This window comes from Cajanus cajan, chromosome 2, assembly GCF_000230855.2.
Source record: "Cajanus cajan strain Asha chromosome 2, NIPB_CcT2T_4, whole genome shotgun sequence".
Classification (NCBI taxonomy): domain Eukaryota; kingdom Viridiplantae; phylum Streptophyta; class Magnoliopsida; order Fabales; family Fabaceae; genus Cajanus; species Cajanus cajan.
In genome coordinates, this window is record NC_138518.1 from 64,847,077 (window position 1) to 64,918,638 (window position 71,562).

Below are 71,562 nucleotides of genomic sequence, written 5' to 3' on the forward strand. Positions count from 1 at the left end.
TAATATATCAAAATAATATTATTTTATTTTTAAAATATTAAATATATTAATTTACATAAAAAAAAGTAAAACTTATAAATTTATTTAAAAATTAGAATTATGTCTCATTAATTAATCTTATTATAAAATATATTTTTAAATAAGTTATTATCATAAATGTTATATTAGACCTTAAAAATACTTTTATATAAATAATTTAGATTTTTCAATTTTTTTTTATAAAATTTAACATTTATTTTTACGTTTATGTTAGTGTTTAATTATTATGAAATATGTCCTTAAATAAGTTTGTAAGTTAATTTAGATTATTATGTAAGTGAAGTTATACCATTAGAAAAAGTCTATGGCAAATAAACAAAGGCTTTTGGAAGGGTGTTTATTAAATGCAAATAAGTAAACTAATAAACCCATATGACACCAATTTTTAGTATGTGTTTGATTATGCACTGAGAGGACCTAAAGACGTTTGGAAGGGTGTTTATGGATTGATTTATAGTTTCAATTTAGAGTAAATTAGTTTGAATCAAATAATTTTAATTAATTTTGTTTAGATAAAATATACTAAAAAAAATACAGTTCGAATTAAACTAATCAATTAATGATGAATTAATTTGGTTTAATTTAATCAATTTTTAAGAATTATATGAAATTAAAGTATTTAAACATAAACTAATATTTGAAATTAAAGTATTATAATATTTAAAACTAAGATAATTTCTCAAACATGCAATTATTATTCAAGAAGTACTCTTCATGCATGCATTTTATTTTTTCAGTTTGTCAATATGAAAATAATATGTTAAGTGAAAATAAATGTTAGAAATTTTTAAGTCGAATGCTAGAGGGCATGCATCTAGGTATGAATTGCATAATTACCAATAAGTGAGTGCAGCGTAACTAGTAAAATAATAATATTATAAATATTAATATTATTAATTAATAATATCATAAAAGAATAGTATTATTCAAGTGTCACAGTAGTATGATAGTATATTTTTTTATTTATCAAAATTATAATGATAATATTTGGATTCAAATTTAAGATGTTGTGTATTATTTCAATTCTCACTATTAAGTCAATTTTAATAACTCAATAAAATTATAATATTATAAAATAATATTAACATAATATAATAATACTAATATTTTTAATTGATTTTATTATTGAAAATTTATCAATTTTGTAAAACAAAAATTTGTGATATAAATTAATTAAAGTTAAATTTAATTGATTTAAAATAAATTTCATAAGAAAAAAAACTAAACCAATATAATTAATTTGATTAAGATCATCAGTTTTATTCGATTGTTCCAACTTAAAAAAATATGCTAGACTTGATTTTGAAGAGTGTTTTTGAAAATACTTTATCTAATCAGCAAATCACCTTTTTGTTGCGAAAAACATAAAAATTAGAACTAGTAGTAGATCAGTAGCGTTTATTTTGATGTGAAATACATGTCTTTGGTCCATTTTCAAATAGGCACGAAATTTTCTTGAAAATGATTTCTATTTTTTTTTAACATTTGACACAAAATTATAACTAAGCCTACATATATAATTAGTGTCTGATAAGTATTTATTGGGATACAAACAAGTTCATATCGATAAAATAAAATAAGAAATAACAACTTATATAATATAAACATACTTCAATGATTGAGAGGCTTTTTAGGTGATAACTAAAAGTAAAATCTTGAGGGCTAAGGCCCAAAGCGGACAATATCTCATCATTGTGAAGTATGTTTGTGTAATAACCTTATAAAAATAATACTCATAAAATATCTCTTCAGACAAATACCATAACATAACCTCCATCAGTGGCATCAGAGTTCCGCTGCATGCAAGATTAGGTCCCTTGAAGATTATTAAGATACAAACAAGTCCCATAAAATAAAATAAGAAATAACAACTTATATAACATAAACATACTTCAATGATTGAGAGACCTTTTAGGTGATGACCAAAAGTAAAACCGTGAAGACTAAGCCTCAAAACGGACAATATCTCATCATTGTGAAGTATGTTTGTGTAATAACCTTATAAAAGTAATACTCATAAAATATCTCAGACACATACCACAAAATAACCCCAATAATATTTATAAAAAATAATTGTAAATAAACGTGATAATTTACATACTTGATTTTAAGGAAATGTGAGTTTGCTACAATGCGATTTTTATTTGGATAACACATATTAAAATATTAATTTTGTCGCACAAAGTTGTTCGACCATTTGCAATCAAAATTGATTTGGGTGTATAATTATCAAAATGGGTTTTAGTATTCTTATATACTTTGAAGGATGTGTATGACTCATTTCGTCCAAAAATTACTTTCAACAGCATCACAGGTGACTCATTTCTCGATTGAATCACGTTAAGATAAAAGTGTCAAACATGTTCATCAAAGCGATAATCAAGTTTGACTAATTCTAAACTTAAGCTTATTATTCCAAACAAACCAAATATACTCTTAAGGTCAAATCAAAAAATGTTTAATGTATATATTTGACTATAGGATATATAAAATATAAATCATTGAGTAAGTCATATTATGTTGAACATATAGAAAATAGAAAAGAAATGAAGAAGTCATAATAGGCATTCATTTTTTCCCTGTTTCATATATCCGACATATATAGTTTTTATATATGTTTTTGTGAATTTGCAAAGTTTTATATAAAATTTAATATTTTATTTTATTAATTAAAATTAATATATAAAATATTTTTATGATTATCTATTAATTTAAATTAATATAACAGAATATCAAATAATTTTTAATATTTTAAAATTTAATAAATTTAATTTATGAGTTAAAAAAATTTAATTTAACAATTAGATGTTGAAATTTAGTTTTAAAAAGTATATTAGCATACTTATATATATTTTGTGATGATCGAAAGCAATTTGATGATTGCTTTTGGAAATTCAGCATGCAAAATGAAATTCATTCAAACTTGTTGACAACTGACTTTAATCCAATCGTGCACTTAATTAGAAAAAGTTTGTTTTGACTGCCAAAAGACTGCATAGTATAGTAAAAAGAGTCTTAAGTCAAATGCTGCAAAATAATGTCACAAAAATATTTATAAAAAAAATAGCGAAAGATAAACTATACAGCCTGTATTCATGTTTGCAACTTCTGTGTAACTTAAACAAATCTGGTTTCCCGCTGCTATGTACTTTACCCTGATGCAGTAAATTACAAAATCTGGTTTAATATTTTGCAGCTTTTCATTGTTTGTTTGAACGCTGCTGCATGTTAGTGGCAACCCAGATGTAATGATTTTGAAGGCAACAACTCAACTTTTAAAATTGTATTGCCACAGTTTTTCTCAGTGAATCTGCTTACCAGGTTCAGGCCTATCTCTTCTTCATGCTGTTTTCTCATCTTCATACAATCTTATATAGTTCTTAGCAGTTTTCTCTTTATTTTTTTTTTTAAAACAATGGTATTTGTATTTATTTATAATAAATATTATGATTAATATATTACTCTAAATAATATTTATAACTGTTCTTACCGGAAATTTGCTGTAGAGCTGATCCGCCAGGTAAGATCGGTGAGCCTCCTTCGCTGGTACGCTTGATGCTCCAAGATGAGGGTGGTACCTACAAAAGAGACTCCGATGCTAAAGTTAGTGTTTGTGGGAGTATTAGTCTCGTATAAATAATGCACGTACCTTAGTATGAATTAGGGTTTTACTGGGCCTTGGGCCCGAGATCAGTTATGACCTATTTGGGCGACGAGCTGACGTCACATAGCGCGTGTCCGAAGTCGTCTTGCGCTGTGATACCAAGCTAGGAGCTCGGCTTTGCAGTACGGATAGTACACTAGCCCCTCGAGCTCCGAAGACTGTAGGTCAAGGAGTTAAGACCGAGCTCGTCAAGGAACAGTGACCTTTCACGTATGTCTGCCTATCATGATGCCATGTGTCATGGCCGAGCTCAAGAGCTCGGCAACAATGAGTTTACTGCTTGGTTAGGCTGGTAAATCTTTGACCGAGTCAGCATATTGGTGAGGGACAAGTCGGCAACTCGGCTGGCCAGTACACTTGCCCCCCAAGCATCGAGTGATGTAAGAGCAAAGGGGCTTTTGAGGAGCTCCCAAATTTGTTGTTTGAAGGTTCAAATTTGACCTTGTGATCTTCAAGGTTCGACCTCGACATCGGTTAAGAAAATGTGATCTCAAGGTTTGGACTCGACCTCGGTATATCAAGATTCGAACTCGACCTTGGTTAAGAAAATGTGATCTCAAGGTTCGGACTCGACCTCAGTTAAGAAAATGTAGTCTCAAGGTTCAGACTCGACCTTGGCATATCAAGGTTCGAACTCAACCTTAGTTAAGAAAATATGATCTCAAGGTTCAGACTCGACCTTGGCATATCAAGGTTCGAACTCGACCTTGTTAAGAAAATGTGTTCTCAAGGTTCGGACTCGACCTTGGCATATCAAGGTTCGAACTCGACCTTGGTTAAGAAAATGTGTTCTCAAGGTTCGGACTCGACCTTGGCATATCAAGGTTCGAACTCGACCTTGGTTAAGAAAATGTGATCTCAAGGTTCGGACTCGACCTTGGCATTTCAAGGTTCGAACTCGACCTTGGTTAAGAAAATGTGATCTCAAGGTTCGGACTCGACCTTGGCATATCAAGGTTCGAACTCGACCTTGGTTAAGAAAATGTGATCTCAAGGTTCGGACTCGACCTTGGCATATCAAGGTTCGAACTCGACCTTGGTTAAGAAAATGTAGTCTCAAGATTTGGACTCGACCTTGGCATATCAAGGTTCGAACTCGACCTTGGTTAAGAAAATGTAGTCTCAAGATTTGGACTCGACCTTGGCATATCAAGGTTCGAACTCAACCTTGGTTAAGAAAATGTGATCTCAAGGTTTGGACTCGACCTTGGCATATCAAGGTTCGAACTCGACCTTGGTTAAGAAAATGTAGTCTCAAGGTTCGGACTCGACCTTGGCATATCAAGGTTCGAACTCGACCTTGGTTAAGAAAATGTGATCTCAAGGTTCGGACTCGACCTCGGTTAAGAAAATGTAGTCTCAAGGTTCGGACTCGACCTTGGCATATCATGGTTCAAACTCGACCTTGGTTAAGAAAATATGATCTCAAGGTTCGGACTCGACCTTGGCATATCAAGGTTCGAACACGACCTTGGTTAAGAAAATGTGATCTCAAGGTTCGGACTCGACCTTGGCATATCAAGGTTCAAACTCGACCTTGGCAAGTCGTCATGGTTAATGTGCTAATACCAAAAATGTATGGGAATGAAGTTGCTTTATTGATTTATTTCTGAGGTGTGCCTCGTTAAAACCTTCCTTGGCCAAAAACCCTTTTCTTTAGTGAGAAAAAGGGCTGAGGAGGAAAAAGAGTACATCACCTAAATTTACAAGTTAAGAGAAATAAAATTTGAGGTAGGTGGAATTCCAGGTTCCAAATTTTCCTTTGGAGGGGTCTGTTCTTGCATCTCTCACCCCACCAAACAAGGTCGCCAACTTTAAATGTTTGTGGCTTGACCTTGGTCTTGCTTTCCTTATGGTTTGTTGCAAACCTGGTCACGAAAAGCAGAGTGCTCTTCCATCTGAATATACCCTGCAGCTCGGGCACGGAGTTCGTCCATATCAAGAGGAGATCGTAGACACAAGCTGTCCACGAAAGGTCCAGGCTTGAACGCCATGAGCATGGCGTGTAGGGCGACCTCGGGGTTCAATTTTCGAATCTTGACCGAGATACTGGCAAAGCGTTCCATGAACGCCCTTAGTGATTCGTCGTCGCCCTGTCTGAGACTAGCCAAGGCGGCTGATGTGACATGGTGAGGTCGACTCGTGGCATACTGCGCCGTGAATCGCCTTACCAGAGTGTCGAAGTTGTCTATTGACTCCACTGGCAGTTAAGTGTACCAGTTGAGCGCTGCCCCCTTGAGCGAGGTCAGGAAAACCCTACAAAGAATAACATCTTTATTAGTGTATAGGTTTACCTGTGTAATGTACAGATCGACGTGCTCGTCTGGGTCTGTCGTGCCGTCGTAATAGTCGATGTGGAGAGGCTTCCATCCGAAAGGGAGAGGCGTTTCCATGATGCCATCCACAAAAGGATGACGGCGGAAGGTCGCTTGATTTCCCGTGACATGGGCAGGAGCATTGCTGACCTCGGTGCGTGAGATAGATGTGTGACAGGTCGGGGAGTGGGTACCCTAGGCGCGGTTGGGGGTTGAGAGACTGAGTGCCCCTCTTCCTCGCGTTGGTTATTCGATGGAGGGGGTTGATCAGAAAGGCGCCGAGGAAGCTGGGCGCGAATACGTTTATTCTCGGCGCGCAACGCTGCTAGGTCAGCTTTGTTAGCGGTACGCAGCGCCGCTAGGTCAATTTTGTGCTTGGCACGCATGTTTCGCAGATCGGCGTCGTGTTGTAGTCGCATCTGCTCGACCTGTTCTATCAGTCTTCTCAATGATGCTGCGTCACCCATGCTTGTCGCGTGATCAACGTCGTCTGTTGCTCGTCTGCTATGGCTTCTAGTGAAAACCATACGGGTGACCGATAAGAGCCGTCTTGATCGGCCCCACAGTAGGCGCCAAATGTTCTTACCGGAAATCTGCTGTAGAGCTGATCCGCTAGGTAAGATCGGTGAGCCTCCTTCGCTAGTACGCTTGATGCTCCAAGATGGGGGTGGTACCTGCAAAAGAGACTCTGATGCTAAAGTTAGTATTTGTGGGAGTATTAGTCTCGTATAAATAATGCACGTACCTTAGTATGAATTAGGGTTTTATTGGGCCTTGGACCCGAGATCAGTTATGACCTATTTGGGCGACGAGCTGACTCACATAACGCGTGTCCGAGGTCGTCTTGCGCTGTGATACTGAGCTGGGAGCTCGGCTTCACAGTACGGATAGTACAATAACATTACTATTGTTTTAAGAAATTAATATATAATATTCAAAAGACGTCCACATGATATATATATATATACGTGCCTACATGCAGCTTCATTTTTGTTTTTGCTTCTCAATTCATTTGTCAGTGCTATCTGCTATGCATGTGAGTCAATATGTTGGACGTTTCTGCTCTTTTCTTTCTCTTTAACTTTTCATGATTGCTTTTTCCAGTTTTCAGCTCCGTACACTGTATCCCCCCTCCACTTATCTACTTCTATGCTTTCTTCAAAAGAAGCCATTTGTTCTTTCTCTTTCTCATGTCAAACAAAGATGCTCTCTTCCTTTCTTTGGATCAAAATTTTGTACACAATATTGCTGGGGTAGGGTCAATGGAGTGCATGCAGGACATAAGTGTTATCCTCGTGATCATGAATATTGATCCAGTGTCTGTGGACTGCAATCGGTTTTCTAGTGAAACAGTACGTTAATTATGCTCATGCCCTTGAAAAAGCTAATCTAATGGCAGATTATTGTTTTGCCAAAAAAAGGTGGGGATGCATTTGTGTTTGATACTCCTCACTTTGGATTTACTTTCTTTTGCTCATATACTTTTGCGTTGTATCTTTCTTTTGTAAGTTTCAATTTAGGCAGTCAATTCTCTTTGAAATTAAAAAAAAAAAAAGATTGTGTCAAGAAAAAAAATTATTTCATTATTTTTTGTTTCTTTTAGTTAAAGTCCAATTTTTGGGTAAATTCATGTTCAAACTTAGTTTGTACATAGGTGTACACCGAGATATTATAATTTTATATTAAGGTGTTATATAGATAAATTTTCATACTCATCAAGCAATTTACTTGTGAAACTATATTATATATATGGTTTTATAATTAATAAAACCTACAACCGACAATTTCTCGATCCAAATGTGAGTGCCAGTGTATTGCCATTTCTTTTTTCATGATGGGAGAAACGTAATGATTTATTTTTCTTTTATGAAGAACAATGGTTTGTTTATGAAGCTCAAGAAATCCCAAAAGTAGCAAAAGAATAAGTGTACAAGCATCCCAGAAATATGTATATCTAACACCATATCCCCTGCTCTGATATGGACCGAATCTATGCTACTTATTAATTTATACACATCCAGCTCCTCATGCATGCGCGTGGAGTGACATATTACCAGGGGTATATTTTATGTTACGTACAGTTGGAAACTTTGGATTGTGCAAGCATATATAGATATTTTCCGTAATCATAATATAGCTGAAACCAGTGACTATATATGTAGAGTAATCTGAATCAGATCTCTATAATATGTCATAATGTCAATACTCAATTAATGTATATCCCAGTGGGCATATATATTGGCCAACATCAGGGTTGCAAACTGCATGCATGCAACACAAACAAGACTCGCCAGAGCCCCAGATTAACCATTGCCTGTTAGTGTAACTCCTAGTGTGGCATCTTATTTAAGGCAAGATCGAATCAAGGATAAGGTTACCAAACTTCAAGTTTTATACATCTACCAACAAATTAAAAATTATTTAATACCAATTTTATAAAATTAATTAAAAAATATATATATTTTTTCATTTATATATTTTATCGTGGTCATATAGTTAGGTGGGATCTCTAACAATTTCACAACAAAAAACATATAAGCATAAATAATTTATTTTAGTCAAAACTGTGAGATGATTTCATGAGGATGAGACACAATTATAGCTGGCATTTGCTTGTCTGTGAAGTATCCACTCGGTAATCGAAGGATTTGAAGCATAGAGAACATTTTAGTGCCCTGCGGGTAAAACCTGCAGCTGTTGAAAGATGGGAAGGGGAATAGAACATCAATGAATGCAAGCTGTTTGTAGGCGCTTGGAAGACAGGAGTTAGTTGCTTGTGAGGATTTTGGAATGAAGTCAAGTCAGTCTGTACCTGACTCTCTGATGGCCAAGGTCATATTATATATCAGCTTTGTTTCATGTTAGATTCTGTAAGCAAGTGAGTGGGAGCTATTATTTAATGCAATACTATATTTAAAACCCTAGCTAAGCAGCGGTACTTGTGCATTTGGCTTTTGGGAAGATTAACACTGAAAAGTACTGTTCAATAAGCCTGACATGCAACTACAATATGTACAATAACAATCACTGTATTAGTTTAAGTGTGAAATTGAGTTCGTATATGAAATGAAACCTTGGGGGTAAAGTTAATGATAAATTACATGTAATATATAACATGTAATATATGATAAAGAAAATGTAGAGTTAGAAAGAAAAATAGGATAAATTACAATAGAATATTACATATAAATTTAGCCAATTGACTAGTTTGTTTTTTTTTTAATATTATTACTTTCAGACTTTTATAATAATTTGTTAAAACAAGGCAATCAACGTTGAAAAATGTAACTCAAATTATCCATAAACTTCATTGTTATCAACGTTTTTTTTTTTTACGCTTGTTATTAACGTATATTAAGAAGTTAGTCCCAGTAGTATTCAAATAGACAACGCCCAACTTTTCATGGACAATTTTAAAAATTTTGGATGAGTGAAAGATTGACAATTTTTGCATCAAATTTAACTTGAGAATGAATAGGTTTTGATCTATTAGATGAAGACAAATAAAAGAGAGTTCAAGATTTAAGATTAAGTAAAAAAGGTGTGAGAAAAAAAAAAAGATATAAGTAAAAAATGGATGAGATAGATTGTGTGAAAAAAATAATGAAGAAATAAACTAGAGAAGATTGATTGCGTAAATTTCTTTTCATGTAAGTTATATTTATATACATAAATATTAATATTTAAATCTAAAAACGGTTAGTTTGTAACGTTAAATTATGCCACATTCACCCCCGCATACATCTCTCCAATTTACTGAGTTACAAAGTATAACGCATGCATAAAGAATCATCAAAAAGTAGAAAACGGCAAGCAAAAACAGATTTTTTTTTTTTTGCCTGGGCTCTTGAAAGCCAAACGTTCAAGGGGGTGTCCACATGCCATACTAATGACATTATTTGCAGCACTTTGTAACTAGAAAACTGGCATAAGATGACTGTAATAATCCTCGACAATGTCGACACTGATGTCTATTATAATTTCTTAAATATCACAAGGCCTCAAACCCCCAAAATATCACGCTTCAGATAATTAATCATACAAGAATGTTGCATAGGATGATATAAGCAGGAAAAAAAAAACAGAATGAATGTATTAGAAAAATAAGAGTGATGCTTATTGAGGCAAAGATGGTAGAATCATGTTTATGAGGGATTGGCCATGGGAGAAGATGAACGATTGCCTGATAATTAGAGCTAGAGGAAGATCCAGAAAAAAAATATAGAACCATTGAAAACTTGTTCGATCTAAATGACCTCTATAGAGACAAGGTTTTTGATAGAATACAATGACATCGTCCGATCTATATAAATGACTCCCCACTCAGTAGTACCAAAAGAATTTGGATTGTACTTTATCCAACCAGTCATTGGTCTACAGTTAAAATGCATCCCAAACTTCAAAGCCGCTAACCTCAGAATTTCACAAATTCCTATTGTGATATCACACAAACACCTTCTGCGTCTAAAATTCATGCTCTCATTTCATTCCCATCTTTGATTTTGACAGCATAGAATGTGTTCATGGTCTAATCCATTCCATCCCCGGTCCCATTAGCCCAGCTAAGCCTGAAGTTAATTTTGACAAGTTTGAATTTTCAAAGAAGTTAAATCTGGTAAGTTTTCAGGCGAATTTGGGTCCTACTGAGTCAGAAACTTAATTATACTATTTAGCTACAAATAATATCAAGATTAATTAATTATGTCTTCCCATGACCACTCCTAGAAATTAGCATGTATAGCCTTTAATCTCCAGCCACCCACAAACATTAAATATGCCTATAAGAGTCCTCCCATGTCCATTAGAAATATGGCCAACATGATGTTTATAAAACATGAGCAATCCTATACCCCCTTGAGCTAACTTTTGGAATTGAATGAGGCCCAATTCATTTTTAATATGGTAAAGCTTATCCAATCCTTATCTTGGACAACATAAATGTCCAATCTTGCAAACTTCACATTCCAAATGTTCTGGAATGAGGAAGGTCTGGGGACATTTTAGGATCTAACATTAGCCAAGAATATGGCCAAAGTAGTCCTTAGATGACTCGCATAATCATACCCACTTGAGATAGCTTTTGGGATAAAGTTTAGCCCAATCCATTTCTAACATATAACATTCTTGCATACAAACAGCTGATACTGCCTCTCCTAACAAGGAGTGAACTCTACAATGCCCTTCACTGATAGACAAAAAGAATGAAAAACATTATTTTTGTACTACGGCTTAGAAGGCACACTGCAATACTGAATACAAGAGTTCAACACTCCATGATAACACGATAATGCCGTAGGAGAGTAGAGCATATTGAAGTCCCTACTTCCAGCACAAAAAACTGTTGTTAAACTGATTACTTGCTTAAACTTGACACTTCTAGAACTCCAATCGACATACAGTATGGAGTTAAAATTATCCTAGGGATTATTGTTCTTCAACGAGTTTCTCCACCATTTCTTTTAATGAGTACTACAGTAAATTCTTTTTACATCATCAAAATTTCACTATATCCTAATGGCAGAGCACCAAAGAGACTCTAAAAGTTCTTTGGAACATCCTATTAGAGCAGAAAACCCATAGGTAGTACTGTACTTTGTTATAAAATCCTACTCAAATATCCTTATGATAGCAGAATTAAGAAATCAGAGACAGGTACGTGTGTATTTATGTAAGTAGAAACCAACCTGGAAGCAGAGATAGCACAGGAAAAACTTGAGATCGCCTACTCTCTCAAAACTTACTTATCCTAAACCAAAACAATCCAAAAGCTTCCGTATCTCTACTCTGCTCTCTCATTTTTAATTGTTTATTTAATCCCCCCATTCTAACCAAATGCTCCCTTGCATACTACATACCCTGCTGCCACATCACATTTGCATCAGGTTGTTAAGTGATGTCACACTTCACATGCTCCCACACCCCCCTCCCACCAAGGTAGTAATTCCCTCCATATCTTTCCCTTTCACCCCAAAATACACTTTAGAAAACCTGGTGGTTGTAGGATGACTTTCATTCTCAAAATTTGATGCAAGATATTTCAAAAGCAGAAGACCATCTACGTAAAAAAACCAACTACTGCAGCAAGTACACTATTGTATTACATACGATGATTCATATACAGTCTTATAAAGCAAGCAAAATACAATTGACATTGTTGTGGTTATGGATAAGCAAAGCAATAATATGGAGGCCTTGCAGCGACTTCTCATCGTATTTCATATTCAATAATAACATTTAATCTATAACAGATTATCATCGTCAGAAAAGCAAAACCAAACTGATGGCTGATGACTCAACCACACAACATAATCTACGTAAAAAACCAACAACTGCAGCAAGTACACTATCGTATTACATACGATGATTCATATACAGTCTTCTAAAGCAAGCAATACTATTGACATTGTTGTCAATATGGATAAGCAAAGCAATAATATGGAGACCTTACAGCGACTTCTCATCATATTTCATATTCAATAATAACATTTAATCTATAACAGATTATCATCGTCAGAAAAGACAAACCAACTGATGGCTGATGACTCAACCACACCACATAATCTAGGGAAGAACTGAAACCTCCAGTAAAACCAACCGCAGCAAAATAACAACTCATTCAGAACACCCCATTCAATTTCCTCAATCTCCACAAAGTACAACAACAATTCAAAGCCATAAGAAGCCCAACACACCACACCACACCACACCACACCACAGGAAAACTGCACGATTATAATCAAACAAGTGTGCACGCAAACACACACACACACATCATAATTCAATGAAGAGACCGTCAATACTGAATAATACAGCTACCTAATCACTCGGTAGGAAAAAAAAATTCAAAAATAAAAAAATAAATATACCTGTATAACCTAAATGAACCAAAAACAAAAATGAACAGCTATGAAGATTCTATTATACAAGCACGAAATCAGCTTACAGTATGAAGAGGTACAGAAGAGGCAGGACCATATATAGTACACACCAGCAGCAACCTCACTTGGAAACCAACAGAATCTCAGGCTTCTTAACCTTGGTAGGCGTGTTGGCGTTGGAGGAAGCAGCGTTATCCTTAGCAGCCTCTCTGGCCCTGACATCAAGCTGAATGAGGCTCCTGGTAGCGAGTATAGCCTGCGGCAGCAAATCGTGGGAGGCGCGCGCGTAGAGACAGCGCACCGCGAACGCTGCAGCGTCCTTCACGTCCTGCGAGTTCAACGGGCCGAGAAGGCAGTGGCCGAGGATTCTGAGCGAGGGCTGGAGAATCTCCCAGGGAAGAGGAATCCTCTGAGGTTGAGGATCGTCGCGGATGAGAATGTTAACGTTATCGAAAGGTAGGGTTTGGTCGAGGTCGAGGTCGTTGCGGCAGGGGCAGTTGGCGCCGGCCCAAGCGGCGGCGAATTGGCAGAAGTGGAGCTTGGACCAGGCAGGCATGTGGGAGATCTGGGAGAAGAAGGAGTGGAGGGCGACGCCGACGATGGTGGGGCGTTTGGTGGATTTGACGCCGAGTTGGGGTTCCAGAGGGGGGGAGATTAGCCCTAGGGAGGGGGATTGGGATTGGGATTGGGATTGGGGTTTGCGGAGAGGGGCGTGGTAGATGGAGGGGTGGGAGAGGTCGGGGATGGTGACGAGGAGGGGCTTGCCGTTGCGGGATTTGGTCTCGGCGGCGTAGAGGGCGAGGAGGAGGGCTTCGAAGCCGGCGAGGGAGGGGGGGGTCGGGGGAGTGGAGGCGGGAGAGGTAGAGGCCGGCGAGGAGGGGGACGAAGGAGAGGACGACGAGGCGGAGGTGGGGGTCGTTGGAGAGGAAGGTGTCGTAGAGCCAGTGGCAGAGGGGGTCGGCGTGGGAGCCCTGGAGGGAGGCGGAGAGGGCGTCGTAGGCTGCGGGGGAGGAGAGGAGGGAGAGGGCGGGGCGGTCCGAGTCTGCCAGGGAGGCGAGGGAGGAGGACGAGGAGGACGGGAGCAGGGCTGCCAGGGCGTGGATGCGTGACCGTGCTTTCGACACTGACTCCCACCACGAGTGCATTGGGTCTGATTGGGCCTGCGGTGTGGCTGTGGCTGCCGAGGAACACGGCGATGATGACGAGTCGCTGCGATGGAACTCCATCTTAAACCACTCACACCCACACCACTGCGTCTATTTATTTAACTCAACCCACGCACGCACGCACACCTTCCTCTTCTTTCATCCTTACTTCATCTATCCATCTACTCTCTTATAATCCTTTCCTTTCCTTTCCTTCCTCACTACTCTTCTTCCTAATTTCCTTATCCAACGCACCCAATACTTTTTATAATTCAAACTATATTAGAACACAAATTTTATGTCTAATTATGCTTAAATGTTAAGCCTTAATCCATGTTCTATTGTTCTAGGTTATGCAACACACTTTATTTGTGCAAGTATGATAAGCACGATTTCATTTTGTGATCATATGTATGCAAAATAAATCACTCTTTAGTGGTTTTTATATCTCAAAATGAATCAATCTTCAACTTAACACGTGAAAAGAAAGAGAGAAATGTCAGTAGTCGGTAAAGATCTTATGATAAATAATATTTTAACCAAGTCCATCTAACCAATTTCATTTAATAGATCCTTTATTGCTATTTATAGAAAATATTGTTTTTTAAACAAAAATTAAGAAAAAAATATAACTTCATTTCATCTAAATTCGTTTTTATAATATATTAACAAAATTGACACATTTTGTACTTTTATAGATGTTTTATTTAACTTATTTATTGTGCTAATTCAATATAAATAATATATTTTTATTATATAATATAAACATATTATGTTTTTTTTAGATATTTTTATCTCATAAATATAGTGAGACAAATAGAAATTCAACAGTTTAAAATTGTATATTGTCGTGAAATTGAGAATTACAAAGTATAAAATAAAACTAACTTATTCAAAAAAAAGTTAGAAATCTAATCTTACTTTAAGTGTATAGACAAGAGCTCACTAGTTAACTCTAGAGAATTCCAAAAGCTAACATTATCAACAGGAGGAGTGAAAGAGGGAGACGAGAGAGGGCATGCACAATAGGTCAAAATTATATATAAAATTTTTTTTTGTCATAAACTTACTTCATATAGTATTCTAAAGTTATTAATCAAGGATCAATATGCACTTGTGTGATATGACTTGTGATGACTCAATATTATATATAATATAGATATGGATATAGATGATAAACATTGATTAATGTTAAATAAAGCTTTTGTTGTTATTTGTAGAAAAATATAATTTTTTCTAAATAAATAAAATATATATAATTTGACTCCATCCAAATCCATTATATATATATATAGAGGTGGTAAAAACATTGTTTTTTTTTTTTTGGTAATGAGATGATAAACATTGATATATTAAATAAGGCTTTGATGCTATTTATAGAAAAAAAATATTAAGTTTTTTAAAATAATATATTATATATATAATTTTGTTCCATCTAAATCCATTATATTATATATATATATATATATATATATATATATATATATATATATATATATATTTTGTAAATACTATATTATTAATTAATTAAAAATTACTTTGTAAAATATTTATTATAGAAAAATAAAGAACTTATCTTAGATAAGAAATTTTCTATCTACTATTATATTATTATTTTGTTATCTATTATCTATCCTATTAATAATGGTGATACCTCTTTTTAATATACATATTCTATTAATTATTTTGTGTCAACTTTCAAAATACTCTTTATCTTTCATACTTTTTTATTTAATTTTTATTTTTATTTTCTACTTCTTTACAAACTTATTTTTAAATCTTTTTATTCTCTAAATTAATATTTATATATTAAATATGAATGATTATCTTGTACGATAGTATTTATAGAGACTTTTATTTAATAAAAAAGTTTTTAGAAATTTTTTAACCTTTTAGGTAATTTAATTTTATTTATCATCATTACTTATGTATTAAATTATAATATTTTTAAAATAAATTATCAATAAATAATTTTTTAGTTATAATATATATTAAATATCATATATCTAAAATATGATTTATATATTTTAAAATATGTTTTTATACAAATTAGTTTTAATATAATTTATATGTTCAAACATAATTTATGTATATAATTTATAATAAATTTTAGTCATATATAATATACATCGGATACATATTTTTATAAATTAAAGAAAAGTAGAATTTTTAGAATTTGAATTGCTTTGATTTTAATTTTCATCATTTTTGTTTTAATAAGTCAATTCAAATTCTTTTAATTTTAAATTCTTAGTTTGAACATGATAATTTGATTTCTACCATGATTAAAATTGATTATATATATATATAAATTGAGATTTTAAGATTAAATTTTATAAAAATAAATATTATTTAATTTTAAATATTTAATAATTTGAAAAACTAATATTAAATAATATTTAATAATTATTTTTTATATTTTGAATATTTAATAATTAAGAAAAAATTAGAAGAGAAAAAAAAAAAGGAAAGAAAGAGAAGAGAGAGAAAATAGAGCATAAGAGATGGAAGAAAGATAGACAAAAGAAAATATAAGAGATAAAAGGTATATAGGTGAGATAAGAAAGAAAAATTATGAAGAATTTCAAAATCTTACTTTTTTTTAGAGAATTTGAAATTTATTATTTTGAGAAATTTCATAAATGTTTGAATTTCAAATCTTTGAAAAGTTTTCACCTAAACAAGACATTTTACCTTAAGGCTTTTAAAATTCTTTAAAAAAAATTATTCCATTTAAATTTTTTCATTCAAACACACTCGATTTTCATCATTCTTTAATTATTTCACTTGAATAAGTTAATTCAAATTTTAAATTTTTTATTTTGTAATTTAAATAAGGCAACTTGATTTTTGCTATAGATAAAATTGATTTTAAGCAAATATATATATTGAATTTTGAGATTAAATTTAAGAATTAAATATTAGCCAATTTTTAAATACTTAATAATTTTTTAAAAAATATTTTTAAATATTTAATAATTTAAAAAATCGGATATTTAATAATTAAAAAAACTATTAATATTTTTTATGTGAACTTTGAAAGAGAGAAGTGAGAGGTAGAGACAAAAAGTAAAGAATTTCAAAGTCTTTTTTTCTTTAGAGGACTCAAAATTCTACATTTTTAAAAAAATTTACAAATAATTAAATTTCAAATTATTTATAAAATTTTCATCCAAACCTGACTATCCCGACCTATAATTGATTTGTGTTATCTAGAAATTTTTTTGTATAAAATTATTTTTATAACTAACTTAACTTTTGTACTTAGAATAACTTATTATTTTTTTACTAAGAACTTATATTGCACATCAAAGTTAATGAAAATTTTTTTGTACAAAATTATTTTTTATAACTAACTTAACTTTTGTACTTAGAATAACTTATTATTTTTTTACTAAGAACTTATATTGCACATCAAAAATAATGAATAATGATTATGATTAAGTACTAAAATACGTTATTAATAACGACAAAATTTTTACAAAATCCTATGATTTTAGGCCAAAAAGTCATAATAGTTTAATATAAAATTTCTATTGTAGGACAAAGAATGCTCTATCTTTAAATAAACAACTAGGTTATTTTTAATGCATTTTCATATTAAAACACAAACAAAACATTTTACTTCAAATACTGACTAAACTCATCTAAATCCATCATCCAAACCCTAATTATTAATCATTCACACATATTTAATTTTAAGCATTTTTTCATTTATTTTATTTTTTTTAAAAACAAAATATACATAGTCTCGGAGTGTTTATTTTTAAACTAGTATATTATAAAAGAAGTTTTTTCGTCACAAAAACTGATGTAAAATGTCAGCATCATATTCAATTTTTCCCCTAAATTTTATCATTTCTTTAATTCTAAAAACACCAATATATTTAATTACACAAATTAAATCTTAATAAATTATAATTTTATATAATAATATAATGAATTAATCAAATCTTATGAAATATTTTTTCTGTAATAAAGATTTTTTAAATTTATTATCATAATTTTATAATGATTTACCGTAATATGTTTGTATTATAACTATAATAATGATAATAAAGTGTTATACTGTCTATCAATAAAGTTTAACATAATAGATAAACAATTAACTTCTTTAAGTATATTATCTAAAATATATATTTTGAGAAAATTTTACTGAAAGAAATAAATCTTTTACGTGTAAAAAAGTTATAAACTATAAACTCTTGATTTATAATTTTTTTGTAGTTGAGCAAACAACGTCCAAACACGTAAAAGTGTAAAACACCATCATCGGTTGCATTTGCATGTTACTTTCGCCATCTAACATCTTACGTAGTAATAAATGCATCCATAGAATACAAAACACAAACTGCATTTTAACACAGTTCAACAATGTCACTCTCTGCTCTCTCCAACACCTTCATTTCCCCCTCTCACAGTATCTCATTCCAATCAACCCAAATTTTCATCTCTCGGATTTCCCACCTCCAGATCTCAGCCTCTACCTAACCACTTGAGGAAAACCGCAACACGGTTCACAACGTTTTGCTCTCTGGATGCAGCCAATGCTCCAACACAAAACACCCCAATTGAATTAAGTATGCATTTTTGTTTTCCTCTTGTGATTTTTGGATTCTGTTCACCTTCCATTTTTTTCATGCACGTGTTATTTTGGTTTTGACGTTGTTGCATGCAGGGTACCATGCGTTTTCAACATCATTGGACATCAATCAGATTCTTGACATTCTTCCCCACAGGTGAACTTTTTTTTTTTTTCACCGTGCTTTTATTTTTTTATTTTTATTTTTATTTTCTAAATCCAATTTCTTTGTTCTTTTGGTGGGGTGGGGTGTCATTAAGGTTTCCATTTCTTCTAGTGGATAGAGTGATTGAATTCAATCCTGGAGTTTCTGCAGTGGCCATAAAGAATGTAACAATAAATGACAACTTCTTTCCTGGACATTTTCCAGAAAGACCAATCATGCCTGGTGTTCTCATGGTTGAGGTAAACACTAAGCTGAACCATTCTGTCATGGAGCTTGTCTTCTTGCATGCAAATATTTGATTATGTTAGTGTAAATTATATGCTTATAAACTGTTTCTTCTTTAATCAAATATAGTATCTACTGCTTGATGTAGATTGAGTTCATTTGAAACTATAAGAACTCAATCTACATCAGTTGGTTTCCAGGAAAGATCTCTTAAATTGTAGAAATGTTGGTGTTTTTCTTATATTGAAATTTTGGAGCAATAGCAAGCTATTTGTGAATTTTTGCAAGATGGACTCTTCTATGACATTCTTAGACTTTTAAAAAAGTGCATAGAAACCAGGGGAAAAAATAGAATATTCAAGATTGTAGATCGTCACATTTACTTAAGTTCCTACAAATTTTAAAGTTTAAATATCATAAATTGAATGGTGTTACTATTTAAATATCAAATGAAAAATTTAGGGAAGGAGAGATTATGAATATGATAATAATATTGGTGAATTTCTTGCTGGTTGCCTCATGTTTCCTCTGTATTTTATTTATAGCTTGCATTTCATAGGCATGAAATAAGTGGGGCACGTGCGCCTAGGTCTCTATAGCCTAGGTTTTGTTTAGCATGTGCCAGTTTTAATGTAAGAAAAACATCGGCAAGATTCCAATTGCGATATCTGTCCGGTCTCTAGAGCTAAATTTGCAACTTTATCTTGATTGGATCAGAGAACTATGTTACCTTCATTTTCTCGTTAGGCTTCTTGGCACATTTGTATTCACTTCTGCTGCATAAGATCCAACTCATGAAAGAGCTTTTGAGTTGAGATTGACAACAGATGTCTGTAATTTTTTAAAGGTTCTGTTGAATTATCTTTGTAAGTGGTGATGAATATGAGAGGTCTTTGATGCAGGCAATGGCACAAGTCGGTGGATTGGTTATGTTGCAACCTGAAGTTGGAGGTTCTCGTCAGAATTTCTTCTTTGCTGGAATAGACAAAGTGCGATTTAGGAAGCCTGTGATTGCAGGAGATACGTTGGTTATGAGAATGACACTTATCAAACTGCAAAAGCGATTTGGAATAGCAAAGATGGAAGGGAAGGCATATGTTGGAGGTGAAGTTGTGTGTGAGGGTGAGTTTTTGATGGCTACTGTGAGCGATAATCAAGACAAACCCCTCCACCAAAAAAAGAGAGAGCTGATTCTGCTGCGTTTCTTTCATGATTCTGTTAGTTTAGCCCTGGATTTTATTTATTTATTATTATTTTTTTTATGGATGAACACCATCACCATTTGACTTCGTGTACTTATTTTTTATGGCAGTCCAAGCTATCTTCGGCTTTGCATGTGTGTGTTTTTCTGCCTTGCAAATGAGTATGACAAATATAATGACCAACTTGCAATTTTGAACTATTTCACTCCATCTGGTTTGGAAATGAATATGGATGGAAGTATACATATGAGGTGTCAATATTATAAATATATAATGCAGATACAAGGTGAATGCATCCAAAGTTTAGAGCATAAAATTTGAAAAATTTTCAAGGGAGAAATCTGGCTCTACAGGACAATGATTCAAATTGTCTCCCTAGCCTCTCAATTCAACTAAGTACATTATTTTGTTCACAAACCAAGAGCACCAAGAGGTGTCTTCCCTTGTCCAGCCTCGAAGTAGAAAATCAGCATAGCCAGCATTGCAATCCTAGCATGCTTAATCTCAGCCAATTTCAATCTCTCCAACTTCTCTGTATCTGGAATGTAAACACCATCCCTGATTGTGCCCGCAAATCCCAGAGGATCAAAGAATTTGCCCCCAGGGTAGCCTTGATCGCCAGTAGAGTTAACAAAGTTCTCAGCAGTTCTTGACCATGGGGTGGCCCATTCCACTGACTGAGAATCTGGGTTGAAGAAATCCACCCACCTCTTGCTCTCAACCCATCCCATTAGGAGCAACTGGGTGCCCAGAAGAGAACCAAAGGAGAAAGGAGCAAGTGCATTAGGATCAGCACCAGCCTCAAACCATGGAACTCCACTCCAGGCCTGACCAATAAATATGCCCACAACTGCAGCCATTGCCCACCTCCCATGAATGAGTTCAGCTTCTCTATACCATTTCAGGAATGCTGGGTCCTTTCCTAGTCCTAGAGGGTCAAAGCCATAGTCACCTGGTAGCCTGCAATTGCAAAATTGAACGTGAAATGAGTCCATCAAATAGAAAGTAGAATTAGCCTCCAATTCAACCTTACAAATTCAGCTTGTAAAATGAGAATTTCCACCCACTTGTATACTACTAGTTGACGTGAAAACTCCTACAGAGTAGAGACTATTGCGGGGCGCATTTAAAGGTTAATGGGCTAATAGAAAAACACATCATTATCCGAAATCTTAAGCCATTAGGTATATAAGTCTTGTCTCTGATATATACTTCATTGAGCCATTTCTTGATCAACATGAGACTAACCACTCATAATTGAATTTCAAACAAATAATATAAGAAATAAAAGAGAAATTGAGTAGAAAGATGGGTGGACTCACGAGCCATCAAGCCATTCTGGATCAGTGAAATTCCCACCACCTTTTACAGCAGGGATCCATGACTTCTTTGGTGCAGCAGCAACTGCCACAATAACTCTTTTAGGACTAACAGCACCACCAACTTTGCCACCAATGCTAGCAGCAAGGAGGTCCTGACTCCTCTTTCCTCCACATAAGAAGTGAGATCCAAACCCATTTAACACAGCACCAGATGTTACAGCTGCCATCTCTCCTTGACCTTAAACCGAGTCTGGTTTGGAGTTTTCTTTGCATATACACATTCACTTGGTGATCTTATATGTGAAGTGTGGGAAAATCCGAGGGAGCTCTCATACAAAGCCAAGTAGGACTATGAAATCTATAAAAGAAATCTTAGGCTCTCGTGGATAGATTTTGGACCAATGGGAACTTGGTCTCCATCCCCGTCCCATGTTTCATGCAGCCACGTGGATCACCTCATCACCGCATATTATATTTTGGTCCCTTTTATATCTTATGATGTCCATCCTTTTCTTAATGTGAATAGTTCCTAATAAAAGTAAGATAACGAAAATCTGCCCACAAACACTATCAATATCAAACATGTAATCTTATTTATATAACTTTGAACGAAACACGAGAAATTCTTCTACAAAATACATATGGTTTTCGTAAATTAAAATAATAAAAAAATGGTACAGTGTGATTGAGTAATAGGTAGTTCGTAGTTGTAGTTAAGCTAAGCTATATTTTATTGATTATACTGAAACCATGGTGTAGGGCATACATAGGTTACCTAAATATAGTAATGATAAGTGATAACCCACTTATATATATATATATATATATATATATATATATATATATATATATATATATATATATATAATAGTAAGATGTTTGGATAATATATACAAAATCATATTCTAATCTAAATTTGTTCACAAAACAAAAACGCAATAATGACACAATGATTTGTTTAAATAATTTTATATAAAAATTATTATAAAAACGACTTTGAAAAAAACTGATAATATATATTATATTAACTAAACGCATATTTTGAAATTTCAAAATCAAATAAATGCAGAAAATACAGAAAATGTATTTTTAAGTCAAACACACTTCATATTAATTTTCCTTATTTTAACTTCTGCACAAGCTGGATTTAGACCACGAGTTAAAATCCTCTTCGCCTTTCTTTTTGCTTTGGGATTTTTCTTCTTTATTAGTTGTAGTGCTTCCATTTACATATAATGAAGTATGAAGAAATTTATTGAGTTAAGTTAACGTGACATCTCCGATACACCCTCCCCATTTATATATATTGTTTTTCCCATTTATATACATTGTTTTGATATCCCACACCAGGCAATGGGGCTCAATATTGGGCTCTCTTTCTGCTAACGACACCCATCTATTCTACCAATTTGATTATTGGCCCGTAGTGTAGAATTCTGATCCATTCTGCCAGGTTTTATATTTTTTGTTGGTCCATGTTCTACTGTTTTTTCCCCCAAAGTCCACTATTCTAAAGTAGTACAAGATAACACATAAATTGCAGCACATTGTATAATTATTGGCCCAGATTAGAGCAATCGAACAAATGCTTATGCGGCCCAAAGTGTGGGCCGTAAGGGTGTTACTGTTTCTTTATCATTGATTAAAAGCAGATGTTATGAAATTAACAAAATTTAATATAAATAACTAATTTTTTTAATATGTATAATTTTGATTTTGTTGTACTTATAATAAAGAACAGAAACATAACTTATAAGCTAGTTTTGTGCCTCGTAAACATTCTTCTCCCTAATAATGTTTCTTTTCTTGAAAGTGGTGTAAATACAAATAACTAAGTAGATTTTCCATAATACTTCGAAAAATTTTCGAGTTCCCATCAATTGGACGAGTGCAGTTCCTAAGTTTCATTTTATTTTAAGGTACTTACAAATCAACTTTCATGGTTGCTTTATGACATTCACTTGTCTTTATTGTAAGTTTCTATTCAAGCACTATATTACTAAGTTCAGCCTAACAAAGTCTAACGAATGTGTACAATCACACCTAAATTCTTACCAAGTCAAGGAATCATCTAAGGCCTACTAAGTCATATTTCAACATGTGTCATATGGTGAATTACTATTTTTTTTATGCATAAAAGTTTAGATAAGTTTTATGAGCATTTATTATAAAAGTATTTACGTATTACTCATCAACAAAATTTTCACATATATACTAAGTTTTCTTATATTAATTTATCTTAATTATTATAAAAGCATTATGATTAATCACCTATAAACTTTTTTAGTTGACATTTAATTTATAATTTACAGACTAATAGTTTTTAAAGAATAAACGAAAGCCATATAAAAATAATCAACTCGTTAACATTTAGCAATGAACAAGTTCATAATTTTTTTCAGCCGTAACCGTTTAAAAATTTATGCAATCATAATTGTTCACAACTGAAACACAAGACCCTTTAAATAACTCCATTTAAACTCTTTCTTTATAAATTGAGACAAAGACATAAAGGACACATCATGTACAAGCATTACGATTGTGTAACTAAATCGTTTTAAGATGTTCTGTTTTCCACCGAAAAAATAGTTGACCATATTTTATCTACTGTGTTATTTGATATGAAATACGTTTGCAGAAATTACACAAATTTAAATTAGAATTCAATGATAGAGGATAGTATGACCGTTCAAGAAAAATATTACAATAAAATTTTCTATTAATAAAAATAAAACATGTATCATTCTTATATTTTTATACTGAATATCAATTTTATTTTTATTAGGCATTACTTGTATTCCTTATTATTTTTTACTGAATAACATTTGAAGAAGAAAAAAAAAACAACGGTCATAACAATAATTATATTATTATTCTTGAATTTCAAAAATCACCAATCAAATTTAAAATTGCAGAATGAGAATGATAAAGGTTTGAACATCATTATTTGGAGAATACCATGGACCACACCTCGGTTCTCAATAGAGAAAACCTTGCTGGCACTCTGTAGTTAACGTTATATGAAAAATTATTAAAATAATTAGCACATAATTTTTTTAATAAGATTATTTTTATTACATATTCTCACAGTACCTTATATATCACTTTTTCAACTATTTTATCCCAGGCTTCCCACTTTTCTTTCTCCCTGGTTGTAAAAATATTTTTAAATGTGAATCAGAAACAACATTATCCTATTTCTATTAATTTGTTTAGATAAAATGATATAAAATTATTTTAATTTAATTTAAAATTCTGAGTTTGAATTTAAAATATACAATGACATTAAAGTCTATAATAATTTTATCTTAATAGAACAATGTTATTTTTAACAAAGAATACAAAAAATATAAAAAAAAAATATTATAATATAATCTAAAGTATGAAATTACCCTATGATCTAACTAAAGCATCATGAGGGTCATCTATTCATGCATGGGAGGGTTAGAAAATCAAGAGTTAAGGCACATAGTTTGAACAATAAAATACACAAGAAGGAGCTTTCCCATTAATGATTATGGAGAGTTGCTGGTTGGCTTAAAATAAGGCAAAGCCACCTCACCTCGTCCAAAACTTTGTTATAACTTTTCAATATTTTAGCATCTCATCAATGTCTACCTATGTGTCTATCTTTCTTCTTTTGCTTTCGGAGGCACACAACGGCACAAGGTATAATAATAAGTGTTGTGTGTTCCCTTTTGGCGAGGATTGTGGAATTTGCTTCCATAATTGTCACTAATTTTGCCTGTGCTTGTGATTCCAAATCATTATAATCATTTGCACTTGCTGGACCCAATCTCATAATTATGTACATCCATGCTATTTTTGAGTCAAAAGTTTTCAAACAAGAAAATTGTTAAGTAATTACCACTCCTTTTTATTATGTGCAGTACTATATATATCTTTACAAACAAAGCAAATCATGTTCTACAAATTTGAAGTTTGAAGATTCAACACATTTTTCTTCTGGCTTCGATGTCTATGTTCAACCAATTAATAAGACATGAATAAGTCGTAGTAGTACATAATCCATGTAGCATGGTGGAAAACTAACGTGGGAGACATTTTAATTAGCTAGGGGACCAGACCGAATTATCATTCATGTTGAAGATCATCATGTGAACGTCTCATGCTCACTTTATATCACTTTCCTCCTATTTAATTTTTAATAGTATTCATATTTGTTCAAAGTTTATATATATATATATATATATATATATATATATATATATATATATATATATCAGTTACATAGTCTAAAATATCAATGGGAGTAGATCTAGTATGACATAATTTACTATGATATCAAGAATTAAAGTTCAAATTATTTAAGAGAAATATTCACATTTAGTATAAAGAATATCTTGAGTAGGTTTATCATAAAAGGAATAAAAAAGATAAAGAGAGTTTAAAAGAGAAATTTTAATAATTGAAATGTTTTATAAAATATTTATTTGATGTTAGATTTAGTTTTTTTCCATCTATAAATTATGTCATTCTTTTTAGCCATTCTAAGTAGTAGGTGATGGACTCAATTTATGAAATTATTACATAATGCATGCTTTTTATTTGTCTTGACATGTGTATTGTGTTCTGTCCTTATTGAGTCGTACACGATTTCTTGATGGGACTTCTGTGCTGTAAGAGATTGTCAGGATCAAGAGTGAATGATCATGGTTTTCATGCTGTCTTCATGTCAACAGTGTAGTTTGAAATTTTACATCTTGAGCTTTTATTGATATTCATATAAGTAGGGACGGATTTTATTGGAATTTCTAAGTTCTCTTGTGGGACTGATTAAATAAAATTTAAGTTTTCACTATTTGTTTATTAAGATTCGTATAAATTTTAAAAATAAAAATATATTAAATAAAGTATAATAAAATAAAATATTAAATAATTTTTAAACTTTTTTAAAATTTATAAACTTAATTTATATATTAATAATTTTTTATTCAATAATTATATTATAAAAATTTGATATAAAATATGAATTATTAAGTGAAATAAATTTAGATAGATTTACTGTTCTTTTCTCCCTCTCTATAAATATATATATATATATTATATATATATATATATATTAATTTACTTCAAATATTTATAAAATTGTAAGAATTTTTCTACGACATGAATTCTGTTTTAAAATTTTCAAAAGAATTTAACTATCTTAAATTTAAATTTTATAATCTTAAAATATGAAATGATAAATATATGTAATTATTTTACAACTATATTTATAAATAAAAATTTATTATATTTATAATTTTATAAATAATATTTTAAATATTTCTGAATTAATAAAAAGTTTTTGAAAGTGTAAGTGGCAAAATATTTCACATTCTCCCTTGTTTCATCTTATCCATCTTATCCTTTTCTATACAGTCTCATTTAGTAAAGTGTGTTAAAGAAATAAATTTAATCTGTTTAATAATTAAAAAAATTATATATATACATAATATTTATTGAAAATTAAATAAATAAACTTAACTTTATGGTAATAATTAACTTAGACACAATAAGTAGATACAAAAATTCATAAAAATAATTAATTGAACTATTTATACTTAGTTAATGTATTATAATATGATTTTAAAATATTGAATGAAAAATATAAATACCGTTAATGATAAATATAAAATACTCATATATTATAATATAATATTTTTTTTGTAATTATAATACTAAAATATTAAAAATAATATTATAAAAATAAAAAAATTTGAAAATATTACTTGAACAAATAATCATTTTTAAATTATCCAAAATTTTAAATATTACAAAATAATATTATATTATATTATTTTTTTAAGAGATAATTTTTTTCCATTCTAAATAATTTATAAAAAAATAATGTTAATGATCAATATAAAAATATTCATATATTATAAAAAAAATTATTGTAATCATAAATTGCAATGTGTTAGAGTTTTTTTTTTTTTTTGAGGAAAATTGATGTATATAAGGCGAATTTTGTAAAATGAACTTCAATAGTACATAAATATAGAATTTTATAAACAAGTTAGAGAGATATGTTTTGAAATCAACGAAATTCGATCTTCAATCCAATTTCATCGCAAGATCTCTTTTCTTCCTTTGATCAATAGTTGGTATGGTATAAGTTGAGATTCAAGTTGAGGAATTGAAAATTTTATTGAGAAGTCACTGTATGAAGGGTTTCAATGTTTCTTTTCTCTTCCTTCCTTTCCTTGATTCAAGAGCTATTGAGGTAAGGGAAACTTATTGTTTGATCTTTTATGTTGTATATGTTGATCTTTCTCTATTGGTTCATGCTTTTGGCAAACATTTAAGTTGTAATAAAAGTTAAAACCCTAGTGTTCTTTGTTCTTGGTATTCTTGGTGAGGAATGAAGGAATTGATGATTCTTGTGTGTATTGTTGTTTAAAGTCACTTTTCTTTTCAGTTTTGAGTTGTATGTTGTTATAGATAGTAGAATCTGAGTTGCTTGCACGAATTGTTGCATTAGATGCGAGGATTTGGATTTGTTATGTTGTTATTGAGTTGTTGTGTTCATTCTTGAATTCATGCATGTGCTTTTGGGCTTGCTTGCACAAAGTGTCCATAGGGTCGCTTAAGTGAGCAAGTGAGACCAAGGAGTAGTCTTTGGCATGGTTCACTTAGAGTGCTTGGTGTGGGTATTTAGAGTGAATTTTAGTTGGTTAGGGAAAGGTTTTACTTAATTAAGCAAGCTAAGCTTGCTTTCTAAGGGTGCTCTTTCGTTGAGTTCGTTTAGAGTGAGCTCTAGGGTGCTTGAAACCCTTATTTTACCTTTGAAACTTGTATATTCTTAACATATATTATTGTGTTGATTGTTTTACATGGTAATTGATGATGATTGAATCCACTTCATCATATATTGATATATGATGATGTATGAAGATATTTTTTAAGTTGATGCATGTTGTTTAAGTTGTGTTGTTACGTTGATTTGTTGAGTTGTGTTGTGAACATAGGATTAGAGAAGAAGTGTTGTTTTTAAAGTTGTGATATCTCATTGTGTTGATATATGTTGTGGTGCTCTAAGAGTCCAAGTGTTGAAAATCCTCCTTAAGTATTGTTGTCTCTTAGAGTGAAGTATTGAATTTCCTCTAGATTTTTAGTTGATACCAAATGGGGGGCAGGTCGAGCCATACATGTTTAGAAGCGACTAAATTGAGTAAGGTATGAAGTTGATGGGTAAAATCCTTAATTAAATACTTGAAAGATGTGTAATATCACAATGATAGTTAGCAGATTATACTCATAGGTGACTTGATTAATGCATGTCAATGTCGTGGTGAATCCATACCCAAGTTATACTATTCTTGACGACGGGTATTGGACTCCCTAGTATAAGTGGCAAAATATGAGAAATCATGTTGTATTGTAGATTATTATCCAAATTTGTTGTTGAACTAACAAGTCAAAAAGTTTAGGCCATTAAGTTTGATTCAGTAGAATCAAACCACTTAAATTGTTTACATGTGTTGTAAGAAATCTCTTAATTGAAATGTGTGATGACACATGAGATATTGTGTTATTAATATGTTGTATTGATGAGTTGTATTGTTAGTTGGAAAATTGCAATGTTGTTGAGTTGTGAGTTGGTATGTTGATATGTGTTGTTGTATTGAACTTAGATTATTATTATGTTGTGTTGAGTAAGTGTGTTGTTAATATGGTGCGATGTTAATATATTATGTTGTAAAGATATTATGTTGTGGAGTTTTTATGTTGTGAAATGGTTATATTGCTAAGTAGAAGAATTATTATGTTGCTAAATTATTTTGTTGACATGATATTAGGTTACTTATATGAAGTAAATGAAGTATTGTACATCACTTAGTTGTCATTCTCATCTTTAAACAATTTGGTTTGTGGCATTTTGTTGGATCAAAAGTGGTTGACGGTTGCAAACAGGGGTAAATGTCTCATTATTAAAGTTTGAAATGGCTTGCCTTGTGCCTCGTTCACATTGAAAATTGGGTTGAGGACTTTGTTTAGATTCTCGCCATTTGTTGCACAATTGATGGATCACATTACTGACTTGTGAAAGCAGAGGAGGTCAAAGGTTTTCTACATAACTACCAACTTGTAGGTCATGTCACGAATTCGTCTTATATTCGTGTGGCAGAAATGAATAACAACTAGCCAAAACAAATAATTTAAGAAAAATGATAGTGAGTGCTCTAATCACATTAAAAATTTATTAATAACAACACATTCCCTTTATAAATTTTGTTATAGTTTTTAATAAAAATAAATCACGTATTAGTTTTTAAACGTGTTCCTAGAATACTGATTAATAAGATCCAAATTTAAATTGATATCCAGCATAGCATGAATTATCAAGATGGAAATTTGATTTTAATTTAAAAGTATTAAATATTTTGTAATAGGTAATTTTATCTCTCATTATTCTTACCGGGAGAAAGAGACACCATGTGTTTCAATATATTTATTTTAAAATAAAAATAAAATAGAACTAAATTATACATAAAAATAAAATTGAAATAAATTATACATAAAAATGAAATTGAAACATATGTTTTTCCTCTTTAATTTTCATACTAATTTTATGAATTATAAATTTAATTAGGTAACTATTTTTTAGTGGGTTCCAACTTTCATAATTGATGCCAAATTTTAGTTTCATTTTAAGGTCTACAATATCATATAAAATATTTTGTATGTTATGATATTTTAAATCACGTTTTTTATACAGAGTTAAACTTGTTTCAGTATGTGCAGCATCACAGATAGATCTAAAATCTTGACAAAGGGGATCAATTTGTTTTTCTTCCTTTATAGTTATTTAAATACACAACTTCAAACAATATAGTGCATTAATTAAAGTTTTTGATGAATAAAAACCTATCAAAACTTTACAATATTGTTCATTATGTGTTTGTTAAAAGTTTTCTATAAATTTTTTATTCAAATATATTTTTCAAACAATTTTATACATAGATATATTCTATATTTATAAACCATGAGATGAAATTTATAATAAGAAGACTCTTACCTACCCCTCTAGATTTATCCTTGTGGATCACTATATAATTATATTCGCATAGTATGTTGTGTTTATATTTAATTATTAATTAATAAAATCATAAATTTTAACATGTTTAAACTCGAGCACAAACAAAAAGATGTATGTTAATGTATAAAGAATTTACTATGATTTTAGATATATGAAAAAAATGTTATTTAAAGAAAATGAAGCTACAATTAATTATATATTAAAAAAATTAAAAAAAATGTTTGATTTTACTTTTATTTATTCAAATTTTACCATTTATATTATATTATTTTATTAATTCTTATAACATCGAATATTTTTCAAAGATTCATATTATTCTTTAAAATATTTTTTTACATATCATAAATTTATAAAACCTTTTCAAATCTTAAGATATAAATCCATAAAATTCAAAGAATAATTTTTAAAAGTCTTTTAAAAAATTTAAAACATTTTTACGACTTGTGGTATGGTTATACCTATTCTTCTTGTACGGGACATAGTACATTATCAGTTGCCCATATGGAATTTATCGCTAATCCACGTAGTAACTTCATAATCTTTTTTAATAAATAAGTAAATAAATTTAAATGAAAATTGTGAGGCCCCCATAAAACTCTCCCTCTCTTTTCTCAACTCTGATTCACTCTCACTCACTCTCTTATTCTTCTTTTTCTTCTTGTCCCAAGGTGGTACCACTGAGTAAGAGATTCAGAGCTTTTCTTCTCCTCCGTGGTTGCTCGAGCTTGTTTTTCGCCGTTCGTTCAAGCTCTTTTCTTCTTCTTCATTGTCTTCATCTTCTCGGAAGCTTGGATTCTTGCATCGAGGTAAGGGAAACTAGGTTTTTCGCTATTTTTGGATGAAAATGAGTTCTAGAAGCTCATTAACTGTTGGTGTTGGCTGATTTTGGCTGAGTTTTGGTGAAAAATGGATTTTTGGGGTCTTTGGGGTTTTGAGAAAATTTTGGGTTTTCCTTGATTTATGGATGCATGTGTAAAAAGGTGGTACTTTTGAGGTGTTTGATGAAAATGTGGCATTTTGGCTGGTTTGCATGTGGAATTTCTGTTGATTTATGCAGGTTTTGAGCAAAATTTTCGAAGTTGTAGGGTTTCTGATTGAGAGCACGCCGGGCGCTATTCTTGGCGCCGGGCGCGTGGCCAACAGAGGGCTCCATTGGTCAAGCACGCCAGGCGCGAAGTTGTGTGCATCGGGCGAGCTTGAAGATGGATGCCCCTAGATGGCTCACGCCGGGCGTGGTTGGATCATGCTGGGCGTGGTTGGATCACGCTGGGCGCGCTATCAGTCAGTGACCCACCCTTTTGGTTTCTGGTGTGGCACCGGGCGTGGAGACTCCTTGGGAGTCTCTGCCAGAGGTGGCGCCAGGCGCAATTTGTATTGCGCCGGGTGTGAGACCCTAGGAAGGTCTTTGCTTTCTTACGCCGAGCGCGGGATTAGCACGCCGGGCTTATGAGACCTCGTGAGGTCTCTGCCTTCCCTCACGCCGGGTGCAATAGGAATTGCGCCGGGCGCGCTGGTCCCCTGGTACTCTCTGGTTGTGCCACGCCGGGCGCGACCATGAGTGCGCCGGGCGCGTATGATGATGTTGAACTATATGCTGATAGTTGTTGAATTATGCTGAAATTGCTGAGCTGAGATGTAATTGATGAAAATGTTGTGCTGACTAGATGGTTATGCTGAATAATGATGTTAAGCTGTTATAGATGTATATTGCCGTAAGGCTGAGCTGTTGTAGGCCGTAAGGCTAAGCTGTTGTAGGTCGTAAGGCTGAACTGTTGTAGGCCGTAAGGCTGAGCTGTTGTAGGCCATAAGGCTGAGCTGTTGTAGGAGATCTCCGAGCTGATATGTGTGACGACGCATTGTGTGCTTATTGCTGTGTATGCTGTTTAACTGATGAGATGTATGCTGATGATGTGCTGATAGTTGTAGCTGTTCATATTACTTAAATATGTTTTATATGTTGATTCTTTACACTAGCTTACCCTTTGTTGTTTCCATGTGTTGGACTGTGATGATCATACGTTGTATGGGAACAGAGTAGGGTTAGGTTGGTGATAGTGGCAGGACTGCAGCTGGCAGATAGAGGAGTTTTATTTTGCTAATGTTTTGATGTTTTGGCCACTAGTTTGGCTATTTTGGGTTGTATTTGTATATTCTGATGTAGCTCAGATTGGACCTTGTATATATGTATATATATTCTAAATACTATATGTATATACTTGTTCTTTTCTGTGTGCATGCCGTCGTTGTTGGGTAGCGTGTGGTGACCAGCCGGGTCGTTACAAAAATAATGATACAAATAAATAATTTAAATAAATCTTTTTAGTTCAACTAAATAATTTAAATAAAATTTTTTAATTCAAATAAATAATTTAACAAAAAAATCATAATCTAAATTAATAATTATTTTATATACAAATTAATATAAAATATTAGTTATAAAACAAAAAAAAATATAAATGAAAATAAAATTGCATATAATATTAGTTATATAAATATATAAACAAAATATTAAATATTAATTTTAAAATATATTAGTTATATTAAAAATATTAATTATAAATAAAACTACACGGATAAAAAGAAAATTATATAGGGTATTAAACAAATTTTAATTTCATATTTAAAAAACACATAAACTTGAATAAAAAGTCAACTTATATTAATATTATCTATAAAATATTAATTACATTTTATATTAATCATTCAAAAAATTTATTATAAATATTTAATTTTATAATATATTAATGATAAAATGAATAAAATTTAAAATTTAAATAAATGAAGTCAACCTTCAAATGAGATACATTACATTTTAGAAGAATAAATTTTTTGACATTATTGCATTTAAAAAGTCATCCTTTAGTATTTTCTTAAATATTAATTTAATTATCTACGGTGTATATGAAGAAAATATATATTTTAATTTTTATATATTTTAAATATTTATATATTTTTATCATATATTAATTCTTTTTCTATTATCACAATTTTTCAAAATTAAATAAAAAATATAAAAAATTTAATTATCATTCATTTTATGAGTAATAATTATAATCTTATGTTGTAATCATTTTATTTATATATTATAATTTTTATAATTTTTATTTTATTTTATTTTGCATCTCACTCGATGTTATGGCCACGTGTCAAGGTAACTCGGCTTCAACACTTTCCTTTTAAAAGGTACCTCTCTCGCTGTCCACCATAACTCTCGCAAGTCGTAAAGATGCAACTTTTCAATTTTTTTCAAATGATTTTCAAGAAACCGGTAACCAGTCAACCTTTTCAACAATGATTATACTCATTTAACCAACATTAAATACATTCTACAAGAATACTGTTATTATTATTTTTTTTACAATGAAGACTTTTATTATTTGAATGAAAAATCAGTTTGTACTTTCATTTAATTATACTCTTTATTATTATTAGTTTTTTTACAGTTTATTATTATTAGTTAAAATTATAATTTTTATAAATTTAAAGAAATTTCTATTGAAAATATATGTTAAAATGTGTATATTTAACTCCTCAAAACTTTTATATTATTGCATGTTAAATTACACTTTTATTCTTCAATTTTTAAATAAAAATATTTACTTATCTAATTTTAAAGAAATAAATTAATCTTGTAATCAATAACCATTGTTGATCTTAAATTTCAATATTAATCCATGACATTATTATTTAACTAAGATAACATTTAATAATATGATATTTAGAAATGAAATTAAAAATAATATAAATAAAATTTAATAATAAATAAATATTAATTACTTATTAGAATAAATATAAATAAAATAATTATATACTTCGATCTTTAATAACATGCCACTCATATATCATTGGTTAATGCAAAAATTTAATTGTCTATACACGTTAAATTAACTGTAAAACTAAAATTTTATATTTTTAAAATTAAAAAAAATAATTAAACAATAAAATTATAAATTATAAACATAGGGTTAAAAAAATATAATTTAAATTTAAATATATTTTTGATCTCTCAAGTATTATAGTTATACAATTTTAATATTCTGATTATTAGTTGAATAATTTTAATTATTCAAGTGTTACAATTGTACAATTTTAATCTTTCACGTTAAAAATTCAATAATTTTTATTGATGTGATTCTAACATGTGATATGATATATCAATGTTTTTAATTAAATTTTTAAAATATATTTATCTTATCAAATATATTTATATATTTTTATAAAAGTATATTAATGTTCTAAAAAAATATATTAATATATACTAGTATATATTTATAAAATCAATAATTTATCTATAAATACGATAATAATATTATTGATAATATTAATTTATCAATAATATTATAATATATATAATTTTATTTATTTAGTGATAATCAATATATATCACTTAATATATGAATTAAAATTATATTATATATAATTTTAGGTCAACAAATGTATAATTTAAAAATTTATATATATAATTTAAAAATTATTAGATGTTAATGAAAAATGTTAAAATTGTATAATTACAAGAGGAAGTAAAATAATGTAATTAAGTTTTGGAGGATGGAAATCTCATAATTGAGATATTTGAAGACTAAAATTACTTAGTATAATCTAAAATTATCGAAACCAAAATCACATAGCTAAAATACTAAAAAAAAAACATATAGTGAGTAAATAATGTCCTTGATTGGTGGTCTGGCTTGGCTCTCTTATATAAGTGCCTCACTCACTCCCACAAACACAATCCCACTTCACTCTCTTTCCAAATGGCAGCAACAAAACTGTCTCTGATTCTCTGCGTTTTGGCCCTGTGGGGCGTCGTTCCATCTGACGCCGCGTCCTCCCCACACGCCCCGGCACCCTCCGTGGATTGCTCCAACATCGTGCTCACCATGGCGGACTGCTTGTCGTTCGTCACCAACGGCAGCACCGTCACCAAGCCCGAGGGCACCTGCTGCTCCGGTCTCAAGTCCGTCCTCAAAACCGCTCCCGCCTGTCTCTGTGAGGCCTTCAAAAGCAGCGCTCAGTTCGGCGTCGTTTTGAATGTCACCAAAGCCACCACTCTCCCCGCTGCTTGCAAAGTCATCGCTCCTTCTGCCACCAACTGTCTATGTATGTAACTCAATTCTGCCTTTTAACCTTTTATTTTTTTTTTTTTTTAAGAGTGTTGGGTTCATCAAAGGTTTCATTTTTATGCATCGATCATGGTCCTACATGACTTGTCCCGAGTTTTTTTTTTTGTTTTGAACTTCGGATCTTGTCATTTGTTTTTCGATTTTTCTCCCTTTCTCGGTTCATGTCAGTAACCGTGTTTGTTTCTGTTTGCTTTGCAGTGTCTGAAGCGCCTGCTGCTGCTCCTGGTATGTTTCTCACTTTTTTATTTTATGCCATTTAACGATAAGAACCATATATGTCTTCTTTGGCTGTGGATAATTTAAACTACATATGATTATATTATAGTTGTGAATTGTCATGTTTATTTGGACGGTCTGTCTGCCTACCAATTCTACTGATACGTGAATTTCTGCTAATTATATTGCTGGTTTAAAGATTTTTCAATAATTTAAACGGCTATATGGGTTTGTTGATTATTTTGTCAGTAATGTAAAGAAATGTAAATAATTAAGTCATTAGACTATGCCAAGATGAAATTAGTTTTCTATAATTTTTACTATTATTTGGAGATTACAAGATGAAATCAGTCTATAATTTTTCTCCTTTGTTAGTTCTGAAATGTAAGTTCTTCAAGAGGGACATAAATACAAAAATTAGAAAACCAAAAAATATTATCAATATGTCCTGTAATTTTTTTTATGCTTTATCATTAATTTTAGTTGTATGAATATTTTTAACCAGTTTGATATTGGTGGTGTTTCTAATTGAATTATTATTATTTATTTTGTAGCTGTAGGCCTCTCTCCACAAACTACTCCATCTCCTCAATCATCTGATGCTTCAACTCCTGGTTTGAATGGTCCTGTGAATGAGGTATCTCCAGTACCAGCACCAGCTCAAGGGAACACAGCATCAGCGTCGTTCCCATTTTCAGCTGGATCCTTGCTTGTATGCATAATGGTAGCTGCATTCTCAGGCTTCTGAGATGAGTTTCGTTCCATTGCAAGAGTAGAGACATGACATGAGGGACTATTTTGATGTTTCTTTGGGTTTTACCATTGGAGCTCTTCTCATTCTATGTTTGACTTAAGTAGATAAAATTCATTCTGGGGAGTGACTCGAACTTATTTTGAGCTTGTACCCTCTTTTTATATTTATATATATTACCATATGAATTACAATATTATTTTGCTATCTTTTTTTTTTTTGTGATAATCGATTAGTACATGTGCCAATGTCACAAGGGACGACATGCTATGGTGTATGAGCACTAGCGGTTAGTGCGGGAGACTTCTTTTCAATCGGGGTTTTTCACTTTTCATAGTCTCAACAACCACCTGTTTTTGCAAAATTATTAACTCCACACGATGGGTCCTAGTTCCTTGATTAAGCACAAATGTAGCTAAATAATGGACCTAATCATATATGCTTTCCTTGCAACCATAGTCATATTCCGGTGTTCTAGTTTGTATTGCCACGCCACATTGTTAAAATCAAAATACTTTAAACTATCAATTGAATATGCCTTTTTTGTGCTTTTGATATGTTAGCACGGACTTTAGGTCTAAAAGAAAGAAAATTAAATGACAGAGTTTGTTAGTGGTTTAGATTATTAGAATATTATTGTATTTAATTTTAATATTTTATATTTCCTTAAATAAGATGATGATATATGTAGGGTTATTTTTAGTAGTTATTAAGTTATACATATGTAGTTGTTTTAGTCTATGAGGTTTTAATGAGAAATATCAATGTTTGTATTTATCTTCTCCATAGCTTTCTTGTAATATTATAGGAGTAGTGATAGTATAATATTAGGTTTTTATCAAATGGTGCTTTCATCAGGTTACTCCGGTCCCACACCCAATTCCCCATCATAGAAGACCATCTCCATATCCTTGTTGAGCAACTAGAAGTTTAACAAACGAATATTGACCAACGTCATCTGGATGACACATGGTATGCTTCTTTGCAAAATACGCTTAACAACTTTGCTTCCTAAACCCAAGGTTTTGTTCACTGAACCACAGAACACTGGTATCAAGAGCAACTACAATATCACCAATATTACCAACAATACCATGGACAAGTTCCATACCAACAATACTACTAGCAATACCTTGGACATGGTTCATATCAACAACAATATCAACATTATTACACATATCATCGGTCTATAGTTTTGCACTACTAGCAGGTCTATGGTTAGCCCCAACTTCAGTCTCAAATTCATCCTTATCCTTACCCCTTAGTTCAACCCCATTATGTCTAACCCCAACCCCAACAACATATTCCAATACCAACAATTCAACAAAAAAATCAACAGCTTCAAATTTTTGTCAACCAACTACCCTTACAAAACCCATCATACCTTTTTCAAAGTCTTATATCCAATCTAAAATGAGCACACATGGTGAGAAAAATTATGGTCCCAAAATTTTGTAGATGGCTCCTCTTAAACAATTTAATTTGTATGAAGATGCATTACTCCGTCTTTTGCACGTTCCCTAACCCAACCCCCATTGTACATGTGTCCAAAATTTTCTATTTGTTAAACTTTTGGTTTCCCACAACCCATTTCCCCTAGCCTGGTGCGTTGTGCACTCAAAATTAGTCGTACCTTTTACCAAGACAATTGTCACTTTGTTGTCCAATAATTCCAATTTTGTATTGGATTTACCATGCCCTATTGCTCATAAATTCCCATTCTTGGCCAACACCCCACAACATCCACTCCATGACATAATGCTGACTACCAAATTTTTTAAGACAAATTTTTTAAGACTTAAACTTTCTTAGATAGATATTTTTTCATTGGTTCAAATTTATCCTAGAACATTAAGGACAAGTTTTTGGTGGAGTTGTCAATAATGTCAGTATGGGCTTTAGGTGTAAGATTGTACCTAGATATTGTAAGGATTTTTGGCTAGAGTTTCGGTTGATCCTAATAGGAGGCAATATATAAGGTATTCTTTTACAATTGAGCTTCATAAGTTCAGTTCTAAATTTTTTTAGAGAGATAGTTTAGAGAGAGGAGCTCTAATTCTATGAGTCTTTCCTTCTCCTTAAACCTTTTCTTGATTGGTGGATCCTTTTCCTGAGATTTCTTATCTCGTCTTGTGTGTCTTAGTTCACGTTTAGAAGCTTGAATATACTCTGGTGCTGTACAGAGTTCTTCGGAGAGCTTGATTCCCTTTTTCTCTTATCCTCATCATCTTGGTGAAATTGTTGAGGTAAAGGAAGGTAAGATTGATAGTGAATGAAATGATTGAATTGCATGCTATTGATTCAAATCATGTGTGAATGTATAGTTATTTTATTTAGTGAATGATGAAATGGGGTTTTAGATGTTTTTGAGGTGACTGAGATGATTTTGAAAGACCTTGTTGTTACATGTGGTGGTTTTGGGGCAAAATGAGTTGTTGGAAAGATATATGTATGAATGATTGAGTTACATGCATGAATTGATGTATGGGTTGGTGGATTTTTGGATTATTAAAGTGTTTTGCAGGGTTGGTGTTCTTGAGCTTCAAATATGTAGGTTTATAGGCTTGCTTACTCATAGCGCCCATGGGGATCGCTCTAAGCGAGTAGGTGTGACTAGGGTATGGGTGAGTTTTAACTTGGTTTGCTTAGAGAAAATTTGTGATTGCTTAGAGCAAGTTTTGGCTTAGAGCGATCAAGGACTCACTAGCTCAAAGTGAGTTGAGGTGGGAGTTCAAGGGTAGTCCTTGACTTTGCTCACTTAAAACGAATTAAGGAACATTTTGAGCGAATTCAATCACTTAGAGTGAGGGTGATGTCGTTTGAAGCAACCAAAGTGAGACTCTAAGGGGTGTTCTCTGTCTAAGCTCACTCAAAGTGAGTTTCTTAGAGCTTAAAGCGAAATTGTGTCACTTGGAGCGAGAATCTTAGACTCTTGAAGCGTTGGATTCCCTCTTTGTTGTATGAGTTGGATGTTTGTATGAAGGTTTAATCTAATGCCTTGTATGTTGATTATACATTGATATGAGATAATGTGTGATGATGATTTAATTATTAATGATTAAATGATGTATGGTGAACATGAATAGAATGCTTAAGCTTATTGCATGTTGTGTAATGTAAGATGATAACTATAAGCATTAGTATGCTATATTTGTGTAATTAAAATGATGATGTACATTGATATACTATGTATGATTAGTATACTATACTTGGATGAGTTGTTAAACATTGGTATGCTATACATAAATGGTATGATTTAATCTTTGTGTACATTTACTTGGGGTAATATATATAGAGGATATATGTTGAGGTGTTGATGCTAAGAATGCTATGAGCATTAAATCATATTGATTGACTTAGGATTAGGGAAAGGGATGTTGTTTAGAAAGTTAAAGATCCTACATAGGAAATCTTATTTTGGCGCTCTAAAAGGCCAATGGTTAAAACCCTTCGTAAGAAGGTGTGAAATTCTTAAAGTAGATTTTGTGGAGTCTCATTTAGGTCCTCAGCCAATGTAGAATAAGATTTGAAATCGAGGGCTATCACCCTTAATTGATTACTCGAAATGTTATGTGATTCCTTGTGAATAATTAGTGGACTAACTCCATATGTGACTTAGTAATACATGTCAAGGTTATGGTACGCGTATACCCAATTATATTATTCTTGACTATGAAATCAAACTTTCCTAGTGTAAGTGACAAAATTCGAGAAATCATGTTGGGATTGTAAATCCAATTTGGTCGATGAGTATATCTATTCTAGAGATGATCGGGTTGATGTGTCTATCTAGTGTAGAGATGATTAGTTGATTTGGTAGGGTCAATCTACTTATATTACTTAGGTGTATTAAGAGATATCTATAGGTGAATGTGTGACGATGCATTAATTGAGGTGGATGCATATGATGTGTTGTTGATTGGTGTGTTCTTATGCATTGGTTGAACAGCTCATTGTATGATATTTACATGGCGTGTAGCTTTCAAACTGATTATTGTTATAAGGATTGTTGTATGTTGTAAACCTTGTGTTATTAGTTTGAAGGTTTGCATCTGGGTAAGTATTATAGATATTTTTTTTCCTATACTTGTATTTTTTTGAAATCTAGCTTACCATACTTGTTTCTATGTGGTTTGAACTGTGATAATGATACATGATATGAGAGCAAGGTATGGATAGATTGCAGAGAACTTCCATGGAGGTCTTTAAGTGGATGGTGTTTTTGAATATTTTGTGCTACCATGTTATGGTAGTATTGTTTGATTAACACTTAGGTCATATATTTGACTATTACGAATAATTGTACTTATATTATTTATCATTGTATAGTTATTTTTTTTTCTTTCACATATATGCATGTTATATAATACATATTCACGTAATTTTAAATGTATGTCTCTAAGTAGTAAGTTTTCAGTGCTTATTAATAATTACACAAAGTGTAACAATTATAACGAATTGTCATATTAAACTCAAAAAAAGAAAATTAAATGAGATGCAAAAGGATGATCTTAGAATATTATTATGTTTAATTTTTGTTATTTTATATTCTTTAAAATAAGATAATGATACATCTAAGTCATTTTTAATAGCTATTAGATTATAAATATGTATTTTTTTTAAGTGTATGAAACAGCAATGAAAAAATATTAACATTCATATTTATTTCCTCTATAACTTTTTTATTTAGCCTTTTATGATAAATTATAGGAGCAATAGTAAGCTTTTAGCTTTGTATCAAGATATGAGCTTTACAAGTTTTGGAAATGATTGCTGCCATGCGGTGGTCCTTTGTATGCGCAGAAAGGCGTTCGGCGCGTGCTTCATAAAAAGAAAGCGAATGCAATGCTTCATTTTATTATTTTTCTAGTAAAGCTTTAACAGAACAAAATGTTGTCAACAAGTTTGGTTCATCTTCTACTTTAAAAATGGGGTCAAGGATTTGAATTTTGACACGTATATAATGCAGAAAATCTTTAAGGAAACACTTTACTCATAAATGTCCGCACATTTTTCGGAGATTAAAAATTTTGGTATAGGACTCACATATAATGATATATGCCAAAATAAAGAAACGGTTAAATAAGTGTTTAGTTTCTAACTTTTTAAGAATTCGTTTTTAAGTTCTTAATTTTTTTATTAACTTTTTATCATATAAATTAGTTTTTAGAGTTAAATCTTCTCTATTAATTTACAATATATATTAATAAATAATGATTGACTTTATTATTATTATTTATATAACTATTTAATAAATGTCAAATCATATAATATATATAATTTTTTTATTTATTTATAGTCATACATTATTTTTTTTTAAAATAAAATATGTTAAAACAAATATTTATTTATATAATCATAAATAAATAATAAAATTACATTTGTTATATGTTATTAAGTACTCATCTGGGTATTAATAGTTGAGTTGGTTATAATTTATTAACGCATGTCATTACTTGGCAAATAAGAGTAAAGTCTAAAAACTAATTTATGAAAAAGTAAATTAATAGAAAACTAAAAATTGAAGAAAAAAAATAGAGGGTGCATGACAGGCCTAAGGTTGGGTGGCCCATTTGTTCGTGGTGTTCTACTACAGTGAGTGGCCCATAATATAAACGTCAATGAGGACAAATTGGTCAGGAGTTGGTGGGATGGGTATGGATTTTGAAATTTAAGTTACTCAAAACATGAGGTAGAGTAGAAAATAAAACGATTTTATAAGCTATTTGTTCGAAAGAAAGTTCAAAATGTCTAAAAGACATAAATGTCCCTAATAAAATTAAACTATGTAAAAACAATCGTATTTTCGTATTTTTCTCATTCAAAACTAGCTTTTCCTTCTAATCCGTGTCCCATATATTTTGTGATCATTCCTCCTCTCTAACGAACTAAAATGCTAAAATCAACTCATCAGTTTTTAGCAGAGCTAATGAGACAACCCACTTTGAAAACCCATTCTATCATCCCTAATTTTGGCAAGCCTTGCATCTTTCCCATCTTGAATTCCTCTTCCTCGTTTATAAATTCTTTATTGGAACTAGCTCCAATTTTCTTGGCAATCTCCCATCAAAACCTCCAAGTTAGTTACAACCTTTCAAATAGAAAAGAATTGTTTGGCAGAATTGAGTAATGATCTACTTATCCAAAAAGTAAGTGTCTCATTAGTCTTACTCTACTGAATAACTCATGTTCTACATAAACTTTTAACGATTTAACTATTAAATTAAATTTTCTTAATATATAGATTGATATCATCATATAAAATATTTTTATTATTATATATTAATTTAAATGAATAAAATAAAGTATCAAATAATTTATTTTTAAAATTTTCAAACTTGATTTAAGTGTGTAAAACTTTTAATTCAACAAATAATTCGTTGAAATTTGTACCAACAACTCAAATTAAGTTTTCAAATTTAAACTAGTATTAGGGGATAATAACACACATAATTTGCATGCCTAAGGATTAAAATATACTATTTTCACATATTTATAAGAGTTAAGAGAAATGTTTGGAGCATATTCTTTTCAATACATTCTATTTTATTAAATGTAATCATTGAAAATCATAAAATTTTAAGATACACATCCTAATTGATGAATTTCTATTATGTATTTATAATTTTAAATAAAAAAGTTTGTTTGAAAGAGTATACTTGAAAACAAGTTAGGCATATTAGATAAACTAAATAATTAATACTTATAAATAATATTTTACATAATCAAAATAATATGTAATTATTAGATTTTGAATTCTGGGTATGCAACAATGTGAGGTAGAGTTTTTTATTTTATTTTATTTATCTATTAGAATTACAATGATGGTACCAAAGTTTGAATTTAAGATCAAAGAAAGAGTTAATCTTGTTAAATATTATAACGTATATTTGGAGAGAAAACACTTTTTAATAGTTTATAATTTTATAAATTATCTTTCCTATGTCAATTTTGGATACATATATTATACATTTGAAATTTGTTTTTACAAGTATGTGTGGTTTAGTTTGGTTTGAAATGATTTCTCATTTCAATTCAAAAATTAGATTAAAACCGTGTGATTTTAAAATTTAAAAAATCGAACCAAATCATTAATTTATAATTTTTTTATATTGATTTTAAGTTTTTTTTTTAATTTTTAATTTTATCAATTTACAATTTTTCAATTACGTTTGTTGGGTTTTAAACAACCTTACTAAAAATCATTGTATTACTCGTGATTCTAGTATGACAAAAATCATTTACGTTTGTTGGGTTTTAAACTTGTGTAGTTTCTTTGAAATGGTGATATCAATAACTCATTAGTTATCAAGTAGTATGTATTTAACCACAAGATGCCCTTTTAAAGATCATTTTAGCATTAACATAGACCAATACAACAGTGATGCTAATTAAAATTAGTAATGGTTTAAAGCAACACTAAGGAGTTTCAATTTATTTTAAAAAATTGAACCTCTGCGTTAGACTAGTGTGGACTTCTCTGCCCTTAGTAGCGTTGCTGTCAGGGTCAACGCCAGTGTTTAAATGCAAGAACACACTTTTTAATTGGTCATGATAAGCCAACAATGTTTGACTATCAATTAAGAATGACACTTATACTCAAAATTTTAATTGAATTTGATTAAGACATCAATATATAAATAATCTAGTTGTTTGATTCAATTGATTATGAAACATATATTTACTATTAAAATTAATGATTTATTTCTTTTAAATCCAAATGTATTTAAGATAAATATTTTTTTTCAACATAATTTATTTTATATTCATAGTTAAAATTTAAACTCTAATCAATTTAGTTAAAATATGTTATTTACTAGGAAAATACTAGGTGGACTACATCGTGCAGATACACTGCATTTATCCAAGTTATCAAAATACACAGCTTTTGACCCTCTGCTAACTATACCAAATTCAGAAACAAACACTACTAACATCAACTCTATCAGTCAAACATGGTTGCTAGTACCTTCGTCACATTTTACTCTTTCTCCATATTTTACATGCTATTAAATATATTTTTGTTCTCATAAATATAAAATAAACAAATATTTTTAAATATAAAATAATTTTTTAATCTAAATAATAACTTTTAAAAAATTATATTTTCGTCTTTAAATATTGATGATGAATTTGTAAAATAAAACTTATACTTATAATAAATTTAACAAACAAAAATTACCAATTAATTTGTTTATTAATAAAAATATCCTATTAAATTCAATTAATACAATATTAAGAGGGTAAGATTATATATTTAAATACATTATTAGTCATAGCTAGGTATCTTCTGAATGATGACAGGCTGCTCCAGGAAAAGTCTTATTCATAACCCAATACTTAATTTTTGTTTGACATTTCAACGTGAAATATTGGTCCACTAACATGCACAAAATAATCAACATTAAATAATAGCAGTTATTATCACACGTGTCCAAAGCCATCCCCATGCTAGGCTCCTTCTCACCCCATAGCAACTATTAATAAGTGAATCCACATCCATTTTCCACACTCATTCAAAAATAGGTACAATTAACAAGAACTATATACAACATGGATGTTGTATCTTTGAGCTCAAGTTCAAGCCTAAGCATGTCCATGCCCTTTCAATTTCACGGCCACAACAAGCAAAGAGGCTCTAATGTAAGGTTTGGCACCGTTTCATGCAGAGCCACAAGACAAGAAAGCTTGTACAAAATATTGTCCGTGAGTCCAGGAAGTGCAACAATGGATGAGATTAAGAGGGCTTATAGATCAATGGCTCTTCGGTACCACCCTGATGTGTGCCATGATCCTTCGATGAAAGAGGAGTCAACGAGGATGTTTGTGCAACTAAATGCAGCATACGAGACCTTGTCCAATCCAAATCTTCGTGCACAGTACGACCATGAATTGGGCTTGAGAAGCAAAGTGGTCATGAATATTAATGTTGGTAGTGATGATCATGAGAGATGGGGAAGTGGGTTGCATGAGGAAGTGATTGAGTTGAAGACAAGGTCTCGAAGACGTATGGGGCACAAAGGGGGGTCGGGGTCATGTTCATGGGGTAGTACCTCCAGAATGAGGACACAAAACATGAAAGGGAGGCATTCATTTTCTTAAGATCATATGTTATTAATTAATTAATATCGTTGAATACATTTTTTTTTCCTTTGCTACATTCGTTGAATTTATTTTTGATACATGCACTTAGAAATTGTTTGCATTTATATATGTATATTCTACTGTTATATAATTAATATGTAAAATTATACGTGATTATATAACGTGATTAAATTTATAATGCAAGATTTCAACATAATATTTGGTGATTATAATAAAAATATTTTTTATTACAATAATATATATGCATCAATATATATATAAAAAAAACTCATTCAATTTTTTGCCATTTTTTCATACGCTACAAAGTCAATCATTTTCATTTCATGATTTTTTTTTACACCATTTCATGATTTAAGCATCAGGAGATGCAGGTTCAAGTTCTTCTAGTCGTAAGGTTCGGTAATAAGGTAAAGATTCAATTAGTTGGCTCAGTAGAAGATATATGTAATGAGAAGAGCACAGATATCCAAATTTCAGCAATTATAAGTGGGTTTTTCCATATACACCAATATTTGCATTAACTTATAGGCTTTTCTTACCGTTGCTTTTTTATTTTTTAAATTTTCATATACTCTCGTTTTCTTTTATACCAAATACTTCCTTTTTATTATCCTCATTTCATCACATTACGGAATCATTCTCTTTCTCATCTTCGTCATTGTTCCTGTTCTAGATTTACCTTACTGTCATCTTTTTAGAAGAACCCATCTTCAAAGCTACTCCTATTTTTTTAGAACAATCGTCATCACTTCCTCATCTTTGTTCTCCTTCTTCTTTACATTTTTTTTTTTTTTGTAATTAGACATGTTTTCATGGCTTCATTTTTTTTGGGGATTTTTTTTTAATTCTGATAAGAAAATGCAACACACTAACAACAACTCAATAAAGAGGATCAATAATTTATAGAATTTTACACAAAAATACGTAAAAAATACTGATAAAATAGAACAGAAATAAATAATTCAAATGTACAAGAGATACAAATTTTTAACATTAAAAACTCTCAACCTCAATATAAGAGTAAATATTAAGAGTTGTCTAGACTATTTTTTTTCTTCTTATTATTAACAAATAATCACTACAACAAAATTTGTTATTAACGACAATTATTTAATGACAATAATTTAATTGCCGCCATATATAAAAATATTAATGGCTAATATATAATAGTCACTAAAAATGTATTTATATTACACTAAAATTTACTATTAATGACAATTATTTATTAGAAAAAATTTAAGTCCCACATCGATTAAAAATAAAATAATGAAATAGTATATAAGTGAGTAATAGTTATCACCTTACATGTTCATTTTATAGGGTTGACTCCTAATTCACTATTCTAAATTGGTATCAAATCACTCATTATTACCAAATTTAATAGTGTTATAAAATAATTAGAGAGCAACTTTCACCTTATAAATCTCACATTTATAGGAATAAATTATTTAAAGTAAAGGAGACAATTGAAAAAAATAAATTTTAATAACCTTTAAAATGACTACTAGAATTGCCACTAAAAAAAATAAGTTTTTCCGGTAATTTAGTAAATTTTTACCAGTATTTTATATAAATACCAGTAATAGTATTAGCGACACTGCATACACCAGCCTTTATTTAAATGCTAGTAAAAATAATAATAATTACTTATATAACCGCTAAATAATAAATTAATTACCACAAAAAAATTAATTTTAATATAGTGAATACAAGATAGCTTCCAATAAAAATAACAAATAATTCTTACAATTAGGCAAAACAAACTAAACACAATTACTTGCAGACCTTCTTTTGATTATTACCGTTGAAATTCTCCTCCTTCATATGTTAGATTTTAAATCTCTCCTGTGATATTTTTGTTCGGTAAAATTTTAATTCTTTAATAACAATTATATATTTTTTTAATACATTTATCGAAAATAATAAACTCACATAATTTATTCGACCACCGAGTTAGACTCCAATAAGAGTCTCTGTTAAGGTAATATTTTAATTTGTAACAACAACATTATCCATTAGTTAAATTTCTAATACCAGTACAGATGCGTAAACATGTTTATTAATAATAGGCTTAATTACAATTTTGATCCTTCAAGTATTGTAATTGTATAATTTTGATCACTAAGATTTTAATTAGATAATTTTAGTCCCTAAAGAATTGTAATTGTGTAATTTTAGTCTTTCAATTTTTAATTGAACAATTTTAGTCCCTCAAATATCATAATTGTGCAATTTTAATCTCTCTCATTAAAAATTATAATTTTAATATATATATATATACAATATTTTAAAATTATACAATTATTTGTCTATTCAAGTTAACATATATTATAATTTTCATTAATGTATCAAATGATATATATTTATTACTACTAAATAAATAAAATTTATATATTATTATTTTTATAATATTACTAATAAATTAATATCAATAATATTATTAATATATTTATAGATAAACTAATAATTTGATAAATATAACTTATTATATATTAATATACTTTTATAAAAATATAAGTATATTAATTAAAAATATACATATCTTATCTAATATATTTATATTTTTGTAAAAGTATATTAATATATACCATTATATTTATCAAATTATTAGTTTATCTATAAATATACTAAAAATATTATTGATATTAATATATTAGCAATATTAAAATATTAATAATATATAAATTTTATTTATTTAGTAATAATAAATATATATTATTTGCTACATTAGCAAAAATTACAATATGCGTTAACTTAAATAAGCAAATAATTGTATAATTTTAAAATATTATATATATATATATATATATTAAAATTTTAAATTTATTATATTTTTAATAGGAGAGATTAAAATTGCACAATTATGATATTTGAGAGACTAAAATTGTTTAATTAAAAATTGAAGAACTAAAATTGCACAATTTCAATTCCTTAAGGACTAAAATTATCTAATTAAAATCTTAGAGATCAAAATTTTACAATTACAATAATTGAGGGATCAAAACTGTAATTAAGCCTTAATAATATTATAAAAGGTGAGGTTGCATTAATTTGCTTCTACAACTCTGCAGTATATCATAAACTAGCTTTTTGACATTTTCTTAAGATATTAAATATTGGGTTTCTATCCATTTGTGCATCTCTATAAGCCAGCCGTGTCAAATTTATGCAAATTTTAACGAATCATTATCAGGCTCATTCAACTAAGTCAACCAATCTACACTCTCGAGTCTCTTTATAAATCTTCTTGGAGTCCTAAAATCTAAGCAAACACTCATTAGTGATTTCTCATGTACGTAGTTTTGCTGCATCGAGCGGTTGGTAACAATTCACAAATAATATTTTGTTGTACTGCAACTTAGTCTAGCTTGTAAATAACAATCAAAACTTATATAAACAAACCCTTGAATTACCAAGACAACTAACGTAGCTAAAGTTGTGTGTGTGAGTTCACAATTCACCCATCTTATGGGCCATTACTTAAGTTACAACTTGACGATAATGTTCTTGTTACTTTAGGAAAATATTACTTCACCACATCTAAAAGGGGTCTATCTAAAACTTTTAACCAAAAAGGCTGCTACATAAACCTTGCTGCATGTCGATGGCATAATGCTAAAATTTAACAAAGTTGTCCTTGGTGAATAAATATGACAAGTCTACGTAACCATATGAATAAATATGACAAGTCTATTTAACCGTATGAGCACAAGTTATTATTGTATTCGGCATAAGACAAATTAAACAGCCGAGACATTGCATAATGAGACTGAGACCTATATTTTGTCATCTTTCTCTGGCATTCTTTTATGGAAATTTTCAGAAATAGTGAAAGAAAAGAAAATTCAAAGTTATGGAGTGAAACAGCTTTTGCTCACAATGGTTTTAAGCATTGCAGCTACAATTAGAATGCCATAAAAGAAAGAAATTGCAAAGTGAAATGGGGGGTAGATACATTAAATTGTCATTGAAAATCACTACCAGAACCAAGTCATTAGAGCAGTTTTCTACCCACCCTATTCCCTAATTTTATAGTGTTGAGGACCACCAGGTCCACCTCCATATAAAGTTGTTAACAAATGCAATGGCTAAGGCAATTTTCTAACATTATGATTCTGGCTCTGCGTATCATGTGCTGGCCTTTAAGGTACTCTGAAGTGCTTTAACAAGCAGTCCAGAACTCTGCCCTTTTCACCTTTGAAATGCTCTCAAGGACTGCCACTGGAGAAATGTGCCCCATCACTGTCACCCTCTTAGACTCTACATCTATACTGAATGATGTAACTCCTGAGATTGTAGGTTTAAAATCGTTAGAACCTTTAAAAACAAAAAAACAAAACAAAAGAAAAAAATGTTAGAACATCAAGTATAATTTTTAGTCATTTGGCGCAACCCCAAATTTTCTTGAACACAATATTTCCCATTTAATAAGGTAAAGTGGGCATCTAGTGTTCTTAGAGCATATTCTATATATAAATTTTATTTCAGAATATGAAAATATATGATGTTCTTGAATATATGATTAAGTGTTATTTATTTATTTTATTGATTTTTACATTTTGAATAAGGGTATATAACTATACTTTGATGAATACCTTCCATCTTAGACAGATGTTTTTTCACCTTTCCAGCACATCCTTGACAATGAATTGCAACCCGCATCACAACCACCTGCATTTAACACCCTTCAAAATTCGTAATGTAATTGCAAATATGATAGAGTACACGTGAAGTGTGTAACATTTTCTTGTCGAATGTCACATACAATCATAAAGAGATTTGAATGAGATTCCATTATTCCATATTCAAAATATAATATATGAGTGTGACCATATGACTAAGACACGTACCTTCCTCGGTGGCAAACTAGAAGGGAAAAAAAAATAGACATTTTATATAGAGGGGTTATTTTATGTAGAAGGGACAAAATCAAAAGGCGTGGCCTCTGATAATACCATCCATATTCATGTGTTTTGCCTAATAAAATTCCCATTTGCATAAAACGGACACAATCATTCTGTTTTCTCTATGGAATATGCACGGGACAAGATCAAGTAATAAGCATGTGAGACATCTTGAAGCCTCTGCAAATGACAAATATGAGGAGAACAAATAATTTAGACCATTTGTTTCCTTGCAGAATCCACCTGACACTAGTGGTTGGTATAGTCTAGCCATTGCTCTTAATCTGACAAATAAACAATGAAAAGGAAAAATGGAACAATGAATAGTCTCCAGTGAGTTATGTTGACCCCATAGCAACTGTTGCAGCGAAAAAGCCAACAATTCCAACATTTATGAATAATCAGTCTATAATCCAAACTATAAGCTTCAACTTCGTAGCTTCTTTATGGTCCTGTTTTTAGTTATGACAAATCATTTTGAATGGTTTCTTGGTCATCACATAAATGTAGTTATGTCACATAAAGAAGGCATTGTTTCTTTCAATAACTTAAATTCAAAACTATCATAAAGAAGATGTACTCCATTTCCATGATGAATTGGTGTTGTATAAACAGAAGTGCAATTTATGAAACTTAATAAATTTGTTATACAAAATAAAAGAGAAAACCTGTATTGATGGCAAAATGACATTTGCATCTCACCAAGTGAACTAGAGCTTGTGAACTTAACAAACCTGAAAGACATTATTATTATTTGTCAGTGTTTTCTGAAGTTCCCTTGGTTCAATGGCTTGATCTTGATCCTGCCCTCTAAACTTGATCTTTGGAACTGGATTAGACCTGGGAGGCTCAACAAGTTTGGAGTACTTGGCATAGTTGATCAACCTAGTATCGTCAAGAAACACACTTCTGTCAAGCCTCCTAGGCACAACTACAGATCGAGGGTCACGAGTACTCATGCACACAGCTGTTGAGGCCTGAGAGTGGCACATGAAACCCCTTCTCATTTTCCTGTCACTGCTTTTCAGGCTCATCATAGGTTACTACACAGATGAAGAGTAGAGAGCGTGCAAGCTTTGAAGGCAACAAAAGAAGGGGTGTAGTGTGCAAATATACTATTGCAGTGCCAATGCTGGCTTTCTGACTCGGAGAGAATAGGAGAAAGTGGCACACATGCTGTCATTAACTAACAATAGGTTACAGCCGGTGTAGAAATAATTTTGGCAATTTATCAACTGTGCATATACCTAGGACGTAAAAGTGTCCAAAATCATGTCATTGTCATTTATTAATGCCCAGAAATTGACAATAACCTTCTTTTGCTACTAAGAAAAAAAGACATTATACAGAAGCCAATTGATCATTCATAAGGGTGAAAAAAACAGAATGCACATGGTTTTTTTATAATTAAAGTATATTATGGGTGTTGAGTATTTACCATTTGATGGAAAATTGGTCCGATTATTTTAAATGAGATCTTTTTTTATTGGTGTATAAATATAAATAAAAATTTTATGTTGGATAAAATTGAATATGTTAAATAGTATATAATTATGTAAAAAAGAACTCGTCAAGTTCACTTGTACATGTTGTAACCTACATTATTGTCATTTTTATCCTAAGAGTATCGGACTAAAATTAAATCAAGAAACAAAATTAAAATTCCCTTTTTAATAAATGTAAAAGTGCAAAAATGATACAACTACCTCTTTGAGTATACATTTATTTAAAAAGACAGATAAATTGTATAAGGGTGACATCTAAAGAAAAATGGTGACATGGAAAAACAACTAATTCGTTAAATTATTAACATAGTAATTCATCAATTAATTTGTTAAATCATTAACATAATAATTCATTTTGAGGATTGAACTTGATATTTAATTAAAGAGTATAGATGTCGAACTATTTCACTTAATGGCTTTTGGTTTTTTATGTGAAATATTATAAACAGATTTCACACACACAAAAAAAAAATTAATTACTTTTCCTTAGAAAAAATATTCAAATTAATTTCCAAAATATATATAAGATCTTTTATGGTTTCAACTAACCACAAACTACTTTTGACAAAATTTTTAAGATAGTTGTTATAAAAATCAATAAACTTATTCATATATATATATATATATATATATATATATTATGAGAGGACTTAAATGAAAATATTTGTTAATATGAAAATAATTAATAATAAATCTTAAATTAAAATAAATGATTTAAAAAGATGTTATTACATATCATTATTATGATAATTTTTTTTTATCATTATTGTCCTCATCCTCATTATTGGAGTTGTCACCACTACCACTTCCACTACATTGCTACTACATCACCATTGTTGTTGTCACTACTGTTACTATCATTGTTACTTCCACTACCATCATCACTACCATTTTCATCACTATTGCCACCACTATCATTGCCTCTGTTATCATTGTTGTCATCACTCTCAAGTGACAATGGTAGTGGCTGGAACGACAGTAATGACGATAATAATAATGATGGTGGTAACACTAATGGTTGTTGTGGTGATTGTGATGTGACAGAGGTGCGATGAAGGTCAATGTAATAAAGTTAACAATAATAAATAAAGAAAAAAATATGATGGTAGTAGTATGTAATAACTTTATATATAATTTTTTAATCTAAATCGTATATTTTAATCTAAGAGTTATTAGCAAGTATTCTCACTTGAGTCATTATCTTTATTTATTTATCTATTTATCTATATATGTATATATATTTTGTGAGTAAATAACATGGTAATATTTTACTATAAGGCATTAGTTTATGACCTATTTTCTCATATTTTAAACATCAAATTCGTTTATGAATGTATGGTTGAAAACTTATTTGATATTTTAAAAAAATAAAATAAGTAATTTTAATTATTAATGAAAAACCTAACAATCAATATTAGGTACATCATAATGACCATTGATATTTTTATTGACAAAAATAATATTATTAATTAATTATTATTAAGAAATTCTAGCTCAATTAGTTGAACTCATTACTTGTCGAAATTTTTTTCTTGCTATTGAAGTCGATTTTCATAAATAAATAAAAATATCATTTACTCATCTTATCTTGTAATAACAATAATAATAATAATAAATAACAACTATTAATAATAATATAATAATAATTATAAAATAACAATATTATTAATAATAAGAGAAAAAAAAACATTGGAGTATGAACGTTCTAGATCCATCGTCTAACTAATAAAGTAAACAGTGTAATTGTGTAAATGAGCATGGTGGTCGCAATACTAGAGACTTTAGTGAAAAAGACATGATACCTTAGAGCATCTATAATGGGAGTTGCTTATAAGCAACTCCCAACCACTTTAAATGGTCCCACTGTGCCACGTCACTCATAAGTAACTCATACTACATTTTTACAATTTTTGCTCCAATGAGAATTGTTTATAAGCAACTCTACTTTTTTACAACTCATACTACACTTTTTAACATCTTACACTATATTTTATTATAAATTTTTGATACCACATCCTTTTTTATTTATTCTTTTTTTTTTCTGATGCACTCTCAACGTCTCTCAATTCACTCTTCACTCACGCTCCACTGTCTCACTTATCACTTACGATCCACTCACGATCCTCTCACTCTTTACTCACTCTCTTCACTAGCGGGCGGAGGGGTTGCGACCAGAGTGGTTCGCGGCCTGAGAGGTTCGCGGCCGGAGGGGTTTCGCGGGCGGAGGGGTTCGCGCGCCGGCGAGTTTCGTGGCTTGAGGGGTTCGCACGTACGCGGGCAGAGGGGGTTCGCGGGCGAAGGGGTTTGCTCGCCGGCCAACGGGTCTGGTTGAGAGGAGCCGCGTGCGGGACGGAGTGGTCTGGTCGCGCGCGGAGGGGTAGGCCGTGAGGAGGGGTCGCGTGCGGAGGGGACGACCAGGCAGAGTTGGTCGCGCGCGGAGGGGCCCAGCCGTGCTGAGGCGGCCGGCGTCAACAACCCTCCCCGGACCGAGGTCGAAGAGGTGAAGGATGTTTTATTATTTTTTTATTTTAAAAATTTCTGTTCATATTCCAACTAGATACAAGAGGACCAATCAAATTTCTCTCTTTCAAGTTTTTCAGTGCTAAGCACCGTTGCTAGTAGAAGCGACTGTGAAAAAAATTTAAGCAACTGAGTTGCCACGTAGGACTACTCCAATGGGAGTTTCTTGGAAGTTCCGTTGCTTATTCTTAAGCAACACCATAAGCACCCTCGGTTGGAGGTGCTCTTACTTCTTTTTGAGACTCATACAAACTATAGATTTTTTTGTGTTTTGAGAATGCCACAATAAATATTTTTAAACTTCAAAATGTCACCCTTGAGAAATATTTTTCAAAATGCCACACTTTATGTTATGTTGAGATGTCGGGTCCCGATTTTTCAACTTGTTTTTCTATTTTGTTTTTGCTTTTTAATTTAAAAATTAATTTATAAAAATATATTTTTAATATTTAAATATATATTTTTAAATTAGTAAAATACAAATTAAATTTAAATATAATAAATTATAAAAAGTAAATACATAAAAATATTTTTATTAAATTATCCAAACATAGAATATATTTTAAAAAAAGTATTAAAATAATAAACAAACAATTTTGTTTTACATAATTAAATTCTTTAAATTCATTGTAAAAGTTAATTTTTGTATAATTTGATTAGGGACTAGTATCAAATATACCAAGAGACTAGTATCTACCTATTACGAAAAGGTCATAGATTGAGTCTTTAATGTTCTGGATATTTTAAAATCTATCATTGTTATTTTTGAAAATTGTAATTTCAACTATATGAATTATTATTAACCTCGTTTTTGTTCACAAAATATAAATCTATTGCCTTAGTAGCTATAATTGACATTGATATTTTGTAATTATTTTTTGTATTGCTCTTTTTTAAATGAACTTTATGCTTGAATAATTTTTTTTGAAAAAAAAAGTCAATGACATTTTCTGGTTCATGAACATGGTTCAAGTGATGTTTCGAAATTGACAAGGATTAATTTGTGTTCACATGATATAATTTTCCCTGATTAAACATTATTTTAACATAAAAAAAAAGACAATGACTAAGATAATGTTTAAGACTTGACTAAATGAAGAAAAAAAAAGTGAGATTTTTTCAAGTTTTGGATGTCATTTTTAAAGACTTTTTGGATTGATTGAAGATGTGTCTATTGATTTCATTGACATGAAAATATGAGAATGAACCATTGATTGAAAAAAATAAAAAAAGAAGTCACACTCTTACAATAAATTTAAAGGACTTGACTAAGTATTTTTTTTTCTTCAATTTTTAACATCATTTCGAAGATTTTTTTTAGACCAATTCAAAGCATGAAAATGATATTATTGTATTCACTAATATGAAAATCATGAGTATGAAACATTGCTAGAACAAAAAATTCTTATACACATTAGTCAAATTAAACAAAAAATTAATCTTTACAATAAATTTAAAGGACTTAACTAAGTTAAATAAAATAATTGTCTATTATTTTAATACTCTTTTAAATATATTTTAATTCTGAAAAATTAAATAAAAATATTATTTTTTATGTATTTACTTTTTAATAATTAATTTAATTTAATTTTTAAATTGTATTCTACTAATTATATATATATATATATATATATATATATATATATATTAAAAATACATTATCATAAATTAATTTTTAAATTAAAAAAATAATATTAAAAAAACACGTTGAGAAGACTTCTCAACATAACATAAACGGTGACATTTTGAAAAATATTTCTTAAAGGGCGGCATTTTGAAGTTTAAAAATATTTATTGTGGCATTCGGATAAAAATTCACAAAATATACTAAGCTTTGTGCATGATATTCTCCAAAGTTTTTTTAAAATTATTTTTAAATGATTATATATAATCAAGGTACAAAATTCATTCATAATAATGTTATTTTATTTTGTAATATAGTTTTTGATAATTATTTAAAATGTTAAAATTGAATTTATAAAAATTTTAATATTCGTAAACGAAAATAACTTTTTGTTTAATATTCTTAAAAAAATGTCACCAACTATTATAATATTTTTATAATGTAAACTAAAAAACAAATTATTTTTTTAAGAAATTCTAAATTAAGAATTGAAAAAAAATTCACAACTCCCAACTTGAAACCTCCTTTGCAAAAACTCCATCAAGGGCTCTTTTCACATGTCGCAACCTTCTTAGCAATTGAAATGGTAGATGCAAGCAACTAGGCAAAATGATAGAGGGGGATGGTGTTGGCATGCGAGTGAAAGAGCAAAAACAGAAAAGAAATGAGATAAAGAGAAAACGAAGAAGAAAAAGAGGAGAGAAAAACCAAAGAGAGAAAAGAAAAAGAGTATTCGATGGAATCGCCAAAATGAGACTTTCTAGAAGTTTTCATTATTTTTTTTTAATTTTTTTTCTTCTGTTTCTTTTCTGTTTGACCTATTGATGTTTTTTGGTTTTTGGATTGTTGAAAGTACGAATCATCACCACATACCTATCACTAGAACCAATAAATCAATGATTCATCACAAAAGAATTGTTACATGAGTCCAACCACACGATAGTCGCTTCATTAGCTTCGCATAAAACACAGCCCAAAGGCCCTTCCTCATCCCAAATCATATACTTCATATTTGATGAGTAGAGCTATACATCATATGATTCATGGGTGAACCAAGAAATAAAATGATAATTTTCATGTGGTTTATTAGCATAGAAGTAAAAAATATCATTAAATATATAATAATTAAATTGAATAGTTCAAATTTATTTGATGATAAAAACTTTATTAATGTATTAATTTTATTTTCTTTTGATAAATGACCATTTTGTCCAACAAAAAAACCCTAAACCCTATTCAGCTACTTAGACCCTCCCTTCCACTTCTCCATCACTATTGTCCCTTTTCGCTTCTTTAACTTCAACTCTTACAACTAAATGGACACCTTCATCACCATTATCAACACCCTACTTGTGTTTCTTTTTGTTCATAATCTTTTTCTTCCTAATTTATTCATGGTCGATGAATCCCAAAAACCAACTTCGACAGAGGAAGTGCAACTCATCACCGACCCTCTTCCCCTCCAACTACCCAAGCTAAACCTAAACTCGTAGAAAAGCCAATAATCACCATTGAAGATGAACTTGAACTTAAAGAGAAACTATCAAACATCGAAGAAGTAGAAAAGGACCATGAAGACAAGATTTTTGAATCAGTTTCCTTCAAGAAGTAGACCAACGTGGTTGTCAACTGTCCCCACTGTAGCTACAACTACAACTGTAAGACCACCCTTCCCACTCCATTGCCCGCACTTCCTCGGCCTCGCCCCCAACAACTTTGCCTTCCCCTTCTTCCTCCTTTACGCTGCCTTTGCCCTCATTCTCAACGCCTGTGCTGGTCACAACTTTGTTCTTAGGATTGATTTGTCCTCTGATTGCCACACCGCCCACTCACTCATCATTGCATACTTGCATAGGACCACCCTCCCCACTCCACCTCTAACACAATTGCATCTCCCTTGTCGAAACCCAACCGAACCAAGCCCTCAAAGCCCTAATATGGTTATGTAAATCCACCTTGCTTGCACTAGGTTTTACAATGGTGGTGGTGGCCAACAAGTGGCCATCCTTGATGAGTGGGCCTACAACAAGTGTGGCATTATTGGAGTGAAGGGCAAGAGGTGACAGTTGGGTTGAGTCCAAATAGCTTCTTAAAAAAAGGCTTTTTAATAATTTTAAATAAATAAAAATAAAAATAGTTACTGCTCACTTGTCTACAAGTGAATATTTTTTTTTTGGTATTGGAATGAGAAATAAAAAGAAGAAACTAACAAAAATACAAATAAAACTTAGTCTCTCTGGAACACAGTCCTCAGAGAGTCAGCTAGTAACAAACTAGAAAGAGTCACAGGATGCTCTTGTAAAATAACTAGCCTATCATTTCCTAAAGCTCCCATTCGAGCCAGAGCATTTGCGCAACTATTACCCTCACGTAAAGTGTGAACAATAGTGCAAGTCCAGTCACAATTGAGCAACTGATGAATCTCCATGAGCTGATTTCCGTAGCGATGAAACAATGGAATATGTCTCTGTAAGAGAGATACCACCAAAGTAGAGTATGAATAACAAACAATCTTTCGAAACCCTTTATCCCAACAAAGACGAAGTCCGTGGAAAAGAGCTAAGATCTCTGTTTGAATAACAGAAGCCTCTCCCAAAAAGCCATAAAAGCCAAAAAGGAACTATCCTTCATGGTCTCGACACAAGCCACCAAAGCCCCCTCTACCAGGCGTGCCAATCCTACTCCCATCCACATTCAGAGCCACTGAATCCAATGGGGGGTGAATCCAATGCACCAAACGGGGTAGAGGCCGAGGCGAGCAGTCAATACTCGTAAAAGCAGAAATAGAGAATTGAAGTAAAGCATTTGCTTGAGCTAGAATAGATGTTAAGTTCCAATCCACCTGATCAAAGATGAACCTGTTCCTGTGGCACCGGATAAACCACATGATAATTATAAACAGAGCTCCATGCGTCTGCACCCGCTTCTCAAGCCAACTATGATGTGTCTCATCAAGAGTATGTGTTGAAAAATCGCAACCAGACCGCTTCCACACCTCCTGCACCATTGGACAAGTAAAGAAACAATGCTCAAAGCTTTCACGGCAGAGTTACACTTAGGGCAGGTATTGGAAGCCAAGATGCCACGTTGACAAAGAACCTCCTTAACAGGTAGAGCCAGATGACAACTCTGCCAAAGAAAGAAACACAAACTAGTTGGAAGTGGCAACTTCCAAATCCAATTCCAACCTGCAGAGGTTTCCAACCCATGATCCTTTGTTAGCCACCGGTAAGCTGATCGTACCGTAATCAACATCTAATGAATAATACATGTTTTTATAAAATGACAAATTAGTAAATCATAACAACAAAATCTCATACATTCAAATTTAAACAATATATCATACAATTAAAAATCATTTATAACGTGTGAGTCACCTAACTCTACACTTTATATTCCTACTTCACCTCAATATCACTTAACATATTGTTTCATGTTAGAATTTCTCTTAAAAAATATCAAATAAGTTTTATAATTGTCCTAAAGTTTTATATCTTGTAACTATTTACTTTTTATTGCAACTTAAAGTTATTATTTTATTTTATTATATTTTGAGAATAAAAATAAAAATAAAAAAACACATTTAAAATAAAATATTTTTACCAATAAAATATGACATGATTAATAAATAATATTATTTTTTTAAAATATATAATCATTTTTAACCCCTAATCTGTTTGTATGAAAACTCATTTGTTAAAATGTGATTTTTTAAAAAATGAATCTTAATACTTTAAAAAAATTCATCGTAACTTTCAGATAAGATATATCTTGTTTTTTTTTTTTTTAAGCACATTTATTTTAACCATTTTCTTAAAGAAAATTATAAAATCTTATTTTAATCATTTTCATAAAGTAAATAATAAAATCTATGATACTTGTTTTATTATAAAAACATTATAAACTTTTATTATTAAAAAACAATGATACTCTGTGATGTGTCAATTTTTGTTTAATTTGTATCTTCTTAGTATTATTTTACGATTCATTTATTTTTATTTTTTCTCATATCCCAAGTCGTGGGGAGTAATTCAATGATCTTCAATATTTTTCTTTGGTCGTTACTTTCATCTTGAACTCTTCTTCTTCTGCCTTATGCCTCTGTTGCAGCACTGGTTAGGAAATTTCGTGGAATCGATTTCTGGTGTCGAGGATTAACATCAGGTATTGTTGCTGCTGCAATTTCTTCCTTGTATGTTTCTCCAATGACGTTGTATTTGTTATCCTCTTACTTTTGTGGTTTTGCTTGCTTCAATTTTTGACCTCTAGATGCTGCTTTTGGATTATTACCATACAAATTGGGCCCCCTTTTTTTTTTTTTATTCTAAGGAACGATTGCTTGATTAAACGTGTTTCTGTCTCTATGATCCATTGCATGCTAGTTTGGAAGGTATCCCCCTTCCGGTGTTTAGCAAAATTTACGAATTTTTCGATCACTTTTTAGGTGGTTCCCTTTTGAGGTGCTTAATTGACCTCTGGGTCCTTTTTTTTTTTTTTTAATAAATTTTTTTAACATGTATGTATTTTGACTTTGTTTTTTCAGGGTATAAATGTGGGCATTGTATTCATGTTCTGTTAGTTGTTTCAGTGCTTATTTCTCTTCTGGAGGGAGACTCTCTAGAGGAGTGGAGTATAAGATGCTTGTATACTAAAATGCTTGTTTGATGTGAGTGACTTTTTACTTTTAATCTCTTAATTGTCCCTTCTCTCGATGATTTTATTTGTAAAGCCAATTCTTGCTTTAACCTATATTCTTCTGCATACTGTAAAGAATTCTTATTTATTGTACAGTTTTGGTGTTCTTCTGCAAGTAGAACTTGTCTGAATGGTGATGTTTTTAATTTGAGTCTTTTGTATTTCAATTTCAAGCTGTTTGGTGGTTTTGTTTTGGAAATATAATGAGATTGCTGGCAACTTGTTATGAATTTATTCATTTTACTCACTTGTATACTTATTTTAAATAAATATTTTTAGAATTTTGGCTTAAGGCCCACCTTAACTCTACAAATCAGCTTGGTAAAGACTTTCCAAACTGTATAAGCTTTCTTTATGCCATATCTCTAGTCGATATGGAATAAAGCAATTAAGGCAACCCCCAAAGAGGCCACAACTAAGGTGGACTAGGGGTAATTGTAGTTAAAATGGCCTTCCAACTCTTCCCCTCATGCCCATGGCTAGTGGCCTGAAGCATGGCAAATGCAGGTGGCCCAATAATGAATCTATAATAGATTCTGATATTATCTTAGAATTTTGGCTTACTCAACCCCACAAAAACAACTTGTAAGTTGAGGATTGCTTAATATTTATAAGTTCTATTTAAGCCATATCTCTTGTCAATGTGAAACTAAATGACCACCCTTGAGTATGCAATTAAGGTAGCCCCCAAACAGGCTGCAACTAAGGCGGGCTAGGGATGACTGCAATTAAGGTGGCTTTCTGGCAAATATCTAGATGTACCAAATGAAGAAAAATGTTCTCCCTAATGGGGCTTTCACTGAGAGTGTATTGTAAAAGGGAGAAGAGCGATATTGTGGGTGTATGAAATGATGTGGAAAATCCTATTATGCTGAATCCTAACAAACAGGACATGTGGTTGCAAGGGAGGAGAATGGGGAATGCTGAAATCAATAAAGGAAGTAAATAAGAATAAGGTGATGTAGGGTGGGGAGGAGGGTTGGCAAATCATTGTAATACCATGGGGGTGACTTGTGCCACAGGGTAAAGAAGATTTTCTTCTCTGATTACATTTCTTTCTTTTGTTTCTCAATTATACTTCAGTGGTGAAATAATCTTGTAAGTAGCACTCATTCTCAGAGTTATCTTCATCAATTCTCTAATAAATACAGTTCCTTTCAGCTTCGTATTAGAGCTTCCTATCCCAGGAGACTCTAGATGGTGATGACACAAATGGAGAGCAAACTCAAGAGTGTTGAATGACAACATCAACTAGATGGGATGCAAGCATCCATTCAAGAAGTTATCAATCGGTTGGCAAATGGAGGAGATGACAAACTAATTGAAGGAGTGCTTAAAAGTACATGAGGTGGAATGTAGGAGGAAGACAACAATGGGGATGGTCAGGATTCAGAACATGGCTGTTTGACTTGATGACCAAGAAAAAACGAAGAAGTGAGGAACAGGTGAAGTGGGTTGAGGTTCCATATTCCGTGGGTGGAGAGCTACTTCAAAATAAACTGTATTTTGGAGGTGGTGAAGGATGACACAAATGGAGAGCAAACTCAAGAGTGTTGAGCGACAACATCAACTAGATGGGATGCAAACATCCATTCAAGAAGTTATCTATCGGTTGGCAAATGGAGGAGATGACAAACTGATTAAAGGTGTGCTTAAAAGTAGACGAGGTGGAATGTAGGAGGAAGAAAGCAATGGGGATGGTAAGAACTCAGAACATGGCTGTTTGACTTGATGATCAAGAAAAAACGAAGTGAGGAACAAGTGAAGTGGGTTGAGGTTCCACATTCAATGGGTGGAGTGCTACTTCAAAATAAACTGTATTTTGGAGGCAGTGAAGGTTGACGCTACAGTGGTATGTGTATGTTTGGAAGGGGGGGGGGGGGTTTAAGTTGGTTCCAATGGTGGTAACCAAGGGTAGCTGTGGTGACTAGGCTGATTCTTTGATATGCTGTGTTGGGCTAATTTCAGTTATCTTCGTCGGGGATCCTTATGAGAACTTAATGGGCCTGGGATAGAGGGGGCTAGTCGTGGAGTACAGGTAGCAATTTGAGCTTTTGTTTGCTCTATTGTTCTTCACATGAACAGTTCACGAGAAGGACATTTATGAATGGGTTGAAAAAGGAAATTAAAGCTGAAGTTAATGATGGGTGCAGGAGACAAACACACTAATGATATTAGCATAGAAGATAGAGGATCAAAATTGGACCTTAGGTCATTCAATAAGGAGTTCGGCAAAGAGAGTTGGGCTTACTCTCAACTCGGCATTAAGTGGGAGGTTTACTGGACCCTAAGACAATGCTTCTCTTGTGATGAGGTATTCTCTTGGCTATGTTTGTCTTAACAAGCATCTCCATGTGATTTTGTTTGGAGAAACTGAGGAAATGGATGAGCGGGATAGGAAGGAGATCAAGTAACTGAAGAAGTAAATTTACAGTTAAATGCAAGTAGTATTGCATGTATGACATGAAAAATTTCCTTAAAATTATGGGGAACCATTACTGTAAAGAAGTCATAATAATGGTAGATTTTGGAGCTTCCCATAGTTTTTTGTCCTTGATATTGGTGGAGGAGTTGAATATTCTCACCAAGACTACCAAGGGGAATTTTCTATACGTGGGTAATGTGGTCAGTGATTGGGGAGTCAAGGAGTGTGCTGGGGAGTAAAATTGTGGTTACCAAACCTTGAGATTGTTTTTTTTGGTGTACAATGGTCGCATTGAGGTTAAAACTTATGATCTCAAGCATACTACCCAAATCTTTCACCGTTAGGTCGACCCTTGTTCAAAATCAAACCTTAAGATTGTTTAGGATTTCTGTTTATTGGATTTGGTGGGAGTAGATGTGATTTTGGGGTATGAATGGCTCTAGAGTTTTGGCAAGTTCATTGCTGCTTTAAAACACTATTTGATTGAAATAATACAAAGATGGGAAGGTCATAGATATTAAGGGGGTACAACTTTGTCTTGTATGGTAATGTTTTTAAAAGCCATTAGAAAAGAATTGACGATTGAGGGGAGCTTATTATGTGGAGTTGGGGATGATGAACATGTATGGAAGCACATACTACGATTCCACAGTTTGAGGGTGATTTTAATGAGGAGACTTATTTGCCACCTAATAATAATATAGAATGTGACCATGTCATTATATTATAGGAAGGACCTCAAATCCCTAATATTTGTCAATGCCTCAAGGAAGAGATTGAAAACTTTTTCGTGATATGCTAGCATATGGTTTGATTAGGCCTAGCACAAGCCCTTCAAGTCTACTCATTTTAATCAAGAAAAAAGATGATAGTTGGCATAGGGCTCTCAATAACATCACCATCCCTAATAAATTTCCTATTTATAGAGGAGTTTTTGGATGATTGATGTTGCTATTTTCTAAAAACTTGACCTGAAGTTTGGCTCTCAACGTATGCATGAAGAAGGAGGGCATATACACAAGACAGCTTTGAGGACTCATGAATGACACTACAAATATCAGGTAATGCCTTTTGGCCTAACAAATGCCCCCTTAACATTTTAGGCTCTTATGAATAACATCTTTAGGCCTCATGTGTAAATTGTTCTGTATTTTTTGATGACATCCTTGTGTACAGTCCTGATTTTTCAATCATTGGGAACATTAGTTATGGGTTAGTTAGAAGAAGTGCAGTTTTGGATACAGCACTTGAGTATCTTGATCATGTTATTTCAGTAGTTGCAATTATGAAAGACCTAGCAAAGATGGGCGTTATGAGGAAATGGTCAGTCGGTCCCTAGTGATATCAGAAGCTTAAGAGGAATTTTCAGATTTGATGGGTTAGTACCAAGTAACAATGCTTTGTAAAGAATTATGGGGTAATAGTTAAGCCTCGAACCCAGCCCTTAAAGAACAGTTTTAAGTTGTTAGAGGTAGCACAGGGCCCTCAAACGGATGAAAATAGCTATGGAAAATCTTCCTATTTTGGCTATGCCAAGTTCTGATATAGACAAATGGTTCATGATATGGGATTGGACTGGAGCTATACTTAATGCAACAGGACCGACCGTTGGATTTTATTATCCAAGCCTTTTACAGACAAAAATAAGGCTAAATCAATGAATGTGAGCTATTGGCAATAGTGTTTGTTGTAACCGACCGTGCTATTAAAATCTAATACAGTAGGTTGCCTTGCCACTGTATCTCCCCTTCCTCCTCACTAGCATTTTGTTTGAGAGAGGGATCAGGTATCCTTGTGCAAAGTGTAAATACTTTAGTTAGAATTAGTGGCATGGGAAGTGAATGAGTGAGGAGATGAAAGGTGGGCAATCAGTGGGGTTGTGAGGAGTGGCTTGTGCCCCAAGGAAGAGAAGGTTTCTTGCTCTGATTATATTCATTTCTTTCATTTCTCAGTTATACTTCAGCAGTGAAATTCTCTTGTAAGCAAGGCTCGTTATTTTAGTTTTCTTCATCAGTTCTACAAATACAGTTCCTATCAAAGAACTAATCAATAATGATGGCGGAATGGCCTTGGGGAAATAAAACTAGGGTTTGCTCATAATTTATGATATATGATTAAATTACAATTTCTCTGTAGTCTGTGCCAATTGTCTTCATTGTGGCCGTTAGGGAGACTTTAGCCCCTGATTTTCTTGAGTATATCCAAAACAGTCAACAAAGCTCTTTTTTTCCTTTCAAAAACTCTGGGTCTATTTCATACTCTCACACAATACTCACACGTGTTAACTCTAAACAATCAATCTCTCTTTCTATCTCCTTGTGAGTGTGATGTGCCTCTCTCTTTAGTCTCTTGTATATTCACAACTTATGCATGCATCTATTCTAATGTTCTCTTTGCCTTTTGATTCATTACTTGCGGAAATGCTTGTGAAATGGATGCTGTACTTTGGTCAAAAGCTTACACCTATTGAGACAAATCGTTTATTTATATTCATCAGTGCATTTTCTTGGAATGTACTGACAGATGATTTATACTGATGATGCTCTGAAACAGATTAATCTTGGAAGTTTGATGTGCTTGCTTGGTTTTGGTTCGAGTTTGAAGTGGTTTTAATGGGGAATATACTGAATCTGAACAATTCCAAGACTAGATGGAATGATCCCTATGATGTTTTACAAGGTAAAGCCTGCAAGAGACAGAGATTGTCATCAACCTCTTGTGAGGACAACGCGAGACTGATTCCACCCCTACCTGATGAGATATCAATACAGATTCTAGCTAGAGTTCCTCGAATTTATTATTTAAATCTGAAGTTAGTTTGCCGTGCTTGGAAGGCAACCCTTGTGAGTTCTGAGCTATTTTGTGTGAGAAAAGAGCTTGGAACCATGGAGGAGTGGCTCTACTTATTGACAAAGGTCAAGGATGATAAGCTTTTATGGTATGCCTTGGACCCTCTTTCCAGAAGATGGCAAAGGTTGCCGCCAATGCCAAAAGTTGGATTTGAAGATGAAACGAAGAAAGGTTTGGTTTCCTTTCCCCTTCGGATGTGGAGCATGATGGGTTCAAGTATCAGAATTGTTGATGTCATAATGAGCTGGCTTGGGAGGAGAGATGCCCTGGACTGGATGCCATTTTGTGGCTGCTCCATAGGAGCTGTTGATGGTTGTATCTATGCATTAGGAGGATTTTCAAGAGCTTCAGCAATGAAATCTGTTTGGCAGTATGATCCCATTAAAAACTCTTGGACTGAGGCTAGTCCAATGTCAGTTGGTAGAGCCTACAGCAAGACAGGGATATTAAATAATAAGCTTTATGTTGTCGGAGGGGTTACTAGGGGTCGTGGTGGACTAAGCCCTCTTCAATCTGCAGAAGTATATGACCCTCATACTGGCATGTGGTCCCAATTACCTAGCATGCCTTTTGCAAGAGCTCAAGTGTTGCCAACTGCTTTTTTGGCTGACTTACTCAAGCCTATTGCCACAGGAATGGCTTCATACAGGGGAAGGTTATTTGTTCCTCAGAGTTTGTATTGCTGGCCATTTTTTGTTGATGTTGGTGGAGAAGTTTATGATCCAAACAAAAATTCATGGCTTGAAATGCCTATGGGCATGGGTGAAGGCTGGCCTGCAAGGCAAGCTGGAACAAAACTAAGTGTTACTGTCAATGATGATCTTTATGCACTTGATCCTTCAAATTCTCTTGACAGTGCAAAGATCAAGGTATATGATTATGAAGGTGATACTTGGAAAGTTGCAGCAGGAGATGTTCCTATTCATGATTTCACTGATTCAGAATCTCCTTATCTCCTGGCTGGTTTGCTTGGAAAACTTCATGTAATAACTAAGGATGCTAATCACAACATTACAGTGTTGCAGGCTGACATGCAAAATGAACATGCCGAGTCAGCTTTCTCCCAATCAATATTGTCATCACCAGATACTTCATTCAGTGAAGATGCTGAATCTTCTGCAGTAACACACGGAGAATTTTGGAAGGTTCTTGCAACTAGGAGTGATAGATCTGCTGAACTAGTTAATTGTCAGTCCCTTAAAATTTGATTTTTTTTTTTTTTTTTTTTTGGTTTAGTGTCCTCTTGTGGTTATGATATCTGAATATATCTCTCTGGTTGGTATGATTGCTTATAAGCCACTAGGTTGGGGAAAATTTCAAAAGTTGTAAATGATTTCCTTTACAAATGATTCATAAGATGTAGCCACGAACACAAAAGAAATTAAAACTATAGGAGCAAGAACATTATTCAAACATACTACATGAAATTTGAAGGTTTTCTTTACATTAAGATGGGTATATCACCGTTTTGTAGCATTTGGTCACTTGGTGATACTTTGACGGTACGTAAAGTTAGCAAAAACAAACTCAACACTCATCGCGAGCCATTGATGTGGTTGATAAAACAGTAAAAAATTTGTATAAAAAAAGGTTTATCGTATTTATTATAGTTATTAGAGAGGAAAATGGGATCATCTGAAGAATTTTGTCGATCACAAAATGGGCAGAGGACAAGATTAATAAAAGTCAGCCGGTGAAAACAACTGTTTGTGTCAATTTTAAACACCCCCCTTCCCCAAAAGGATAAGTGTTCATTAGTATCGCAAGTTGAAAATGCAGGAGAGGGAGAAGAGTGGAAAGGAAGAATGCAGAGGAACAAGCCTCTTCTCTCATAACATTATTTAGTAGGTTTAAATATTCCGAGACTTAAACCTACTAATTTATGAAATGCGTTTAGACAGTCTAGTTTTAATAAGAGCATTGAATAGATGTCATGGTGGTTAAATTTTTATTTCTACCGATAAACACTAAAAGTAAAATAATGTTAAAAAGCCTTGAATCCTCGATAGAATCTGAAATTAATAAAATCAGCGACTTTTTCTTCAAATAATAACAAATAAGTTTAAATATATTTTTAATTTCTTAAATATCGTAATTATACTATTTTATCCTTTTAAATTTTAATTGAGTAATTTTAATCTTTCAAGTATCACAACTATTCATTCTCACTAAAAATCTAATAATTTTTGTAAAAGAAAATTTAATTAGTATATTTTTAATTAAACTTTTTCTATTATATATATCTTATCTAATATATTTATATTTTTGTAAAAGTATATTAATATGTACTAATTTACATTTATGAAATTAATTTATCTACAAATACACAAATAATATTATTGATATTTACTTGTTAATAATATTATAATATTAATAATGTATATAATTTTTTTATTTAATAATAATAAATATATTATTTGATACGTTAACAAAAATTATAATATATGTTAACATTGAACAATTGTATAATTTTAAAATTATTGAACTTTTAATAAGATACTAAAATTACATTATGATATTTGAGAAATTAAAATTATTTAATCAAAATATCAAGGACTAAAATTGTATAATTATAATATATAAAAAATAAAAATAAGTTATGTAAGACTAAATAATATATATATATATATATATATATATATATATATATATATATATATATTTTAATAAAAAATTATAATTTATTTTCACCGAACGACTCCTATATATATAGAAATAAAGTTAATACTTTCCGATTGGAACTTCGTATTCAAGACATATTCAAGACGAGGATTAAATCTTCACTCTTACTTAAAAAAATACAAAAATCAATTTATTTGAATTAATAACGGTAATAATAAAAGACATTTAATCTTGATTGTTTTAATGTTCATTATTTAATTTTTTGCTAATATAAACTTTAAAGATGCTATTATACCAATGCTAGAAATGCATTAATTTTTTGTAACAAGCTTTGCACTCGAGCATATATGTAAACTCTTGAAACAAAAAAAAAGTAAACTCTAATTTGATAAGCTAATACATTATTAGGGTATTAGATTTACAACTCATTCTCAAAATAATATTAAATACAGAGGAATTCTATGTATATATATATATATATATATATATATATATATATATATATATATATATATATAGTTAAAATATAATATTGTAGTGAATACTGCAAATTGAAAAGGTATCTTTTTGTTAAATATTTTTCATCTGAGAGAAACTTTTTATTTGTACAAAGAGTCTCTCCATTTGGTAAATGTTTCATTCTTGAAGAAGTTTGTTTTTGTTCAAAGATCATCTAGGACCTGACATTTCATCTGATGATTGGCAACAAGAATTGGTGGGGTCAAAATCTAGCTGGATCACATAATTCACATCCTCTTTCTGCCACCATTCATCCCATTTTTCTGCCAAACCTTCACCTTCTAGCATTCTCACCACATCGTACATCTTGGGTCTTTCCAAAGGGGAGTTTTGTGTGCATAGCAAGGCCACTTGGATTACCTCCTCCACTTCCCTCTCATCGTAATTTCCTCGTAAATCTGCATCCACCAGTGTCTCCAACCTCTTTTCTTTCAAAAGTGCTTTCACCTTGATCAAAATAAATCATTAGTTGTTGGTGCTAATATTTGTATATAGCTGATGCAACAACAAACTAAATTCCAACCTGCAAAGTGAGATTCTAGAATCTGGGACAGAAATTGGAACAACCAAATCAATATTGTATTTTATTTTCAAAGCAAAAGCCTCGTTGTGTACAACAAATCAAAACCAAAATAGGGAACAAAAGAGGTTTCAAAACTACAATCAGGAATGTATAACAACAATAAAAAAGATCTGTTCATCCTATGTACTAAACTTATCGATTACACCTTCATGAGAAATCAAGAAATAGAAAGAACTGGAATTGAAATTAATAATATTTAGTGCAAAAATATTTCCTTCAGCAGAATGATTTCCTTCCATTGGATCATCTTTAACCTCATAATATTTAGAATGATACACATGGCTGCTAATTGAACAAGAAGTACTAATAATAGCATATCTTTAGCAATAAACACAATACCTACCCAATCAAGGAACAAGAGATCATCATCATTGGCAAGTTGTGCTAAATCAAAAGCCCTCTGCCCAGTTATTATTTCAAGAAGCATCACACCATATCCAAAAACATCAGTCTTATCTGAAGTGTTTCCAGTTGAAAGGTACTCTGGTGCCATATGACCAATAGTACCACGTATCGAAGAAATAACATCAGTATCTTTATAATTCATAAGCTTTGCTAATCCAAAATCACCAATGAATGCTTCAAACTCCTCATCCAACAATATATTTGCAGCTTTGACATCACGATGAATGATCTTTGGGTCACAACCATCATGCAAATAAGCAAGCCCTCTAGCAGCTCCCAAAGCAATACACTTCCTTGTTGGCCATTTAAGTGGTGGTTTTGATTCCGGACGGTCTACAAAAATATAATCAATATGAATAAAAACAATTTTAATTTGAAAATACATTTTGAAATTTAACATTAGATATTTTAATTGATTTTGCATTATCTACCAAAAAAGTTATTAACAGTTGAGATTTTTTCACTTTCATAATTAAATATTTTAAAGTTTTAGTAATTTTCTGTTTTGCTTATAAGTTTGATTAATAATTATTTATGTTTAGAAAAAATAAGTTGTGTAGACAAATAATATTTGTTAGTTTAGTCATAAGTTGTTGTTTGCTTTACTTAATGAGAGGTTAGTTAATTTTAATATTTAAGCACTTGCTGTAAATATTTTCAATATGTACAAAGGAGAGTTTATAACTCAAATATATCATTGGTTTTTGCCACTTTTGTATGTCTAAAGTTGCATATTTTCTTATTTAATATGTTATTTTTGTGCTTAGTCATACACTCCTATTTTTCATGTTTTGTTTTCAACATGGTATCAAAGCTTCATTGATCTTTAAGGACTTGTGCGAGAGAAAAAATAAAAAACAAAGAGAAAAAAACAATAAGAAAATTCATACAAAAAAAACCTTAAAACACAAAAATAGCTTCTAGCAATAGTTCTTTACCTTCACCTCATATGATTGTAGGTGAAAACTATCACTTGTGGGTTGTGACAATGAGAATTTATCTCATAGCTCAAAGTTTGTGGGCTATGGTGGAACATGGAAGTAATCCACCTCCATTATCAAAGAACCTACAGTAGCTCAAATGAGGAGTCACAATGATAAAATAACAAAAGAAGGAAGAACTCCTACCATT

At 31.4% G+C, this 71,562-nt stretch overlaps 9 protein-coding genes across 18 annotated transcripts in view; 4 read left to right on the forward strand and 5 right to left on the reverse strand.

Annotated features, from left to right (window-relative positions):
- Window positions 1–12,630: 12,630 nt before the first annotated feature.
- Window positions 12,631–14,535, reverse strand: LOC109805020 (hyccin). The gene is given in 2 exon segments (XM_020366948.3): window positions 12,631–13,729; window positions 13,731–14,535. Coding segments are annotated over 2 exon segments (1,104 nt in total). The 5' UTR covers window positions 14,123–14,535; the 3' UTR covers window positions 12,631–13,017.
- Window positions 14,536–15,856: 1,321 nt separating this feature from the next.
- On the forward strand, window positions 15,857–20,330 carry LOC109804696 (uncharacterized). The gene is made up of 5 exons (XM_083069839.1): window positions 15,857–15,871; window positions 18,378–18,621; window positions 18,720–18,780; window positions 18,884–19,028; window positions 19,917–20,330. Exons 1-5 carry the CDS (start codon window positions 15,857–15,859, stop codon window positions 20,298–20,300), a joined length of 849 nt encoding a protein of 282 aa, XP_082925965.1. The 3' UTR covers window positions 20,301–20,330.
- Window positions 20,331–20,457: 127 nt separating this feature from the next.
- Window positions 20,458–21,849, reverse strand: LOC109805079 (chlorophyll a-b binding protein CP24 10A, chloroplastic). Its single transcript, XM_020367030.2, has 2 exons — window positions 21,539–21,849; window positions 20,458–21,176 (listed from the first exon to the last, which is right to left on the reverse strand). The coding sequence occupies exons 1-2, from the start codon at window positions 21,763–21,765 to the stop codon at window positions 20,627–20,629; spliced, it is 777 nt and encodes a 258-aa protein (XP_020222619.1). The 5' UTR covers window positions 21,766–21,849; the 3' UTR covers window positions 20,458–20,626.
- Window positions 21,850–35,300: 13,451 nt separating this feature from the next.
- On the forward strand, window positions 35,301–36,873 carry XYP1 (Bifunctional inhibitor/lipid-transfer protein/seed storage 2S albumin superfamily protein). Its single transcript, XM_020367187.3, has 3 exons — window positions 35,301–35,684; window positions 35,906–35,932; window positions 36,478–36,873. The coding sequence occupies exons 1-3, from the start codon at window positions 35,339–35,341 to the stop codon at window positions 36,669–36,671; spliced, it is 567 nt and encodes a 188-aa protein (XP_020222776.1). The 5' UTR covers window positions 35,301–35,338; the 3' UTR covers window positions 36,672–36,873.
- Window positions 36,874–45,173: 8,300 nt separating this feature from the next.
- On the forward strand, window positions 45,174–45,834 carry LOC109805314 (chaperone protein dnaJ 20, chloroplastic). Its single transcript, XM_020367352.3, has one exon. It carries the CDS (start codon window positions 45,228–45,230, stop codon window positions 45,774–45,776), a length of 549 nt encoding a protein of 182 aa, XP_020222941.1. The 5' UTR covers window positions 45,174–45,227; the 3' UTR covers window positions 45,777–45,834.
- A 3,594-nt stretch (window positions 45,835–49,428) lies between these two features.
- On the reverse strand, window positions 49,429–51,899 carry LOC109805193 (protein SODIUM POTASSIUM ROOT DEFECTIVE 2). Of its 2 annotated transcripts, none has more exons than XM_083068701.1 (3): window positions 51,418–51,899; window positions 50,375–50,450; window positions 49,429–50,096 (listed from the first exon to the last, which is right to left on the reverse strand). In XM_083068701.1, exons 1-3 carry the CDS (start codon window positions 51,718–51,720, stop codon window positions 49,942–49,944), a joined length of 534 nt encoding a protein of 177 aa, XP_082924827.1. In that variant the 5' UTR covers window positions 51,721–51,899; the 3' UTR covers window positions 49,429–49,941. The 2 variants fall into 2 exon arrangements, with proteins under 2 accessions (XP_082924827.1, XP_020222790.1); XM_020367201.3 differs by having other exon boundaries at window positions 49,446–50,066; window positions 51,418–51,893.
- A 2,676-nt stretch (window positions 51,900–54,575) lies between these two features.
- LOC109804885 (F-box/kelch-repeat protein At1g22040) lies at window positions 54,576–67,746 on the forward strand. 9 transcript variants are annotated; one of them, XM_083068702.1, is made up of 4 exons: window positions 54,578–54,688; window positions 60,443–60,496; window positions 60,876–60,998; window positions 66,006–67,746. In XM_083068702.1, the coding sequence occupies exon 4, from the start codon at window positions 66,065–66,067 to the stop codon at window positions 67,508–67,510; it is 1,446 nt and encodes a 481-aa protein (XP_082924828.1). In that variant the 5' UTR covers window positions 54,578–54,688; window positions 60,443–60,496; window positions 60,876–60,998; window positions 66,006–66,064; the 3' UTR covers window positions 67,511–67,746. The 9 variants fall into 9 exon arrangements, 8 of the variants coding, with proteins under 8 accessions (XP_082924831.1, XP_082924828.1, XP_082924829.1 ...); XM_083068703.1 differs by having other exon boundaries at window positions 54,671–54,688; window positions 60,921–60,998; XM_020366796.3 differs by lacking the exon at window positions 54,578–54,688 and adding an exon at window positions 64,430–64,513 and having other exon boundaries at window positions 60,320–60,496.
- Window positions 58,560–59,541, reverse strand: LOC145955131 (uncharacterized). The gene is made up of 3 exons (XM_083069840.1): window positions 59,386–59,541; window positions 58,997–59,330; window positions 58,560–58,900 (listed from the first exon to the last, which is right to left on the reverse strand). Exons 1-3 carry the CDS (start codon window positions 59,539–59,541, stop codon window positions 58,560–58,562), a joined length of 831 nt encoding a protein of 276 aa, XP_082925966.1.
- Window positions 67,747–69,462: 1,716 nt separating the features above from the next.
- Window positions 69,463–71,562, reverse strand: part of LOC109804870 (BRASSINOSTEROID INSENSITIVE 1-associated receptor kinase 1) — an 11,144-nt gene continuing 9,044 nt past the window's right edge. Inside the window, exons 10-11 of the mRNA XM_020366768.3 lie at window positions 70,370–70,764; window positions 69,463–69,890 (exon numbers count right to left, since the gene is read on the reverse strand). Of these exons, the coding sequence (XP_020222357.1) occupies window positions 69,594–69,890; window positions 70,370–70,764 (692 nt within the window). The 3' untranslated portion in view covers window positions 69,463–69,593. The remainder of the gene's footprint in view (window positions 69,891–70,369; window positions 70,765–71,562) is intronic.

What these genes read in the sequence shown, in the direction of transcription:
- LOC109804696 (XM_083069839.1), top strand. An exon ending in CTTGACATTCTTCCCCACAG is followed by an intron (nt 18,781 to 18,883) that starts GTGAACTTTTTT and finishes GGTGTCATTAAG; the next exon opens with GTTTCCATTTCTTCTAGTGG. An exon ending in CTGGTGTTCTCATGGTTGAG is followed by an intron (nt 19,029 to 19,916) that starts GTAAACACTAAG and finishes TCTTTGATGCAG; the next exon opens with GCAATGGCACAAGTCGGTGG.
- LOC145955131 (XM_083069840.1), bottom strand. Translation starts at nt 59,541, where the DNA reads ATGGGTTGGAAACCTCTGCAGGTTGGAATTGGATTTGGAAGTTGCCAC. An exon ending in TTCCAATACCTGCCCTAAGT is followed by an intron (nt 59,331 to 59,385) that starts GTAACTCTGCCG and finishes CCAATGGTGCAG; the next exon opens with GAGGTGTGGAAGCGGTCTGG. An exon ending in GAGTAGGATTGGCACGCCTG is followed by an intron (nt 58,901 to 58,996) that starts GTAGAGGGGGCT and finishes TTATTCAAACAG; the next exon opens with AGATCTTAGCTCTTTTCCAC.
- LOC109805079 (XM_020367030.2), bottom strand. Translation starts at nt 21,765, where the DNA reads ATGGCAGCTGTAACATCTGGTGCTGTGTTAAATGGGTTTGGATCTCAC. An exon ending in CCAGAATGGCTTGATGGCTC is followed by an intron (nt 21,177 to 21,538) that starts GTGAGTCCACCC and finishes TTGCAATTGCAG; the next exon opens with GCTACCAGGTGACTATGGCT.
- LOC109805314 (XM_020367352.3), top strand. Translation starts at nt 45,228, where the DNA reads ATGGATGTTGTATCTTTGAGCTCAAGTTCAAGCCTAAGCATGTCCATG.
- LOC109804885 (XM_083068705.1), top strand. Translation starts at nt 66,065, where the DNA reads ATGGGGAATATACTGAATCTGAACAATTCCAAGACTAGATGGAATGAT.
- LOC109805193 (XM_083068701.1), bottom strand. Translation starts at nt 51,720, where the DNA reads ATGATGAGCCTGAAAAGCAGTGACAGGAAAATGAGAAGGGGTTTCATG. An exon ending in ATAATAATAATGTCTTTCAG is followed by an intron (nt 50,451 to 51,417) that starts GTTTGTTAAGTT and finishes TGTTAAATGCAG; the next exon opens with GTGGTTGTGATGCGGGTTGC. An exon ending in ACATCTGTCTAAGATGGAAG is followed by an intron (nt 50,097 to 50,374) that starts GTATTCATCAAA and finishes TTGTTTTTAAAG; the next exon opens with GTTCTAACGATTTTAAACCT.
- XYP1 (XM_020367187.3), top strand. Translation starts at nt 35,339, where the DNA reads ATGGCAGCAACAAAACTGTCTCTGATTCTCTGCGTTTTGGCCCTGTGG. An exon ending in TTCTGCCACCAACTGTCTAT is followed by an intron (nt 35,685 to 35,905) that starts GTATGTAACTCA and finishes TTTGCTTTGCAG; the next exon opens with TGTCTGAAGCGCCTGCTGCT. An exon ending in AGCGCCTGCTGCTGCTCCTG is followed by an intron (nt 35,933 to 36,477) that starts GTATGTTTCTCA and finishes TTTATTTTGTAG; the next exon opens with CTGTAGGCCTCTCTCCACAA.